Raw genomic sequence first — 72,089 nt, forward strand, 5'->3', positions numbered from 1 at the left:
CTGCTAACAAGTAAATTACCCTTCCTCATTGGTCTTTCAACATTACTTATGAGAATATTTCTTATAGATGCATCAATAATGAAGTTGCGACCAAATCTGAAAATAGGTAAATTACTCGCTATGCATACCTCTTCAAATATGTTGGAAGAGCATGATAGTGGTGCCATTTGAAGAACATCTTGCTCCGTCTTTGGATGGCTCCCCAACACCTTGTCATCATCTTTTTCTTGAATCCGTGCATCATTGCTTTGAAGATTTTTGTCGGCCGAACTTTGTTCGGCTACTTGTTCTTGTCCTTGAAGCTTGTCAATTTCTACGACACGGAACTCATAGGGCAGGAAGTAGGTTCCATTAACTTCAGAAAAATCAAGCACCGTTGTTTTCCTATGCTTGCCATGCCCTTTCTCAATAATGCTTGCCTCGTTGGATTTGATGGATTCAGAATATATACTACTTGATTCGGCTTTTTCAACCGAAGCACTTTCATGTTCCGAATCATCCTTCTTTTCATTGATAGTACCAATTGGCAATGCTTCTTTTATCTGAGCCAATTCTTTTTCTATTTGTTTCTGACGGCGAGCGGCAAAATTAGCTTTAAGCTTTTTCTCAATTTCAGCCCACTTCGGATATGATTGCCCCCCAATGCTTTTAGATTTTTTCGGCAATGACACACGGGTGTTGCCGAAATTTCTTAGGGGGTGTACAATATGATGTAGTACTAGGTGAAGGCATATGCAGTGTTGTAAGACCATACTTTTGCTCGCCAATTTTATCAATTGGCAAAGATTCATCTTCTTGCAAAACTCTAGCTTTTATTGCGACATAATAAGGAAATAGCCCCTTTTCATGTTGTTCAAGGCAAAGAGCACTAATTCTCTTATTTTGGGCTAAACTCTTCAATGCAGCCACCACTACCTCATCTTCTACAATGTTGGGCACAACCGCTCCTGTAAAATTTACATTCATTCGGCTATAACCAGGAAGGTGTGTAGCCGAATTATGAGCATCTACAGTTGTGTATGGTGCCGAAGAATTACAAACATGAGGTGTAGCATATGACGGTTGAGAGTAACTGGCCAAATAGCCATTAGTAGCATGGCCAATTCTCTCATTCATCGGCATGGTTGGATTACTATATTGCACATTAGCTGCCGATGAATAAAAGGGTGAAACACTTTCTTGTATGGCATTGGAAATTCTAACTTGGGGTGTTTCAAATTGATTAATCGAACTCATCATGTTGCTCATCGGCATATGAATTTGTGGGGTTTCCGATGCATGGGAGTTGGGATACATATGTTGCATGTTGCTAAATTTATAAGAATTTGAAACATGAAGATTGTTTTGCATCGACCCTTGCACATAATTAGATGCATGATTGATAAAACTAGGGCTAGCCGATACATTATGCTCAATAGGTGATCCAGCAACAACATATGGATTATTTGCATCTACAAAGGGGAATTGGGTATTCATATTACCTTTGTAGATTGCAGCAACTTGATGACGATCTCTTCGTAGCAAGAACGGGCTGGAGACCATTCAAAGCTTCGTCCCCAGTGGAGTCGCCAAAAAGTGTGTTCGCACACGAACACGTCACCGTGTACCTCCAACGCCGAGGGTGATGCACCGCAGCTCACGTTGAAGGAGACCCGGCCGGAAGCGCGGTACGCAGGCAATCCGGCGGGTGCTTTTGAGGACCCGAAACCCCACACGCCCGGTAGGGACCCCGTCTGGGCGCGCGGTGGCTATGGGCTGCCCTAGGTCGACCTGACTGCCCCTAGGGCCTCAAGGTTCGCCGCCCTGCAACAAGAAGAACAGACGAAGAACGAGGAAGAAAAAGAACTAGGGTTAAGGAGAAAAGATAAAAGATAAAAAGTGGTAGATGAATTGATCGATTGTGTGTTGTTCAATCGGCCATCACCCCTCAGGTATATAATAGGCGGCTGGACTTCCCGTGCAAGGAAAAGTCTTGGATTCACGTCCAAAACCCTAGTCAAATTCGGATTGGTTTTGTCCGAACTTTCCAAAACTGTTTGGTTTAAACTGGCTGCACCTTGCGGGTAACTTTTGAGGTGGTCAACGACCTCGGATGGAAATGAGCCCAAAATCAATCTTGACCGTTTCGACGAGAAAAACAAATTTTATGTTGAACGTTTTTTGATTAGAGTTAATATTGAGGTTCAAACTGCTCGTGCAACACAGGCTGTTATTCGCGCTACCCATCAGACAGGGTATTCGATGGCTCTAACTTTTGCATACAAACTCGGATTGGAATGATTCTTATATCAAAATCGATCGTTTCGACGAGACGAAGACAATCCATGTAGATAATGTTTCCATACGAGGAAGTCTTGGGGGCGTAATGTGCCGAATAGTGTTCTGAATACAAAATCTCAGTATTCCGAACACAACTTCGGCCTTCGAGATGTGATCAAATGGCGATGGCCCAAACTTCAAAGATGTTCGTATCGACAATATGAAATTTTTTCATGTAGAACACTTCTCCATTTAAGGCCATTTTAAATAAGTTCTTGACTGTGCCAAAATCTGGTGTCAACATGTTGATCTTGATAACCCACAATCAAAGAATCAACGTTATGATAAGAGATATTTTGTTGCTAGGAAGCACGGTAGAGAAAGAGAACCATGGGTTCAGAAACCCATGCCCTTTCCTCCTAAACCATCCAAGACAAAGGATGATGAGGATTTTGAGCGCTTTGCTGAAATGATTAGACCTATTTTCTTACGTATGCGCTTAACTGATATGCTTAAAGTAAACCCTTATGCTAAGTATATGATGGATATCATCACAAATAAAAAAAAGATACCGAAAGCTGAAATTTCCACCATGCTTGCTAATTACACTTTTAAGGGTGGAATACCAAAGAAACCTGGAGATCTGGGTGTACCAACTATACCATGCTCCATTAAAAGAAATTATGTTAGAACTGCTTTATGCGATCTTGGAGCCGGTGTTAGTGTTATGCCTCTCTCTTTATATCGTAGACTTGAATTGAATAAGTTGACACTTACTGAAATATCTTTGCAAATGGCCGATAAATCAACTGCTATACCTGTCGGTATTTGTGAGGATGTGCCTGTTGTGGTTGCAAATGTCACTATCTTAACGGACTTTGTTATTCTTGATATTCCTGAGGACGATAGTATGTCTATTATCCTTGGTAGACCTTTTCTTAATACTGCAGGGGCTGTTATTAATTGCAACAAAGGCAGTGTCACTTTTCATGTTAATGGTAATGAGCATACGGTACACTTTCCGAGGAAACAATCTCAAGTTCATAGCATCAATTCTATTGGAAAAGTTCCAACTATTATTATTGGAGGTTTTGAATTTCCTCTCCGTACTGTCAAGAAAAAGTATGATATTCTTATTGTTGGGGATTTTCATATCCCCGTTGAGGTAACTTAGTGTTATTCGAAATTTCTCCGGTTCCGTGTTATTCGGAATGAGTTTGTTAACAAGACTTGATCAACCTTGTTAGTGGATTCATTTTGATGATCACGAGATGGATGAAACTAGAAGGCACAACCTTCTGTACCCTCTTCTTACTTTCTGTTATTTAGAATAAATAAAGCAAAAATAGTATTATTTTTAGGCACTGAAAACACTATAGGAGGGGCAAGCACCAGGCCACGAGAGTGGAGGGCGCGCCCCCTCTCCCTGGGCGCCCCCTTGTCTCGTGGGCCCTTGGTGGCCCCCCTCCACTTATGCCAGCACCCACACACTTCATCTTCTACCCAAAAAAAATCCCCATCCAGCTCAAGCATGAGTTCTAGCTCATTTTGCTGCGATTTTCGATCTTCTTGCTCAAAGCTCCATTTACAAAACTGCTTTGGGAGATTGTTGTTTGGTATGTGACTCCTCCATTGGTCCAATTTGTTTTTGTTCTAGTGCTTTATTCATTGCAAATTTTTGCTGCATAGGTGACCATGTTCTTGAGCTTGCATGTTAAATTTATGAGGGCCCAAGCAATTCTGATGCATGATATAGGCTCTAGGCACTTGTAGGAGTAGTTGCTACCAATCTTGTTTAGTTTTATTCACTTTTGTTTTGAAGTTACTAAAATTTCAGAAATTTTCAGAAAATGTTAAGGAAACTTTTGAGGGGCTCTTCTAGCCAAGGCTCTCAGGAAAAACAAGCTAAAGAGAAGGAAAAAGCCAAGTATAATCTTCCTCGCTTAGCGGAAGTACGGTCCTGCGAATGGCCATGCGATGATTTCTTGAAAGAAGCGGGAATTCATGAAGATTTTTATTCTTTGATCGAGAATGCAGGCCTCCCCGGTTTCATGAACGATCAGATCGATCAGTATCTCTTACTCACCAATACTTTCGTGCAATTTTTTTATTATTATCCTAAGAAGTCACCGCCTGCAGTATCATTTCATTTATATGATGAATTCAAAGAAATGTTTTTACGTAATTTTTGCGCGGTGTGTAGGATACCTTATGTGGGAGAATTAGAGGAACCCCATCGTAAAGATGTGGATGGCTTTGTTAACACTATAGCTGTAGAGGAACCAAAGAAGGGTTCCGAGGCAAAAATCTCTAGCATACATTTTCCTGTTTTACGCTACTTTGCCATATTTGCTAGTAGATGCTTGATTGGTTGTGGAAATAGTGGAAGCCTTAGTGTTCCTGATATTATCATTCTTCAACATGCCTTGCTTGGAGACAATACTTTTAGTATGGGTGTCGTTGTTGCTAAACGGCTAGCCCTGAATCGTACAAAAGGCCCCATATTTGGAGGTATCTATGCTGCACGTCTTGCTAGACATTTTCAGATACCCATTAGGCACCATGAGAAAGAGGAGACAAAATTGCCTCCTCACATTTTAGATTACAAGAGCATGGTAGCACACAAGTTTATTGTCGACAACGAAGAGAAGATGCTCTTGTATAAACTTAGATTTAATAAGAAACACATTGAGATTATTATTTTGCCTGCGCCTCTGTTGTTTGATTTGCTTGCAGAAAATTTTCTTGTCACGCCGGAAGTAGTGAACAATCATCGAGCCCAAGCTTTTACTCCAGAACCTGAACCTGAGCCGGAACCTGAACTGGACCCTTATCGTGCATCATCTGTTCAGTGGGATCCGGAGATGACCAACCAGTGGTATACTGATTACACTTCCCAGTACACCGGGGAGAGTAGCGGCGGTCCTTGGTACTAGACCAACTTAGTCCAAAAGCCTAAGCTTGGGGGAGTACGTATTTCTCATCGACTTTACATTCATGTTCCCACACTAGTCGTCGGTGCTCATACTCTTTCATTGTATTATCCATGTTAGTTTAAATTTCCTTTTTCTAGCTTTCTTCTTGTGTGTTTGATAAACCTTAAGAAAAACCAAAAAATTAGTTAGTTTAATTTTCATGCTTGTAGTAGAATTAAAATGAAAACCCAAAAAAATTCTAGTTCTTCTTCTTATTTGTTGGGAGCTTTCCCGTGTAAATAGTTTTCTTTTCTTTTTCTTTCCTTTGGGGGTCGAGAAGACCATATTGAAAATGTTTAGTGGCCTCATATGCATGATTGTTTATTTTATTTAGAGCCCATATTACTTGTCTGCTCTTTTGAGTTGAATGCTTGCAGATTCCAGCTTAGTCCAATGCACGTGCACTATTATTATTATACACATCGTTCGGTCGTGTAAGTGAAAGGCAATAATGACGATATATGATGAACTTATTGAGATGAGAAAGACTGGTATGAACTCGACCTCTCTTGTTTTTGTAAATATGATGAGTTCATCGTTTCTGATTCAGCTTATTATGAAGTAAACATATTTGCAATGACATTTAGAGATTATAGTTGCTTGTGCCATGCTTGATTAGCTATGAGTTATAATGGTTTACATTGCGTGCCAACATGCTATTAGAATGATTATGATGTGGTATGATGGGATGGTATCCTCCTTTGAATGAATTGAGTGACTCGACTTGGCACATGTTCACGCATGTAGTTGAATCAAATCAACATAGCCTTCATGATATTTATGTTCATGGTGGATTATATCCTACTCATGCTTGTATTCGGTGTGAATTAATTTTAATGCATGTTTATGACTGTTGTCGCTCTCTCAGTTGGTCGCTTCCCAGCCTTTTGCTAGCCTTCACCTGTACTAAGCGGGAATACTGCTTGTGCATACAAACTCCTTAAACCCCAAAGTTGTTCCATATGAGTCCACTATACCTTCATATATGCGGTATTTTACTTGCCGTTCCAAGTAAATTTGTATGTGCCAAACTCCAAACCTTCAAATGAAATTCTGTTTTGTATGCTCGAGGAGCTCATGTTTTCAACCAGGGCTGCCTATATCTTCCATGCTAGGTGGGTTATTCTCAAGAGGAGTGGACTCCGCTCCTCATTCACGAGAAAGGGCCGGTAACCGGGATGCCCAGTCCCATGATCCAAAAAGATCAAAGCAAATCAAAATAATTAAACAAAACTCCCCCAGGGTTGTTGTTAGTTGGAGGCACTCGTTGTTTCGAGCAAGCCATGGATTGATGCTTGTTGGTGGTTGGGGGAGTATAAACCTTTACCATTCTGTTTGGGAACTGCCTATAATGCATGTAGTATGGAAGATAAAACCATCTCATAGTTGTTGTGTTGGCAGCAAAAGTATGCCGCTCAAAATGTTATTCAATCTCTATTTTAAAATTGAGCTCTGGCACCTCTACAAATCCCTGCTTCCCTCTGCGAAGGGCATATCTATTTACTTTTATGTTGAGTCATCACCCTTCTTATTAAAAAGCACCCGCTGGAGAGCACACTGTCATTTGCATTCATTACTAATGGTTTATATTGGGTATGACTTGACTGGATCTCCTTTACCATGAATTACAATGTTTAGTCAGTCCTTGATCTTTAAAGGTGCTCTGCATTTATGTTTTGCGGTCCCAGAAAGGGCTAGCGAGATACCATTTTGTTATATCATGTTATGATTGTTTTGAGAAAGTGTTGTCATCCGAGTTTTATTATTATGGCTCGCTAGCTGATTATGCTATTGATATGAGTAAGTGTGAGACCTAAGTGTTATTGTGAGTATGGTTAGTTCATAATATTTGCTGAAACTTGAATTCTGGCTTTTCATGTTTACAACAACAAGAGCAAACCAAGTTTGTAAAAGTTTTTCTTTTTCACTTTCAGTTTATCAACTGAATTGCTTGAGGACAAGCAAAGGTTTAAGCTTGGAGGAGTTGATACGTCTCCAACGTATATACTTTTCCAAACACTTTTGCCCTTGTTTTGGACTCTAACTTGCATGATTTGAATGAAACTAACCCGGACTGACGCTGTTTTCAGCAGAACTACCATGATGTTGTTTTATGTGTAGAAAAGAAAAGTTCTCGGAATGTCCTGAAAATCCACGGAGGCACTTTTTGGAATTAATAAGAATTATTGGGCAAAAGAAGTACACCGGGGGGCCCACACCCTGTCGACAAGACAGGGGGGCGCGCCCCCTCCTTCTGGGCGCGCCCCCTATCTCGTGGGCCCCCTGGACCTCCACCAACCTCAACTCCAACTCCATTTATTCACGTTTGGGGAGAAAAAAATCAGAGAGAAAGTTTCATCACGTTTTACGACACAGAGCTGCCGCCAAGCCCTAATCTCTCTTGGGAGGGCTGATCTGGAGTCCGTTCGGGGCTCCGAAGAGGGGGATTCGTCGCTGTTGTCATCATCAACCATCCTCCATCACCAGTTTCATGATGCTCACCGCCATGCGTGAGTAATTCCATCGTAGGCTTGCTGGACGGTGATGGGTTGGATGAGATTTACCATGTAATCAAGTTAGTTTTGTTAGGGTTTGATCCCTAGTATCCACTATGTTCTGAGATTGATGTTGCTATGACTTTGCTATGCTTAATGCTTGTCACTAGGGCCCAAGTGCCATGATTTCAGATCTGAACCTATTATGTTTTCATGAATATATGTGTGTTCTTGATCCTATCTTGCAAGTCTATAGTCACCTATTATGTGTTATGATCCGACAACCCTGAAGTGACAATAATTGGGATACTTCTCGGTGATGACCGTAATTTGAGGAGTTCATGTATTCACTATGTGCTAATGCTTTGTTCTGGTTCTCTATTAAAAGGAGGCCTTAATATCCCTTAGTTTCCGCTAGGACCCCTCTGACACGGGAGGGTACGACAAAAGATGTCATGCAAGTTGTTTTCCATAAGCACGTATGACTATTTACGGAATACATGCCTACATTACATTGATGAACTGGAGCTAGTTCTATATCACCCTATGTTATAGCTATTACATGAGGAATCGCATCCGACATAATTATCCATCACTAATCCATTGCCTACGAGCTTTTCATATACTGTTCTTCGCTTATTTACTTTTTCGTTGCTACTGTTACAACTACTACAAAAACCCAAAAACTATTATCTTTACTTTTGCCACCGTTACCTTTATTATCATACCACTTTTGCTACTAAATACTTTGCTGCAGATACTAAGTTATCCAGGTGTGGTTGAATTGACAACTCAACTGCTAATACTCAAGAATATTCTTTGGCTCCCCTTGTGTCGAATCAATAAATTTGGGTTGAATACTTTACCCTTGAAAGCTGTTGTGATCCCCTACACTTGTGGGTTATCAGTCATCTGTCTCTGAATCCTCCTTTGAGGAGCTATCAGTAACCAGCAAGACATGCGCTTCGTCAGATAGCATTGTCTGCTCTGAAGACCTTGTTTCCACTCCAGATTTTTCCATGACCGTGCCGAATGGCTGATGCACAGGAAGAGTAATTGAATGTACTAAAATTATTGACAAATTTAACACGTAATAAAAAATGATGGCATGATATAATTCACATATAAGATGACTGGATAACCAGGGTGGCATTGCAAAATTCACATATATGATGCCTGGCTAAACAAGATGGCATTGCATGATTCACATATACGATAAAGAAACTAAACAGATGGCATTTACAGAAAGCATGTCTAAACTAAGCAGATGACATCTTTAATGTATACAGTAAGCAATGCAAGGCACCATATGCATGATATTACCAACATCAGCATGCCAAGTTAGAGCGAAGACCTCATGGGGTAAATAGGAGTGGTCTTCTCCTTCTGAATCCCCCTCAGAACAGTTATCTTCCTCTTGATTACAATCCGAAATGGGTGGAGGGCGGCTGCCTTTGCGCCCACCATGGAGCGACGTTTGCATGAAATTTTATTGCCACGCAAGGCTCGTCTCCTTTGCTGTACATGATCAGTTCCATTGTGTACGATAACTAGCATGCATAGGAATAAAACATAGTGAGATTATGTAAGGAGTGCATGAACAAATCCAGAGTGATGGTAGCAAACTGTGGATAGACCCAAAACAAATGATAGCAGGAAGATAATAGCTTTAGTTAAAAAATACAGATAATTGCTCCTTTAATGTTTGTTTGCACCCAACATGAAACTCATAGTAGACACCCGAGATTAACCAGATAGTAGACAGATAGTACTGATTGCTGCCCCAATATGTACCCCACAACCATTTAAAAACTCAAGTTTCAGCATTAGTTTGGACCTGACTCGGAGTCTAATAGGTGAACATGATGATAATGTAGCATGCCATCATATTAAGTGATGCATAACGTAAGCAGACACGGAAGAGTGCGAGCTCTCTTGTGGACCCGTGTAGTCCTCAAGGTCATCTGCTCAGTTGATGATGGTAATGCAGTTGTTGTGGCTGCCGGCGGCGGGGAAGAAGATCTGAGGGGGCGAAAGACAGTCTGGAGAGCGGATCCCTGTTGTGGTGAACCCTTTCGTCATTGGAGCAGCTAAGCTGGGGTGGAACACAACGCTGCAGGAGCAGGACAAACCACACAAGGTTTTCTTTGACACATATCTGTAACAGAAGTAATTGTGTAAGGGCTTGTTTGAATTTGAGGATTCTAACAATGCAGGGATAGGAAATAGACAGGAATAGGATAGGAATGCACGTGCAAAACGGAGAATTTTAAAACACGGGATTTCTGCAGATCTGGGTGTTTGATTCATAAGAATTGGAAGATCACGAGATGCAAAAAAGCATGGCGAGATTAAGTCAAACCACAAGAAAATGTACGGTTATAATGCTATTATGCTACTATCTCTTAGTCTTGTGCTTCATGAATAGGAATATGAAAAGGAGGACAAGTGGAAATTAGAATTCCTACGGTTTTTCTTTCAAGGAGACACTAAAGGAACAAATCCCTCAGTTTTCCTTTGCTCCATTCCTTTGCACCAAATTCATGAAAAGTAGTACCATAGGAAACTTTCCAATTCCTATGTTTTTCATTCACTTTTCCTTTCAAGCACTGGCGATTCTAGCATGTAGGCTTGAGCAAGGAAAATCCTACACTAAAAAAATGTTTTTGTGCTACTTCTGTTACTTTGGACCCAGGCCACTTCCCTACTAGCTCAACTCCTAGGCCCATCGACAAATGCACAACTCAAACGCGCAGAGATAAATAATGATGGCGTTCAAGAGAGTCCATCACGGATAGCTAAGTTGCCCGGTACCTCACTTCTGGTCATATAGTAGGATAAAATAATCGTATTTCACGTTACTACGTGTGCTCAGTGGACAATATATATAACATGTAGAGTAAAAAAGAGATGCAACAAGTGTACAACCTCTTTTGCGAAGCCATGTCGATCTCAGCGTGATTGGGTTGGCCGGTGAGGATGCTCCGACTGACTTGGCTGTCGTAGGAGGGGAAGAAGATCTTAGGCGTCTGGAGATGGAGCCTGAGGTACTGCTCCGTTGTGATGGAGGGTTTCGTCGTTGGAGCAGCTCCGGTGAGTTGTACGATGCCGAGGCTGAAGCAGGACAAGAGATACAACATTAACCCGAGTGGAATTCTAATAGCATCTCCAATAGATGACATAAAGTACATAACCACAAAGTGCTAGATGTAAAATACATCAGCCGCTCATCTCTGAACTTAATTGTTGAAACTGAATTTAACTGTCAAAACTGAACTTAACTGTCGAAACTGAATTTTGGTGTCGAAACTGAATTTTACTGTCAAAACTGAACGCACTAGCAAGGTGAGACTACACGTCAGCTGACTGACTTTTTCATCTCTGGTCAGTCGATTTTGCAGCCATTGGATACGAAATCAAGGGCCTGCAGTCCATATTCAACCTCCACCCGCCTGAGCCGCCAGCCACCATCGGCCAAATAGCAGCTCCCCACCGCCCGCAGCCGGCGGTGCGCCGCCCCGCCTGCCCCGAAAACACTCCCCACCGCCGATCCGCCGCCGCGCCGGCCATCCCTCTAGCCCCCCTCCCCCCCCGAGCCAAGCTTTTTCTCCAGCGATCCCCACGCCACCGCCCCACCGCCGCCGGCGACCACCGCCCCCACCCCGAACCCTAAGATAGATAGTGGGGTACCTCTCCGGCGAGCCCCCCTTCCCGCTGCGGCTGGTTCTTCCTTCACTCCGGTGAGCCCGCCACCCCCTGAAAATCGACTGACCCAAAAGTCGATTAAGTCGACTGAAGTGTAGCTAAATCGGAGCAGCATCGCAAGCAAGAGCAAGAGCAAGAGCAGCAGCGCGAGCAAGAGCAATAACAAGAGCAGACCAGGCAGGGGACCGAGAGCAAGAGCAGAGTAGCAGTGCGAGCGAGAGCTAAAGCAGCAGCAGGTCCTACTGATGTGGACGTCGCCGCCGAGGGAGCAACACCATGGAGGAAGTGGCCGGCGATGCCGCCGTGGATGGAGCCGCGCCGTGTCGGCTCGGGACCAAGCGCCGACAGCACCGTGAGATCGAATCAAGAAGAAAAATGCGGTGATTGGTGTACAACCTCTTTGGTGGCACTGATTAGGCCGTAGCTTCATCCGAGGAAACGGTGATGATGATTCTCTTCCGGTGGTGCAGGTGAAGATGGCGGTGTGAGAATGGAGGTGGCGCGAAAGACGAGGGGAACATCGGGCAGCTCCTTGGAGGTGGAGGACGGGGTGGCTGAACCGGTGGGACGACGAGATCGACGACGGATCCTTATCCGGTATGGTGGATGAGGGACGTCGAGGTGTTGCTGTGGACGACATCGTCGGGGAAGAGGCTCCGGCTGGGTGGCGGACGGAGGAGGGTGTGGGGCTTCGCGGGTTTTCGCGGCCTTGGTGTACGAATGGGTGGGCGGATGGGATGGGAGTGGGGAACCATGGCTTAGGGACGCGCTTGTCTGAAATGTGGGATAATTTACGAAAGTACCCCCACCGATTTGAGGCGGTTCTTTTGGTTCAGGGGTACCATGGGCATTTTGCGTGTCGGGATTTCACGGGAGGTGGGAGTTTTCACGCGCGTTGTAATTTTGGAATAGCAAGGCGCGGGTTGAGATGGAGGGTGTTGTCGGAGGACAACGAGACAGATATATCTTAAATATTTCGCGGTAACAAGGCGCGGGTTGAAGAGGCGGGAGTTTCGGAGCATGATAGACAGAGACATTGGCTTGAAATTTCGGCATAACAAGGCGCGGCTTGAAATTTCGGGAGAACAAGCTTAACGTGTACCCAAAAAAAGACAATTTTCACCTCAACACGCACAACACACACACAAACACCATTTAAATAGTAAGGTACACGTGTATTGCACGCATGAGATTTGGCAACCAAATTATGAATAAATACCACATTATAGCATGTAAGCTTTGAGTCATATATGCATGATGTACATGTTCGTTTAATTCTCATAGTTCATTTCATTCAAAATCATCTAGTTTTTATAAGAAAGCTAATCTATTTTAAGATTCATGGAATTGTGCATTGTAAGACATAAAGTAAAAACAAATAATGGCAAATCATGTAGAAAAACATTTGGGCAATTCTGATATGGAAGATTCTAGAACAAATAAGAAGTGCTTGTGTTTTGAGGTTTGTGCATTATGCTTAAGTTCAACCATGGAGTCTTCTAGATTGTACATGTGGTGAAATCTGGTGGAATCTAGATGATATCCAACGGCCAGTAGTGCTCAAATTTTCCGTCTCTGCACCATCGGATTCGCCTCATCCAACGACCATCTTTCAAAGTTAAAGTTACCTGCACACAATAATATATATATATATATATATATATATATATATATATATAGGGGTATAGATATAGATATGTGATGCGAAAGCCACCCATCATCTCCAATTAGAATAGTGTGTCCATGCACGGATGCAATGTGGCTAAACAATGTCTGCCATCGGTACCTCAAATTCAAATAAGTCTGACCTTGTTCAATGTGTATACATTACAACATGCTCGTTTCCAAACCACACCACGCAGATCTCCGTTATATTCATGCATGCATGGGTTTCAAACATCATGATCTCTTATTCAAATATTTGAATTCAACTTTACAATGATTATGACCTCACCTAGTCTTTTACACCCACACAGCCGTCTTCTCTTTATAATTGTACCACTAACTTTCTCTCGTGCATGCATGCACACACAATACCAGTCGGCATTATCCATCACACACATGCAATCTTTTTCTTCAGGCCAGTCTCCCATGAAGGCACACACCCACACACATCCCTCTCTCCATCATATCGGGCATTCTTTATCTCTCACGCATGCATGCGCAAAGATCGATGTTCCTCTATGTGTGTGTGTGTATAGTTAGGTCTTTCATAGTTTTCCACACAAAACGATCAATCGATATATGGTACATCTCCAACGTATCTATAATATATGAAGCATTCATGCTATTATATTATCTGTTTTGGATGTTTATGGGCTTTACTAAGTACTTTTATGTTATTTTTGGGACTAACCTATTAACCGAAGGCCCAACCCAAATTGCCGTTTTCTTGCCTATTTCAGTGTTTCAAAGAAAAGGAATATCAAACGGAGTCCAAACGGAATGAAACCTTTGGGAAAGTTATTTTTGGAACGAAAGCAATCCATGGGACTTGGAGTGCACGTAAGGGAAGCTTCGAGGTGGCCACGAGGCAGGGAGGCGCGCCCACCTCCCCTGGGCGCGCCCCCATCCTCGTGGCCCCCTCGTGGCTCCCCTGATCGACTTCTTTCACCTATATATGTCCATATACCCTAAAAACATCGAGGAGCACAATAGATCGGGAGTTCCGCCGCTGCAAGCCTCTGTAGCCACCAAAAACCTCTCGGGAGCCCGTTCTGGCACCCTACTGGAGGGGGGATCCCTCACCGGTGGCCATCTTCATCATCCTGGTGCTCTCCATGACGAGGAGGGAGTAGTTCACCCTCGGCGATGAGGGTATGTACCAGTAGCTATGTGTTTGATCTCTCTCTCTCTCGCTCGTGTTCTTGAGGTGATATGATCTTGATGTATCATGAGCTTTGCTATTATAGTTGGATCTTATGATGTTTCTCCCCCTCTACTCTCTTGTAATGGATTGAGTTTTTCCTTTGAAGTTATCTTATCGGATTGAGTCTTTAAGGATTTGAGAACACTTGATGTATGTCTTGCCGTGCTTATCTGTGGTGACAATGGGACATTCACGTGATCTACTTGATGTATGTTTTGGCGATCAACTTGCGGGTTCAATGAACTTATGCATAGGGGTTGGCACACGTTTTCGCCTTGACTCTCCGGTACAAACTTTGGGGCACTCTTTGAAGTACTTTGTGTTGGTTGAATAGATGAATCTGAGATTGTGTGATGCATATCGTATAATCATACCCACGGATACTTGAGGTGACATTGGAGTATCTAGGTGACATTAGAGTTTTGGTTGATTTGTTTCTTAAGGTGTTATTCTAGTACGAACTCTATGATAGATTGAACGGAAAGAATAGCTTCGTGTTGTTTTACTACGGACTCTTGAATAGATCGATCAGAAAGGATAACTTGGAGGTGGTTTTGAACCCTACAGTAATCTCTTTGTTTGTTCTCCACTATTTGTGACTTTGGAGTGACTCTTTGTTGCATGTTGAGGGATAGTTATATGATCCAGTTATGTTATTATTGTTGAGAGAACTTGCACTAGTGAAAGTATGAACCCTAGGCCTTGTTTCCTAGCATTGCAATACTGTTTACGCTCACTTTTATCATTAGTTACCTTGCTGTTTTTATATTTTTAGATTACAAAAACCTATTTCTACCATTCATATTGCACTTGTATCACCATCTCTTCACCGAACTAGTGCACCTATACAATTTACCATTGTATTGGGTGTGTTGGGGACACAAGAGACTCTTTGTTATTTGGTTGCAGTGTTGTTTGAGAGAGACCATCTTCATCCTATGCCTCCCACGGATTGATAAACCTTAGGTCATCCACTTGAGGGAAATTTGGTACTGTCCTACAAATCTCTGCATTTGGAGGCCCAACAACATCTACAAGAAGGAGGTTGCGTAGTAGACATCAAGCTCTTTTCAGGCGCTGTTGCCGGGGAGGTTAGTGCTTGAAGGTATATCTTTAGATCTTGCAATCGAATCTTTTAGTTTCTTGTTTTATCAATAGTTTAGTTTATAAGAGAAAACTACAAAAAAATGGAATTGAGTTTGCCTCATACGCTTCATCTTTTTAATATCTTTCATGAAAATGATGGTAAGGAAAATTGTGCTCAATTGCTAGAAGAAGAATGCATTAAAATGTTTGGTACTAGATCTTTGTATGATGAGCATGATTTCAATGTTGTTAGTATGAATTCCTTGAATATACATGATGCTAATGATATGCAAAGCCACAAGCTTGGGGATGCTATGTTTAATGAAGATGATATTTTTAGCCTCCCAAGTTTTGATATGCAAATTTGTTATGATGATAGCATGCCTCCTACTTATGATGATTATATTGATGAAAGTGGGTTTGGAAGAGTGTCAACTTTAGGAAGTAATGATCCCACTATTTTGGAGGATGTTGAATCTTATAATATTGATGAAAGTGGATTTGGAGAGGTCATGACTTTATTTAGTGATGATTCCATTATCTTGGAAGAGGTTTCAATCGATTATGATGAGAGCAAAGTTGCTACTTATAATTATTATTGTGATGAAACCTATGCTATAAAAAGTAGTGATGATTATATTTATAAAATTTGTCATGATTATGATTACCCTTTTTCTGAGCATTACTCTTTTAATGTGGAAACAATTTATAGTATTCGAGTCTCTTATGATACTCCCACTATTCCGAATGAGAAGAATTTTGCTTATGTGGAGAGTAGTAAATTTTCTATGCTTGTAGATCATGAAAAGAATGCTTTTATGTGCTGGTTATATTGTTGAATCCATTCATGATGCTACTGAAAATTATTATGAGGGAGGAACATATGCTTGTAGGAATTGCAATAATATCAAGTTTCTTCCCTATGTGTTGAAAATCTTGAAGCTATGCTTGTTTTACCTTCCTATGCTAGTTGATTATTGTTCCCATAAGTTGTTTGATCACAAAATCCCTATGCATAGGAAGTGGGTTATACTTAAATGTGCTAGTCATATGCTTCATTATGCTCTCTTTATGTTTCAATTCTTATCTTTTAAGTGAGCATCATTGTCATCATCATGCCTAAAAAGGCATTAAAGAAAAGCGCTTGTTGGGAGACAACCCAATATTTATCCTTACTGTTTTTGTATTTCCACATGATTATGCTACTGTAGTAATCATGTTTTATAGCTTTTGTTTCAATAAAATGCCAAGTAAAACCTTTAGGATAGCTTACGGTGATAGTTGTGTTGATCCTGCTGAAAATCAGAAACGTTTGCACCTAGTAAATTAATTTTGCTAATTCACAGAAACGTGATTTTGATCTGATTCGTTTTTATATGGATTGGTACAAAAATTTATCAGGTTTTCCTAACTTGGTAGTATTTTTGGAGTTACATAAATATACGTTTGATACATATTACTACAGGCTGTTCTGTTTTTGACAGATTATGTTTTCTATGTGTTGTTTTCTTATTTTGATGAATCTATGAGTAGTATCGGAGGGTATGAACCATAGATAAGTTGGAATACAGTATATATTACACCAATATGAATTTAGAATGAGTTCACAACAGTACCTAAGTGGTGGTTTTATTTTCTTATACTAACGGAGCTTACGAGTTTTCTGTTAAGTTTTGTGTTGTGAAGTTTTCAAGTTTTGGTTAAAGATTTGATGGACTATGGAATAAGGAGTGGCAAGTGCCTATGCTTGGGGATGCCCAAGGCACCCCAAGGTAATATTCAAGGACAACCAAGAGCCTAAGGTTGGGGATGCCCCAGATGGCATCCCCTCTTTCGTCTTCGTTCATCGGTAACTTTACTTGGAGCTATATTTTTATTCACCACATGACATGTGCTTTGCTTGGAGCGTCATTTTGTTTTCTTTTGTTTTGCTTGCTGTTTGAATAAAATACCAAGATATGGAATTCTTAAATGAGAGAGAGTCTTCACATAGCTACATAATTATTTAACTACTCACTGATCTTCACTTATATCTCTTTGGAGTAGTTTGTCATTTACTCGTGTGCTTCACTTATATCCTATGAGTAAATGGTTGAATGTCATAAATCTGAAATTATATATGTTTCACATGTTTACCCCGTTGGGAGTAATGACTTCACATCTAAGAAATAGAGGTAGTAAATTTATTGAAGGTTAGCAAGCATTGTATTGGTCACTTGAACAATTCATGAAAGAATATTGAAGGAAGAGAGATTTCACATATACATATACTATCTTAGACATCTTCTATGATTGTGAGCACCATTAATTATTTTCAAACCTGAACAAATTAGTTGAAGTTGGACAAGGAAGACAACATAATGAGTTATGCTTGGGTATATTTGTATAGAAGTTATATTGTTATAGATCCTCCAACATGTGGTGCTTGCTTTTTAGAATCCTTTGCTAGCCAAAATATCTGTACTAAGTAGGAATACTGCTTGTGCATCCAAATTCCCTGAACCAAGTTTCTTCCATGAGTGTCCACCATACCTACCTATATGCAGTATTTACCTGCCATTCCAAGTAAATTTGCACGTGACAAACTCTAAACCTTCAAATAATAATCTGTTTTGTATGCCCGAATCGCTCATGTAACGACTAGGGGCTCTCAGTATCTTCCATGCTAGGTGGGTTATTCTCAAGATGAGTGGACTCCGCTCATCATTCACGAGAAAAATGGTTGGTAACCGGGATGCCCATTCCCATAATCAAAAGATCAAAATCAAATAAAAAATAATTGCAAACAAAAGTCCCCTAGGATTGATGTTAGTTGGAGGCACTCGTTGTTTCGAGCAAGCCATGGATTGATGATTGTTGGTGGAGGGGGAGTAAAAACTTTACCATTCTGTTTGGGAACCGCCTATAATATATGTAGTATGGAAGATATTGGGAACTCTTGGTTGTTATGTTGACAATGAAAGCATACCTCTCAAAATTATTTATCTCTATTTCAAAATCGAGCTCTAGCACCTTTGCAAATCCCTGCTTCCCTCTGCGAAGGGCCTATCTTTTACTTTTATGCAAGAGTCAGTAGTATTCCTTCTCATTCCAACCTACTCTTTAGTTGGCAAGCATCATGTGATGGGGAAATATCTAAGCATATATGGCCATTCAAATATATTTGATCATGCATTATTATTGTTGACAATTATCTCTATGATAAGTAAGTTGGGAGGTGAAACATTAAGCCCCTATCTTTCTATGTGTTCGATGGATGCTATTTGTTCTAAAAATATGCTTTGAGTGGTAGCAATCATGGAAGACTATATGATAGTTGAGTATGTGGAATTTGCTAAATCAAAGCTCTGACATAGACCCTTCCTGAAAATAAGATGAACTGTAATTGTTTAATGACTGAGAATGAAGTTTGCTAGTTTTCAAGAAAGTTTATGGTCTATGCTTTAACATGTGAATAGCTTGTTACTTGATCTTGAGAAGTTTTATGAGATGAACTACTGTTATGACATATAATTATGCTAGAAAAGGTGATTGAAATTATCATCGATCAAACTTGTGCACCTGCTAGCATTCACACTTCATAAATTCTTTCTTTTATCACTTACCTACTCGAGGACGAGCATACATTAAGCTTGGGGATGCTGATACGTCTCCAACGTATCTATAATTTATGAAGCATTCATGCTATTATATTATCTGTTTTGGATGTTTATGGGCTTTACTAAGTACTCTTATATTATTTTTGGGACTAACCTATTAACCGGAGGCCCAACCCAAATTGTTGTTTTCTTGCCTATTTCAGTGTTTCGAAGAAAAGGAATATCAAACGGAGTCCAAACAGAATGAAACCTTCGGGAAAGTTATTTTTGGAACGGAAGCAATCCAGGGGACTCGGAGTGAACGTAAGGGAAGCTTCAAGGTGTCCATGAGGCAGGGAGGCACGCCCACCTCCCCTGGGCGTGCCCCCACCCTCGTGGGCCCCTCGTGGCTCCCCTGACCAACTTCTTTCGCCTATATATGTCCATATACCCTAAAAACATTGAGGAGCACAATAGATTGGGAGTTCCGCCGCCGCAAGCCTATTTAGCCACCAAAAACCTCTCGGGAGCCCGTTCCGGCACCCTGCCGAAGGGGGGGATCCCTCACCGGCGGCCATCTTCATCATCCTGGCGCTCTCCATGACGAGGAGGGAGTAGTTCACCCTCGGGGCTGAGGGTATGTACCAGTAGCTATGTGTTTGATCTCTCTCTCTCTCTCTCTTGTGTTCTTGAGGTGATACGATCTTGATGTATCGCGAGCTTTGTTATTGTAGTTGGATCTTATGATGTTTCTCCCCCTCTACTCTCTTGTAATGGATTGAGTTTTCTCTTTGAAGTTATCTTATCGGATTGAGTCTTTAAGGATTTGAGAACACTTGATGTATGTCTTGCCGTGCTTATCTATGGTGACAATGGGATATTCACGTGATCTACTTGATGTATGTTTTGGTGATTAACTTGCGGGTTCAATGAACTTATGCATAGGGGTTGGCACACAGTTTTGCCTTGACTCTCCGGTAGAAACTTTGGGGCACTCTTTGAAGTACTTTGTGTTGGTTGAATAGATGAATCTGAGATTGTGTGATGCATATCGTATAATCATACCCACAGATACTTGAGGTGACATTGGAGTATCTAGGTGACATTAGGATTTTGGTTGATTTGTGTCTTAAGGTGTTATTCTAGTATGAACTCTATGATAGATTGAACGGAAAGAATAGCTTCATGTTATTTTACTACGGACTCTTGAATAGACTGATCAGAAAGGATAACCTTGAGGTGGTTTTGTACCCTACAATAATCTCTTCGTTTGTTCTCCGCTATTAGTGACTTTGGAGTGACTCTTTGTTGCATATTGAGGGATAGTTATATGATCCAGTTATGTTATTATTGTTGAGAGAACTTGCACTAGTGAAAATATGAACCCTAGGCCTTGTTTCCTAGCACTGCAATACTGTTTACGCTCACTTTTATCATTAGTTAGCTTGCTGCTTTTATATTTTCAGATTACAAAAACCTATATCTACCATCCATATCACACTTGTATCACCATCTCTTTGCCAAACTAGTGCACCTATACAATTTACCATTGTATTGGGTGTGTTGGGGACACAAGAGACTCTTTGTTATTTGATTGCAGGGTTGTTTGAGAGAGACCATCTTCATCCTACGCCTCCCACGGATTGATAAACCTTAGGTCATCCACTTGAGGGAAATTTGCTACTGTCCTACAAACCGCTGCACTTGGAGGCCCAACAACGTCTACAAGAAGAAGGTTGCGTAGTAGACATCAATATATCCAGTGAGGTCTCACCCTATTTCCCACGTCCACATCAATCAATCTATACCTCTCTATATAGGACATACATTGCTAATACACCCACATTAATTATATATCCAACATCCCCCTCTCATCATCCATGCCTTCCGCTTCATCTCTCAGACGCGCGCACAATGGCGAAGACAGGGGGCAGAAAGGGCCCTGCCCCCCTAACATCACTATATATCGAGGCTAATATGAATGTGATCATTAGGCAATTGCTACTAAAATGGTTTAAGTTCATGAATTGGCCCTCCTCGTAAAGGACTAGCAATGCTTGGCCCCCTAGCTCATTTATTTTTCATGGCTCCGCCACTGCGCGCAACAGCGCACGCTCTCGCCCCCTCTCTCTAAATATCGATCTCGCACTTGTGCACTCCTTCATAGTTTCCCTCCACTTGTCCCCTCGCACCATCTTCTAGCCCCCCACCGGATTTTGCCACATGTACAATCTAGTAGACTCCATGGTTGAACTTAAGCATAATGCACAAACCTCAAAACAATAGTGGTTCTCCTTTGTTCTAGAATCTTCCGTATAATAAGTGCCCAAACTTTTTTTCTAGTTGAATTGCCGTTATTTGTTTTTACTTTATGCTTTATAACGCACAATTCCATGAATCATAAAATAGATTAAGGGCTTCTTTGATTCAAAGGATTCTCAAAGGAATTTTGGAGGATTCTAATCCTTAGGAATTTTTCCTATCTTGGTTGTTTGATTCGTAGGATTGTAAACCATAGGAATTTTTCCATATGATTCATTTGAACTAGATTTCATAGGAAACATCCCATCCACTCAAATCTCTTTGAAAGAATTCTGCGTTTTTTCTATGCACAATCAAACACTCGTACAATCCTGTAGGATTCAAGGCGACATTCCACTATAGTCCCATGTTTTTCCTATTCCCGCCTTTTGGAAATCCTACGAATCCAAGAGGCCCTAGCTTTTTTATAAAAACTAATTGATTTTGAATGATATGAACTATAAGAATTAAACGAAGGTCTACATCAGGCATATATGACTCAGAGCTTACATGCTATAGTGTGGTATTTATTCATAATATAGTTGCAAAAGCTGATGCGTGCGATGCACGTGTACCTTACTAGTACTTCGAGTATGTGCAAAACACGTAAATAAGAATTCCAATGGCACGCTACACAGTGTCTCTCTTACAGTTCATGAAGCCATGTGGCACATGTGGAGGCGTTGTCGCGACCTCCTTTTGTGGATTGATCACAGTGACGTGCTGCTGGTTCCAGAAGAATGTACTCGTCCCCCCTGAGCCATACTGTCGGTACATGCACGAAGCGAAGATGTGCACGCACACACTTTCCCTCACATGCACACGCGGTCACACGGGCAGACACAATTTTGTACCAAGATCCACCGCATGTGATAATTTGACGCGTGTAAAGTCGTTCACTTCATCGATGGTCACTTAATACAGCGCATGCTAATTGAGTGGACGTGAGGGCGGAAGAAAGACATTACTACTCCACTCCGCGCATGCGAGTAGTTAAATCATGGGTTGCTAATAGTACTTCCATTGGTCTCCTTCATATTTTGTGCCAATTTTTGATAGTAACATAATATTTACGCATTTGAGCAGTGTAGTCTACTTGAAATTTATGTTCCACTAAACTCATCGGGAGCCGTTTCGGGCCTCCAAACCAAAACCATCAATTAATCTTTACCTTGTTCCCATCCCATTCGAAATCCTGCTCACACCTACTAGTACGTACCAAACCTGAACGTAGTACTAGTGCTAGTACTTAGGTTATAAAAAGGGGAACTAACTAACTGAAAATTACTCTACCTTTCCTCCTCATAAGTGCTTCTTCTTCGTCCGTCCTTGCCATGGCTGGTAAGCAGAGCTCTAGGTCGAGAACTACTAGTAACAAGGGAGCGGCAACCAAGGCTGCGGAAAAAAAGAGAGGGCTTGCCGCCACGCAGAGACCTCGAAAGATCTCTCACGGGCAGGCGATGGCTCCCAGGAGCGCCCTAGCCGCGGAGGCGAACATGCCGAGCCGGCGGCGCTGGAGTCGTTATCCCTCGACGACATGCCCGATCAGCTCAATAAGCACCTCAATAAGCAGAAGGAGTTCATCCATGACTTGGTGGAGCTGCTGAAGGAGAGCCTCGATGACATGCCCGCTGAGCTCAATAAGCAGGGGGAGTTGACCGCCGGCTTGGTGATGCTGCTAAAGAAGAGCATTGCCTTGGAGAAGAAGGCGACCGGCGAAATCCTGCAACTTCAGGAGGACAAGGCGAAGCTCTGCCACGAGCTCGACCTGTTGAAGGAGAAGAACACCGTCTGGAAGAAGTGATACATCCATTTTGCATCATGCTTTTATATCTATATTTATTGCATTATGGGCTGTTATTACACATTATGTCACAATACTTATGCCTATTCTCTCTTATTTTACAAGGTTTTCATGAAGAGGGAGAATGCCGGCAGCTGGGATTCTGGGCTAGAAAAGGAGCAAATATTGGAGACTTATTCTGCACAGCTCCAAAAGTCCTAAAACTCCACGAAAGTCATTTTTGGAATTAATAAGAAATATTGAGTGGAAGAAGTACCAGAGGGGGCACACACCCTGGCCACGATGGTGGGGGGCGCGCCCTACCCCCTTGGGCGTGCTCCCCTGCCTCGTGGGACACCTGGCAGCCCTCCGGTGCCCATATTCTGCTATATGAAGGCTTTTACCCTGAAAAAAATCATAAGCAAGCTTACGGGACGAAACTCCCCCACCACGAGGCGGCACCTTGGCGGAACCAATCTAGGGTTCCGGCGGAGCTGTTCTGCCGGGGAAACTTCCCTCCGGGAGGGGAAAATCATCACCATCGTCATCACCAACGATCCTCTCATTGGGAGGGGGGTCAATCTCCATCAACATCTTCACCAGCACCATCTCCTCTCAAACCCTAGTTCATCTCTTCTATCCAATCTTTGTACCGAAACCTCAGATTGGTACCTGTCGGTTGCTAGTAGTGTTGATTACTCCTTGTAGTTGATGCTACTTGGTTTATTTTGTGGAACATCATATGTTCATATCCTTAATGCATATTAATACCCCTCTGATTATGAACATGAATATGCTTTGTGAGTAGTTACGTTTGTTCCTGAGGACATGGGAGAAGTCTTGCTATTAGTAGTCATGTGAATTTGCTTTTCGTTCGATATTTTGATGAGATGTATGTTGTCTCTCCTCTAGTGGTGTTATGTGAACGTCGACTACATGACACTTCACCATTATTTGGGCCTAGAGGAAGGCATTGGGAAGTAATAAGTAGATGATGGGTTGCTAGAGTGACAGAAGCTCAAACCCTAGTTTATGCGTTGCTTCGTAAGGGGCTGATTTGGATCCACATGTTTCATGCTATGGTTAGTTTTACCTTAATACTTCTTTTGTAGTTGCAGATGCTTGCAATAGGGGTTAATCATAAGTGAGATGCTTGTCCAAGAAAGGGAAGTACCCAAGCACCGGTCCACCCACATATCAAATTATCAAAGTAACAAACGCGAATCATATGAGCGTGATGAAAACTAGCTTGACGATAATTCCCATGTGTCCTCGGGAGCGCTTTTCTCTATATAAGAACTTGTCCAGGCTTGTACTTTTCTACAAAAAGGATTGGACCACCTTACTTCACCTTATTTACTTTCATTGCTTGTTACCCGTTACAAATTACCTTATCACAAAACTATCTGTTACCGATAATTTCAGTGCTTGCAGAGAATACCTTACTGAAAACCGCTTGTCATTTCCTTCCGCTCCTCGTTGGGTTTGACACTCTTACTTATTGAAAGGACTACGATAGACCCCCTACACTTGTGGGTCATCAAGACTCTTTTTTGGCGCCATTGCCGGTGGGTGAAGCGCCTTTGGTAAGTGGAACTTGGTAAGGAAAAATTTATATAGTGTGCTAAAATTTACTCTCACTTGTTACTATGGAACATAATCCTTTGAGGGGCTTGTTCGGGGTATCTTCACCCCGACCAGTAGAGCAAAGAGTTGCTCCTCAACCTACTGAACCTACTGAAAATGTTTACTTTGAAATTCCTTCTGGTATGGTAGAGAAACTGCTAGCTAATCCCTTTACAGAGATGGAACATTGCATCCCGATTTACACCTAATCTATGTGGATGAAGTTTGTGGATTATTTAAGCTTGCAGGTATGCCCGATGATGTTATCAAGAAGAAGGTCTTCCCTTTATCTTCGAAGGGAGATCCATTGACATGGTATAGGCTATGTGATGATATGGATTCATGGGACTACAAATAATTGAAATTGGAATTTCACCAGAAGTTTTATCCTATGCATCTTGTTCATCGTGATCGTAGTTATATATATAATTTTTGGCCTCGCGAAGGAGAAAGCATCGCTCAAGCTTGGGGGTGGCTTAAGTCAATGTTATATTCATGCCCCAATCATGAGCTCTCAAGAGAAATGATTATTCAAAATTTTTATGCTCGGCTTTCTCTCAATAATCGCTCCATGCTCGATACCTCTTGTGCTGGGTCTTTTATGATGAAGACTATTGAATTCAAATGGGATTTGTTGGAAAGAATTAAACGCAACTCTAAAGATTGGGATCCCGACGAAGGTAATGAGTCAGGTATAACACCTAACTTTGATTGTGTTAAATATTTTATGGATACCGATGCTTTTCGTGGATTTAGCACTAAATATGGACTTGACTCTGAGAGAGTAGCTTCTTTCTGTGAATCATTTGCTACTCATGTTGACCTCCCTAAGGAGAAGTGGTTTAAATATAATCCACCCACTGAAGTAAAAGTAGTTGCACCTATTAAAGTTGAAGAAAATACTATCACTGATAATGATCCTATTGTTCCTACTACTTATATTGAGAAACCACCTTTCCCTGTTAGGATAAAAGATCACGCTAAAGCTTCAACTGTGGTTCGTAAGAGTAATACTAGAACATATACACCTCCTGAGCAAATTATAGTTGAACCTTGTATTGCTATGGTTAAAGTTCTCTTGGCTGATAATATTGATGGGCATGTTATTTATTTCTGTGATGCAGCTGCTAGAATTGCTAGACCCGATGCTAAGAAACATAGACCTGTTTTAGGCATGCCCGTTATTTCTGTTAAAATAGGAGATCATTGTTATCATGGCTTATGTGATATGGATGCTAGTGCTAGTGCAATATCTCGTTCCTTATACAAAGAAATTATGCATGATATTGCACCTGCTGAGATAGAAGAAATTGATGTTACAACTAATCTTGCCAATAGAGATACTATTTCACCAATTGAGATTGTTAGAGATGTGGTAGTCTTGTGTGGGAAAGTTAAATATCCTGCTAATTTTCTTGTTCTTGGTTCCCCACAAGATGGCTTTTGTCCCATTATATTTGGTAGGCCCTTCTTGAATATTGTTAATGCTAAGATAGACTGCGAAAAGGAAATTTTTACGATTGGTTTTGGGGATATGTCTCATGAGATTAATTTTGCTAAGTTTTGTAGACAACCCCATGATAAAGAATTGCCTAGTAAGGATGAAATTATTGGTCTTGCTTCTATTGCCGTACCCCCTAATGATCCTTTAGAACAATATTTGCTAGACCATGAAAATGATATGTTTATGAATGAAAGAAGGGAGATAGATGAAGTATTCTTTAAATAGGGACCTATTTTGAAACACAACTTGCCTGTTGAAATCCTAGGGGATCCTCCTCCACCCAAAGGTGATCCCGTGTTTGAGCTTAAGCCATTACCTAATGCTCTTAAATATGCTTATCTTGATGAAAAGAAGATATATCCTCTTATTATTAGTGCTAACCTTTCAGAGCAGGAAGAGGAAAGATTATTGAAAACTCTGAAGAAGCACCGTGCTGCTATTGGATATACTCTTGATGATCTTAAGGGCATTAGTCCCACTCTATGCCAACACAAAATAAATTTAGAGAAAGACGCCAAACCAGTTATTGATCACCAATGACAGTTAAATCCTAAGATGAAAGAAGTGGTAAGAAAGGAGATACTAAAGCTCCTTGAGGCAGGTATAATTTATCCCGTTGCTGATAGTCAGTGGGTAAGTCCTGTCCATTGTGTCCCTAAAAAGGGAGGTATTATTGTCGTTCCCAATGATAAATATGAATTGATCCCACAAAGAATTGTTACAGGTTATAGGATGGTAATTGATTTCCGTAAGTTAAATAAAGCTACTAAAAAGGATCATTACCCTCTACCTTTTATTGATCAAATGCTAGGAAGATTATCTAAACATATACATTTCTACTTTCTAGATGGTTACTTTGGTTTCTCTCAAATACCTGTGTCAGCTGAGGATCAAGAAAATACCACTTTTACTTGCCCTTTTGGTACTTTTGCTTATAGACGTATGCCTTTTGGTTTATGTAATGCACGTGCAACCTTTCAAAGATGCATGATGGCTATATTCTCTGACTTTTGTGAAAAGATCTGTGAGGTTTTCATGGATGATTTCTCTGTTTATGGATCTTCTTTTGATGATTGCTTGAGCAACCTTGATCGAGTTTTGCAGAGATGTGAAGATACTAGTCTTGTCTTGAATTGGGAGAAGTGCCACTTTATGGTTAATGAAGGCATTGTCTTGGGGCATAAGATTTCTGAAAGAGGTATTGAAGTTGATAAAGCTAAGGTTGATGCTATTGGAAAGATGCCGTGTCCCAAGGACATTAAAGGTATAATAAGTGTCCTTGGTCATGCCGGTTTTTATAGGAGGTTCATTAAGGACTTCTCTAAAATTTCTAGGCCTCTGACTAATCTCTTACAAAAAGATATTCCTTTTGTCTTCGATGATGATTGTGTAGAAGCATTTGAAATACTTAAGAAAGCTTTGATTTCTGCACCTATTGTTCAGCCACCTGATTGGAATTTACCCTTTGAAATTATGTGTGATGCTAGTGATTATGCTGTAGGTGCTGTTCTAGGACAAAGAGTTGATAAGAAACTAAATGTTATTCAATATGCTAGTAAAACTCTAGACAGTGCCTAGAGAAATTATGCTACTACTGAAAAATAATTTTTAGCAGTTGTATTTGCTTGTGATAAGTTCAGACCTTATATTGTTGATTCTAAAGTAACTATTCACACTGATCATGCTGCTATTAAATATCTTATGGAAAAGAAAGATGCTAAACCTAGACTTATTAGATGGGTTCTCTTGCTACAAGAATCTGATTTGCATATTATTGATAGAAATGGAGCTGAGAACCCCGTTGCAGACAACTTGTCTAGGTTAGAGAATGTTCTTGATGACCCACTACCTATTGATGATAGCTTTCCTGATGAACAATTAGCTGTCATAAATGCTTCTTGTACTGCTCCATGGTATGCTGATTATGCTAATTACATTGTTGCTAAATTCATACCACCTAGTTTCACATACTAGCAAAAGAAAAAGTTTTTCCTATGATTTAAGACATTACTTCTGGGATGACCCACACCTTTATAATGAAGGAGTAGATGGTGTTATTAGACTTTGTGTACCTAAGCATGAACATGAATAGATCCTACACAAGTGTCACTCTGAGGCATATGGACGACACCACGCTGGAGATAGAACTGCACATAAGGTATTGCAATCTGGTTTTTATTGGCCTACTCTCTTCAAAGATGCTCGTAAGTTTGTCTTGTCTTCTGATGAATGTTAAAGAATTGGTAATATTAGTAGACGTCAAGAAATGCCTATGAATTATTCTCTTGTTATTGAACCATTTGATGTTTGGGGCTTTGATTATATGGGACCGTTTCCTTCATCTAGTGGTTATACACATATTCTAGTTGCTGTTGATTACGTTACTAAGTGGGTAGAAGCTATTCCAACTAGTAGTGCTGATCATAACACCTCTATTAAGATGCTTAAAGAAGTTATTTTTCCGAGGTTTGGAGTCCCTAGATACTTAATGACTGATGGTGGTTCACATTTTATTCATGGTGCTTTCCGTAAAATGCTTGCTAAGTATGATGTTAATCATAGAATTGCATCTCCATATCACCCACAGTCTAGTGGTCAAGTAGAGCTGAGTAATAGAGAGCTCAAATTAATTTTGCAAAAGACTATTAATATATCTAGAAAGAATTGGTCCAAGAAACTTGATGATGCATTATGGGCTTATAGAACTGCATATAAGAATCCTATGGGTGTGTCTCCATACAAAATGGTTTATGGAAAGGCATGTCACTTACCTCTCGAATTAGAACATAAGGCATATTGGGCTATTAAAGAGCTCAATTATGACTTCAAACTTGCCGGTGAGAAGAGGTTGTTTGACATTAGCTCACTTGATGAATGGAGGACCCAAGCCTATGAGAATGTCAAGCTGTTTAAGGAAAAAGTTAAAAGATGGCATGACAAAAGGATACAAAAGCGTGAGTTTAACGTAGGTGATTATGTGTTGCTATTCAACTCTCGTTTAAGATTTTTTGCAGGAAAACTTCTCTCTAAATGGGAAGGTCCTTACGAGGAGGTCTATCGTTCCAGTGCCATTAAAATCAACAACTTCGAAGGTACAAATCCGAAGGTGGTGAACGGTCAAAGAATCAACATTATATCTCAGGTAATCCTATAAATGTTGAAACTAATGTTATTGAAACCGTAACCCCGGAGGAATACATAAGGGACACTTTCCAGAACATTTCAGACTCCGAAAAGGAATAGGTATGTGGTACGGTAAGTAAACTGATTCCAAAACAATTCTAATAGCAATTTTTCTCTGTTTTGGAATATTTAAGAAAATAGGAAAATAAGAAGTACTCCGGGAAGGACACGAGGCGTCCACGAGGGTGGAGGGCGCGCCCTACCCCCCTGGGCGCGCCCCCCTACCTCGTGGGCACCTCGTGTGTTCTCCGGACTCCGTTTTCTTGCACGATACTTCCTTTGGTCGGTAAAAATTCATTATGTAATCTCCCGAAGGTTTGGACCACCATATCACGCAAATATTCTCTGTCTTTGTTTCGAGCTGTTTTTCTGACAGATCTAGATCACCATGACGTTTCCAAGCGCCCCCAAGGATAAGTTTTTTGAGAAGGTCATCAACCCCTACCTCGCGGAGGTGCTGCTACACCCTCAAACCATTGAGATGCGTGAGGAGGTGCTACACATCCGCGATGTTGAGGGACCAAGGAGGGACGGAAGCGTGGAGACAAGACTCGAAACAATGGAACAACAAGTTTTCAAGTGCCAAGGGATGGTGGAACACGGAATTCAGCAACAACCACAAGCTGGATGCTAAGAACATTGGGGAGACCATGTTCAAGCCTGATGAGAAAATCGAGCACCTCCAATCTATGACCTGCAAAACCAAAACTGTAAGTATGAATATAGATTCAAGAGGATGAGTTTGGCTGCAGATTTGAGGATCCTGGAGACTCGATCATCCTTATATGATGGTGAGCCTATGCCTTGGAATACAGACGACAAGCCTACATCATCAACAACTCCATCGTCACCACCTCCGAGGGACTAAACACATGGGTATGGGCACTCCCCTTGGCAACTGCCAAGCTTGGGGGAGGTGCTCCGATATCGTATCACCATCACACTCCTATCTTTACCCTTTTTTCTTAGTTTGATCCTTTTGGTAATATCTTGATCCAGTAGAATAAAGTTTTGGTATGATTTAGCTTTGAGTTTTGCTTTATGATCCTGATGTCTACTACACAACCTTCTTCTTGTAGACGTTGTTGGGCCTGCAAGTGTACAGGTTTGTAGGACAGTAGCAAATTTCCCTCAAGTGGATGACCTAAGGTTTATCAATCCGTGGGAGGCGCAGGATGAAGATGGTCTCTCTCAAACAACCCTGCAACCAAATAACAAAGAGTCTCTTGTGTCCCCAACACACCCAACACAATGGCAAATTGTATAGGTGCACTAGTTCGGCGAAGAGATGGTGATACAAGTGCAATATGGATGGTAGATATAGGTTTTTGTAATCTGAAAATATAAAAACAGCAAGGTAAAAAATGATAAAAGTGAGCGTAAACGGTATTGCAATGGTAGGAAACAAGGCCTAAGGTTCATACTTTCACTAGTGCAAGTTCTCTTAACAATAATAACATAGATAGATCATATAACAATCCCTCAACATGCAACAAAGAGTCACTCCAAAGCCACTAATAGCGGAGAACAAACGGAAAGATTATGGTAGGGTACGAAACCACCTCAAAGTTATTCTTTCGGATCAATCTATTCAAGAGTTCGTACTAGAATAACACCTTAAGACACAAATCAACCAAAACCCTAATGTCACCTAGATACTCCATTGTCACCTCAAGTATCCGTGGGCATGATTATACGATATGCATCACACAATCTCAGGTTCATCCAACCAACACAAAGTACTTCAAAGAGTGCCCCAAAGTTTCTACCAGAGAGTCAAGACAAAAACGTGTGCCAACCCCTATTCATAGGTTCATGGGCAGAACCCGCAAGTTGATCACCAAAACATACATCAAGTGGCACGTGATATCCCATTGTCACCACAGGTAAACACGGCAAGACATACATCAAGTGTTCTCAAATCCTTAAAGACTCAATCCGATAAGATAACTTCAAGAGGAAAACTCAATTCATCACAAGAGAGTAGAGGGGGAGAAACATCATAAGATCCAACTATAATAGCAAAGCTTGCCATACATCAAGATCGTGCAATAGAGAGAACACGAGAGAGAGAGAGAGATCAAACACATAGCTACTGGTACATACCCTCAGCCCCGAGGGTGAACTACTCCCTCCTCGTCATGGATAACACGGGGATGATGAAGATGGCCACCGGTGAGGGATCCCCCCTCCGGCAGGGTGCTGGAGCGGGCTCCCGAGAGGTTTTTGGTGGATACAGAGGCTTGCGGCGGCGGAACTCCTGATCTATCTTCTATTTTTGATGTTTTCAGGGTACATAGGCTTATATAGGCGAAAGAAGTCGGTCGGGGGAGCCTCGAGGGGCCCACGAGAGGGTAGGGCGCGCCCAGGGGGTGGGCGCGCCTTCCTGTCTCGTGGCTTACTCGATGCTCCCCCGGCTTGTACTCCAAGTCTCCTGGATCATAATCTTTCCAAAAATCACGCTGCCGAAGGTTTCATTCCGTTTGGACTCCGTTTGATATTCCTTTTCTTCGAAATACTGAAACAGGCAATAAAACAACAATATGGGTTGGGCCTCTGGTTAGTAGGTTAGTCCCAAAAATGATATAAATGTGTAAAATAAATCCCATAAACATCCAAAAGGGGTAATATAATAGCATGGAACAATAAAAAATTATAGATACGTTGGAGACGTATCAAGCATCCCCAAGCTTAATTCCTGCTCGTCCTTGAGTAGGTAAATGATAAAACAGAATTTTTGATGTGGAATGCTACCTAGCATAATTCTCAATGTAATTTTCTTTATTGGGGCATGAATGTTCAGATCCAAATGATTCAAAATAAAAGTTCATATTGACATAAGAAATAGTGATACTTCAAGCATACTAATCAAGTAATCATGTCTTCTCAAAATAACATGGCCAAAGAAAGTTATCCCTACAAAATCATATAGTCTGGCTGTTGCTCTATCTTCATCACACAAAGTATTTAATCATGCACAACCCCGATGACAAGCCAAGCAATTGTTTCACACTTTAGTAATCTCAAACTTTTTCAACTTTCACGCAATACATGAGCGTGAGCCATGGACATAGCACTATATGTGGAATAGAATGGTGGTTGTGGAGAAGACAAAAAGGAGAAGATAGTCTCACATCAACTAGGCATATCAACGGGCTATGGAGATGCCCATTCATAGATATCAATGTGAGTGAGTAGGGATTGCCATGCAACGGATGCACTAGAGCTATAAATATATGAAAGCTCAACAAAAGAAACTAAGTGGGTGTGCATCCAACTTGCTTGCTCATGAAGACCTAGGGCATTTTGAGGAAGCCCATCATCGGAATATACAAGCCAAGTTCTATAATGAAAAATTCCCACTAGTATATGAAAGTGACAATATAGGAGACTCTCTACAATGAAGATCATGGTGCTACTTTGAAGCACAAGTGTGGAAAATGAGATAGTAGCATTGTCCCTTCTCTCTTTTTCTCTCATCTTATTTATTTATTTTATTTTCTTTTTCTTTTTCTCCCTTTTTTTATTTGGCCTTTCTCTCCTTTTTTTTCTTTTTGGCCTTTCTATTTTTTCTTTTTGTAAAGTCCAAAGTCTCATCCCGACTTGTGGGGGAATCATAGTCTCCATCATCCTTTCCTCACTGGGACAATGCTCTAATAATGAAGATCATCACACTTTTATGGATTTACATCTCAAGAATTACAACTCAAAGCTAGAACAAGCTATGACTCTATATGAATGCCTCCGGCGGTGTACCGGGATATGCAATGAATCAAGAGCGACATGTATGAAAATTATGAAGGTGGCCTTGCCACAAATACAATGTCAACTACATGATTATGCAAACAGCAACATGACAAAAGTAATGCGTGTCATATGAACGGTGGAAAGTTGCATGGCAATATATCTCGGAATGGCTATGGAAATGCCATAATAGGTAGGTATGGTGGCTGTTTTGAGGAAGGTATATGGTGGGTGTATGGTACCAGCGAAAGTTGCGCGGCACAAGAGAGGCTAGAAATAGTGGAAGGGTGAGGGTGCGTATAATCCATGGACTCAACATTAGTCAAAAGAACTCATATACTTATTGCAAAAATCTACAAGTCATCAAAATCAAAGTATTACGCGCATGCTCCTAGGGGGATAGATTGGTAGGAAAAGACCATCGCTCGTCCCCAACCGCCACTCATAAGGAAGACAATCAATAAATAAAATTGTGCTCCAACTTCATCACAAAGCGGTTCACCATACGTGCATGCTACGGGAATCACAAACTTCAACACAAGCATTTTTCATAATCACCTCAACTAGCATGACTTTAATATCACTACCTCCATATCTCAAAACAATTATCAAGTATCATATTGATCATAGCATCCAATTCACTTTCTATGATAGTTTTTATTATACCCAACTTGGATGCTCATCATTCTAGGACCAAATTTGTAAACCATAGCAAATACCATGTTGTTCTAAAAGACTCTCAAAAATATATAAGTGAAGCATGAGAGACTAGCAATTTCTACAAAATATAACCACCTCCGTGCTCTAAAAGATATAAGTGAAGCACTAGAGCAAATGACAAACTACTCCGAAAGATATAAGTGAAGATCAATGAGTAGTCAAATAATTGTGCAACTACGGGAAGACTCTCTAACATTTAAGAATTCCATATCTTGGTATTTTATTCAAACATCAAGCAAAACAAAATAAAATGACATTGCAAGGATAACACAACTCAAGTGAAGAAGCAAAAACTTAGGCTCAACCGATACTAACCGATAGTTGTTGAAGAAGAAAGGTGGGATGCCTACCGGGGCATCCCCAAGCTTAGATGCTTGAGACTTCTTGAAATATTATCTTGGGGTGCCTTGGGCATCCCCAAGATTGAACTTTGGTGTCTTCTTAATTCCTCTCAGATCATGGTTTCTCTTTTTATCAAAAGCTTCATCCACACCAAACTCAACAAGAATTCGTGAGATAGGTTAGTATAAACCAATGCAAAACCTTATCATTTTCTACTGTAGAAAATCATTAAAATAATTATTCAACATTGCATACCAAATTCCTCTGCATATTTAATACACCTATTCTTAAATAGAATCATTAAACAAGCAAACATATGCAAACAATGCAAACATAACAGCAATCTGCCAAAACAGTACAGTCTGTAAAGAATGCAAGAGTATCAATACTTCCCTAACTCCAAAAATTATGAGAAAAATACTACGCTGTAGAAGATTTATCAGATCTCATTATGCCAAAAGTTTCAACATTATATCATTCACTGACTTTTCTAGGGAATTTTTGCAACAGTGGTAAACTTTCTGTTTTCAAACAGCAACATGTATACTAGCAAAATAAGCATGGTAAAGGCTATCCTTGACATTTTTATTGAAACTAAAGATGCAAAACATTATTATAAATAACAGAAAGAAAATACTAACAAAATAAAATGACGCTCCAAGCAAAACACATATCATGTGGTGAATAAAAATATAGCTCCAAGTAAAGTTACCGATGAACAAAGACGAAAGAGGGGATGCCATCCGGGGCATCCCCAAGCTTAGGCTTTTGGCTATTCTTGAATATTACCTTGGGGTGCCTTGGGCATCCCCAAGCTTAGGCTCTTGCCACTCCTTATTCCATAGTCCATCTAATCTTTACCCAAAACTTGAAAACTTCACAACACAAAACTCAACAGAAAACTCATAAGCTTCGTTAGTATAAGAAAATAAAACCACCACTTAGGTACTGTAATGAACTCATTCTAAATTCATATTGGTGTAATATCTACTATATTCCAACTTCTCTATGGTTCATACCCTCTGAAACTACTCATAGATTCATCAAAATAAGCAAACATGTAAGTGCATCTAGTGTCCCTTAGTGATTTTGGTGTATTGAAGACTTTTAGGTTAAGGGACTGATGCGTTTGTGAGTGTACATAGGTCCATAAGTCTATGAGGAGTTTGATATTTACAGAGAAAGTCGACCCCTAAAAATGAAGTTCTTCAACTAAAGACTTTGGATTTCTGAAGACTTTCTGAAGAATTTGTAAGTGAAGAAATTGGTGTGACCTTGAAGACATGGCAATCATTCGAGGAACATGAAGCGTGAAGACTTTTGTTTTCGTAGTTTCATTTTCTCTTTCTTGAGTCATAGGAAACACCGCACTATTAAAGGGGGTCGAGGAAATACTAAGGAAAATTTCCATGTGATGCTCAACTCAAAATCCTACACCTACCAATCCCTTCGAGTGAAGCCATTGGAAATCTCATACAGTTCAGTCATATTCTTTAGTGACAGAGACAAAGTTCTTCTAGTCTCTGAGGAATTTGTTCTGACTGAGGAGTTAGGAATTCGCCAGTGTGAATTGCCTACATAATGAGGAACATGATAGCCCTGAGGATTTTGATAGTCAAAATTCCGACCGTTGCTGTGCTATGCGCTAGCGGTTCCAAAATATCTACCCACCTAACGGTCATATCAGACAAGGGCATTTATGTCTTATCATGTCGGGCTGCTCCCCAGGCTATAAATAGCCGCCCCCACAACCACTAGCTGGTTGGCTGCTCCGAGAGAAACTAACACTTGTCATTTGAGAGCGTCCCATCCTCCGAGGACTTTGAGCGAAAATCATCAAGTGAGGAAAACCCAAACCCAACACCTACAAACCCAATGTGATTGAGCATCACTGAAGAGATTGATCCTACGTGCATCCGACGCTTGTTTCCTTTGAAGACTTTGCTTCTTCCAGACGGTTAGGCGTCAAGGTCTAGAGCATCCAAGAGGAATTGTGGATTGCCGAGTGACCGAGTTTGTGAAGGTTCGGAAGTCACGTGAAGACTTACCACGAGTGATTGGGCGAGATCTGTGTGACCTTAGCTCAAGGAGAATACGGTGAGGACTGTGTGTGCAGGACTGGGTGTCCCCGAGTTTAAATACTCAGCCGCTCCAACCAGATGTACAACTGAGACAGCAGTTGGAATTGGTCTACCAAATCATTGTCTTCATCGAGCTTACTGGTTCTATTTCCTCAACTCTTTCATTTGCTCATGTCTGTTGTGGTGTGCCTGTTCATATCTGTTTGAAGACTTTGAATGAAGACTTTCTCAATTTCCTCAGTTCAATTTCTTCAGTCTGTCCGTCTTCTTTCTTGTGTTATCCTATGTTTACGCTTTCTGTACTCTGTGCTTGTCTTCATTTCATCATGATGACTATGCTTGTACTCTGTTATGTTTACTTCTAAGTACTTATTCCGCTGCTAGTAGTTCTTCATTTAGGAATTTCCTCACCAGAAAATTCCTCAGTGAAGAATTCATAAAAATCGCCTATTCACCCCCCTCTAGTCGATATAACGCACTTTCAATTGGTATCAGAGTAAGGTACTCCCTTGTTCTGTGTGATTTTGGTTTAACCACCTGGAGTTTTAGTTATGTTGACCGCAGGTATGATCAAGGTCTCTGCTGGGTGTCCTACCTTCGATGGAATAGACTACCCCTACTAGAAGAACAAGATGCGAATGCATCTTGAGGCAATTGACAACGATCTCTGGTATGTTGTGGAGAATGGTGTTCCCTTAGTCACACCTTCTCTGAACGCTACTGATGTGAAGAGATTCAAGGAACTTGATTCTCAAGCGAAGAATATCATATGTGGCCATCTGAGCAAAGGACAATATGGAAGAGTGAGTGCTTTGGAAACTGCTAAGCTTATCTGGGATAGGCTGTCCAAAGTAAATGAAGGAGTCTCAACTCAACATGACTCTCGTGTTAACGTTCTTCGCAATATCTTCAACCGCTTCAAAAGTCTCGACAATGAAAATGTTCAGCAAACCTTCGATCGCCTCACTGACATCTCAAATGAGCTTCAAGCGCTTGGCGCCACTGATATCACCGACCATGAGGTGGTGAAGAAATTGCCAAGATCACTAGATTCCTCATTTGATACTCTGGCACTGATGATTCAAGAGTGTGCTGACTACAAGTCACTTGATTCCGCTGATATCCTCGAGAGGCTAAATACTCATGAGTTCCAGCTTGCTGAGAAGAGAGATCTCTACGGTTCGAGCTATGGAAGATCACGTGCTTTGAAGGCCAAGGCAGTCTCTGAGTCTGAAGATGAAGACTCTACTAGCAGCCTTGGTGACCCTGAAGAACTAAGCCAGGAACTTGCACTGCTGTAAGTGCATCTAGTGCCACCCCTAGTTTGGTTTTGGAGTATTGACGACAAATGTGGTTGAGGGACTAATGTGTTTGTGAGAATTGCAGGATAACACAGGTAGTAGTCCCTCCTTGATTCGGTTTACCTACCGGAGATGACCCCTAAAAATGTATGAAGACATTGAAGATAATGGTCATACGTGAAGACATTCGCACTGAAGACTATGACAGAAGAAGACATTGAGTGAAGACTATGGAGCGCGAAGACTTAGTAGTTTCATTGTTTCTTTTCTTCTTTGTTGAGTCATAGGAACCAGCGCACTGTTAAGTGGGGTCCAAGTGAACAAAGTCAGAGTGACTGAAGTGATGCTCAACCAAAATCCTATGTCTTCGAGCGAAGACAATGAGAGCAAATCTTATCCAAAGTCGGATAAGTCAGCTTTACTTGTAGCCCAAGTCAAGCTGTCGCGTGTGTTTGAAATCTGACCGTTGTGACACATGTCAGTTCCTTAGTGACCCAGGGTCATTTCGGACAAATCAGGTCGGGCTGCCCAGTGGCTATAAATAGCCCACCCCCTACACCATAAATTGATGGCTGCTCAGAGTTAGTGCACGGCTTTTGTCATTGAGAGCAACCCACCTCCGAAGAGTTTGAGAGAGAAATCCTTGTGAGGACAAAGCCCAAAACACCCAGAGCCCAAAGAGTGTTTGGCATCACTGAAGTCTTTCAGTCCGTGTGATCTGAAGACTTGTTAAACTTGAGGACTGTGAATCCTCCAGCCGGTTAGGCGTCGTGTTCTGGGCATCCAAGAGTAATTGTGGATCGCCGTTGAATGAAGTCTGTGAAGGTTTGGAAGTCTACCTTGAAGACTTACTAGAGTGATTGGGTGAGGACTGTGTGTCCTTAGCTCTAGGGGAATAAGGTGAAGACACAGTCTTCTGAGTTCAATCTCAGCCTCACTAACTAGACGTACAGTTGTCACAGCAACTGGAACTGGTCGAACAAATCCTTGTCTTCACAACACACTGGTTCTATCTCTTACTCTCCTTACTTACAGTTTGTGTTTGTGAAGTCATTGCCTGATTGCTCTGCCTGTTTGACTTCACTGTGTGACTACTTGTTCTGATTGGCTTCATACTGTCTTCCATCCTGATCCTACTACCTAGCTGCTATCAGTCATCATGCTTTAGTTTCATACTTGTCTGACTATGGCTTGTCTAGTGTATTTCATCTTCTGTTGCATGTTTATAGGTCTAGTTTTTGTGTTTGTCTTTGAAACTTTCATGTTTTGAAGACTTTCATAAAAATTGCCTATTCACCCCCCTCTAGTCGATAACTAGCACTTTCAATTGGTATCAGAGCAAGGTACTCCCTTGTTCTGTGTGATTCGGTTTAACCACCTGGAGTTTTAGCTATGTCGACTGCAGGATTGAGGAACATATCTTGCCCCACCTTTGACGGTCATGAGTATCCTCGGTGGAAGGCCATGATGATGAAGCGACTCATGGCTATGGAAATCAAACTGTGGACCGTCAGTGAGATTGGTCTTACCGATCTATGCAAGATGGCGGAGGCTGATGACATTCGCAAGTACACTCTACTGAACCTCACGGCGAAGGATGTCATCTGCTCCTGTCTGTCCCGAAATCAGTTTAGGAACGTCATGCACCTCAATCACGCGAAGCTAATCTGGGACCAGCTTTCTGAGGTCTATGAAGGTCATTGTACTCGTCATGATCCTTGGTTTGAGGATTACAAGGAGTCTCTCAAAGAGATGACCTTTGCACCTGAATCATCATCATCTTCACCATGCCTGATGGCAGGGGGTGCTAAGGTAACTGAATGCTACCTTTCTGAATCTAGTGATGATGAATTAGGTGATGAATTTGGCCCCAGCTATGTCAAGCTTGCTTCCCTTGCCACTAAACATCAAAGAGCCTTGGAAAAGGTTCAATAAATGCTTAGTAAGAGCGATGATATGTTGGGTGAAGAAATGGATCAGTCAAAAGCATTGGCTAAGAGTCTTTAGAGACTTCATTCCAAGTTTGATGCCCTTCAAGATCAACATAATACTCTCTTGTCTGATCACGAGAAGCTTTCTTCTGAATGTCTTCAAAGAAAGCAAGATCTTGAAAAGCTAAGAGTGGATTATGAAGATCTTTAGAAGGAGCGTGATTCATTGCTTGCTCAACAAATCAGCGTTACACAGGAAGAATTTGTTCCTCCATGTCTGCAGTGCATTGAACGTGAAACTACTAATTATTCACCTGAATGTTCAAATGCTTCTAATGCTACAAATTCTTCATATGTCTCTGCTGTCACTAATTCCTCATTTGAGGACAATGCAAGTATCACTGATGATGCAGGGCTGAGGGAATTGTACATGATAGGCATGTACAAAAGCCTCAAGGGGCATCAGGCATTATGTGATATCCTCAAAAAGCAGATTCTGAACCGAAACCCTAGAAAAGAGGGTATTGGGTTCGAGAGGAAAATGAATGTTGATGGGTCGTACTGGAAGCCTGAGCAGTACCCCAAAACCACATGGGTTGCTACAAAGGAATCTTCAGTAGATCCATCCACCTTATCTGGCTTCACTTGCGCTAACCCTATTATCATTGATGAATCCTTTGATGCAAACTATAAACTATTTAAGAATCATAATGGTGAAGTGTTTGCCAGGTATATTGGTACTAACTGCAGGAATGGACCACCTATGAAGAAGTTCTGGGTACCTAAACAGTGTATTGTGAATCTTCCTGTGAATGTCATCATGACACCACCAAGGAAGAAGACAAACCCCAGATCTATGGCTTCATATGGCCCAAAGGCTTCATACAGATACATGACTCACCTAAGTCACCCTAACGCCAATATTTTGCAGGGAAACCATACTCAGACTTATGAATATGAGCGTGTGTCTTCAAACCGCTATGTTCATAGAACTAAGAACTTTTCTGCTTATTCATATGAGTATCGTTCTTCTCCTGCAAGGCTATTTGCTAGGGCTCCAAAGCCGAAATTCTTAGGTGCTGCACTTAGACTCATTGCTTCTAAGCCACCCCTGAAGATGTGGGTGGTTAAGAAGAATTAACTTTCTTTTGCAGACAAAGGTCTCCAGCCGGAAAATCAAAGGCGTCTGATGCTATTGCTGGGGACCTAAAACATATTATGGGATGCAAGATAAAATGCCCAAATAATCTTACTATGTATTTCGTATCTGAATCGCTTGCCAGTCACACTATCAGTCCTAACCTTAATCTAAGCTTTGATAACCTCTTGTGCGTCAAATGTTTATGCTTCACAATACTCTTTGTGAAGCCTATCCTCCTAACTGCACTATAGGGTACGACACCTTGTGCTTCAGAATGGATTATGGACAGCGGATGCACTAACCACATGACTGGTGATCGAAGTCTTCTCATGGACTCAACCTTACGTCCATGTGATAAAAGTCACATCACATTCGCTGACACTAGTAAAAGCAAGGTATTGGGCCTAGGTAGAGTTGCAATCTCAAGGGATCAGCACATGGACAAAGTGATGCTTGTTGAATCCCTTGGTTTCAACTTAATGTCTGTCTCAATGCTTTGTGACTTAAACATGATTGTGCTATTTGGAAAATATTGTTGCCTTGTACTAATGGAATCTGACAAGTCTCTAGTCTTCGAAGGGTACATGAAAGATGATCTGTACATGATAGACTTCTCGGCAGGACCACAAATGGCCGTATGTCTTCTAGCCAAGTCTTCAGAGTGCTGGCTCTGGCATCGGAGGCTAGGGCATGCTGGCATGAGGAACCTACACACTCTCACCAAGAATAAGCACGTCATAGGCATCGAAGACGTCAAGTTCAAGAAAGATCATCTATGTGGTGCTTGTGAAGCTGGGAAGATGACAAGGGCCAAGCATCCCTCGAAGACAATCATGACTACATCTCGACCTTTTGAGTTGCTCCACATGGACTTGTTTGGTCCTACTCACTACTCTACTCTCACTGCTGCTGCTTGTCTCTATGGTTTCGTTATTGATGATTATTCAAGATACACTTGGGTGCACATAATTCTCTTCAAGACTGAAGTGCAGGATATCTTCAGACGCTTCGCCAACCGCGCCATGAACAACTATGGCGTCAAGATCAAGCACATTAGGAGTGACAACGGCACAGAATTCAAGAACACATGCCTCGACCTCTATCTTGACACCTTAGGCATCACTCATGAGTTTTCTGCTCCCTACACACCTCAGCAGAATGGCATCATGGAGCGCAAGAACAGAACCCTTATTGAGATGGCTTGGACGGTGCTTGACGAATACAAGACTCCAAGAAAATTTTGGCCTGAAGCCATTGATACTGCATGCCATGTCATCAACCGTGTTTATCTTCACAAGCTTCTAAAGAAAACATCCTATGAGCTTCTAACTGGTAAGAAGCCAAACGTAAGCTACTTCAGAGTATTTGGTGCTAGGTGCTGGATCAAGGATCCACATCACACTTCAAAATTTGCACCGAAAGCACATGAGGGTTTTATGCTTGGTTATGGAAAGGACTCGCACTCCTACAGAGTCTTCAACCTCTTTCACTATAAAGTGGTTGAAACTGTGGATGTGCGGTTCGATGAAACTAACGGCTCGCAAAGAGAGAACCTGCCAAATGTGCTAGATGAAGTACCTACCAGTGAATCAATCAAGCTAATGGGAACAGGAGAGATCATGCCATCAGAGGCCCAGCCTGATGAGGAACTTATTATTTCTGCACCTGATCAACCTGAAGACATTGCTCAGCCTGAAGACAATCCTCCAAATGATGACAATGATCATCAGGAGCAAAATCTTCATCCAGTTCATCATCGTGTTTGTTGGAGTTGTGTCGAATATAGTGTGCACGATAGGTTACAGTTGGACTTGTAGTTGTATTGTGTTTAGATAGGATATGGAGTCGTGTCCTAGTAGCACACTTGTATCCTAGGCCTCTCATATATAGTGGGGGTAGACACACGATGTAATCTATGCCAACATAATAGCACAGGCGCGCAAGGGGGAGCCGGCGGCATGTGCCAGCGCCCGGGTGGCCGGTGTGCGGTATTGTGATGGTGTCACGGGGAGGAGCGCCCGTAGTCATTCCCCGGGGATGTAGCCATATCGATGAACCTCGTTAACAAATCTCGGTGTCGTGCTCGTGTGATTGCTTGATCCTCGGATGATCGACAGTATGCCTTGGATTTATTCCAACAAGTGGTATCAGAGCAAGGTTCGATTTGAGGCCGTGGTGTTGATCTAGTGGAGGTGGAAGATATCGTCGTTGAGTTTGCCAGGAGCGATCTGCAGTAGACATGTCGGCGGTTGTAATCTTTGCGAGGCGATCATGGAGCGGCAGCGATCCAGATTGATCTTAGCGAGTTTGGAAGCTTTGAAATCGTGTGGCACGTCCAGGTGGGTGCAACCGCAGCAGTGGGCGCGGCTCAAAGTGAGACGCGTGCAGGCGGCGGTCGAGCAGCACGAGCGACTACTCAATTCGGAGAAGCGGGCGAGCGGAAAGAGAAGCAAGCGATCGGACAGAGGTTTGTTTTTGTACCAAAAGGAGGACTGTGTCCTCGTGTGCGCGACACGGGCGGAGGTAGCCAGATCAATTAGGCGGAAGAAAACATCCATCATGGAGTATGCATCCATCAGGGGCTAGAGCATTGGAAAAGCAACAGTTTGCATAGGGTCGTGCGCGTAGCAGCAAGCAGAACAGCGAGGCCGCAGTAGGAGAGGTTCTGGCTAAGCATCAAGGAGTAGAGTAGCTCCCGTGAGTAGTAAGTTTGGTCAATTTTCAACCTGGTATTTTGCTACTTGCACGCGGGAAGGGTACTGGAGACTTTGGGCTTTGCTAGATATACACGGACTGCAGGGCATCGTATCTGTTAGCAGCTTTGGTTAATTTTTCATGTGTCAGCCGTACGAAGAGCCATGGCACCAATGGGTGCATGGTTTGAGGTGGAGAAGTTCAGTGAAACTGAAAACCTTGGGTTATGGCAGACAAGGGTGAAATATTTGTTGGCACAACATGGATGCTTGAAAGCGTTGCGGGAAATCATGCCAGCTAAGATGGAATTATCATGTGATGGGTGGAAATTCACGGAAGACGATTTGGGAGCCTCGAGCGTGTCGTTGCAGTCGAACAAGTTCGGCTGGGTTGGACTAGACAGTCTGATGGATCGACGCAAGTCGGTTGGTACAGAAGGCGATGGTGGAATCGGCGACGATGACATGGGAGCGTGATGCTGATGGTGACTGACTTCTGGGCGTGGAAACACGTGGCGCAGGCCCCGAGGGTTTGTGTGACTTCGACAAGACTATGGCGCGGGGTTGATTCAAGGTGGTGTATACACGGAGCTTGAAGTTGACGGGGCGCGTGGGTGGACTGATCATCTACCATGGAGTCATGTTGAAGGTGGAGCTGGAGTCTAGAATACTTCACTCAGTGCTTATTGAGGGGCTACAGCGTAAGAGCTTAGAGAGTCGAAGCCTATTCAGCGGGAAAAGCGAGTGACACGTAGTTCAGACTGGAGCCCAGTGGTCTGATGGAAGCGTGAAACTCGTCATCGGTCGGCGATGACCGATGGTACTCTGCAGCGGGGTTGAGTGGTGTGGGTTCACGACCCTTGAGACTCGACCGGGACAGCGGAGGCTCGACGCGGTAATAGCAGCGAGGCGTGCAGTTAGCACGGGACATGGAGACGGGCAAGGGCTCTGGTGGTCATACATGTGGTGAGACAACTGCGAATTTTGACTCAGGATGACTACAAGCAATGGTGAAATTCCTTCAAGTTTCAGATAGGCGGTCAATAAAGGAGCGGTGATGTTGATTGCAGGTAACTCTTATGTGTGGCATCCAATATGTGAGTTGTTCACTTTCATGCATGTCAGTGATCGGTGTGTGATGGCATTGAACGGATACTCTGGAAGTTGGGAGCACAAACTAGAGTAACAAGGAACTTAATTTTGCTCGAGTGTTGACTGTGGTCAAGAAAAGAAGGAACTACAAGTTGCAGGTGGAGTCATATGGAGTCTTTGGAGTAGCAGCGGTGCTCATGGGATAAGCTCAAGTCCAATGTACGTGGAAGTTTGACTCATAGACGAATTCAAGGTGGTGGAGAATATTCGCCAAGGTGGAGTTTGTTGGAGTTGTGTCGAATATAGTGTGCACGATAGGTTACAGTTGGACTTGTAGTTGTATTGTGTTTAGATAGGATATGGAGTCATGTCCTAGTAGCACACTTGTATCCTAGGCCTCTCATATATAGTGGGGGTAGACACACGATGTAATCTATGCCAACATAATAGCACATGCGCGCAAGGGGGAGCCGGCGGCATGTGCCGGCGCCCGGGTGGCCGGTGTGCGGTATTGTGATGGTGTCACAGGGAGGAGCGCCCGTACTCATGCCCCGGGGATGTAGCCATATCGATGAACCTTGTTAACAAATCTCGGTGTCGTGCTCGTGTGATTGCTTGATCCTCGGATGATCGACGGTATGCCTCGGATTTATTCTAACAGTGTTGCAAATGAAGTACAAATTGAGAAGATAATCGATAGCATCAATGCACCTGGTCCACTCACTCGTTCAAGAGCAACATAGCTAGCAAATTTCTGTGGGCACTTTGCATTTGTCTCAATCTCTGAACCCAAGAAAGTTGTTGAAGCCTTCATGTAACCTGAATGGATTCAAGCTATGCAAGAGGAGCTTCAACAGTTTGAGCTAAACAATTTGTGGGAATTAGTCAAGCGTCCTGATCCTCGCAAGCACAACATTATAGGCACAAAATGGATATATCGCAACAAACAAGATGAGCATGGTCAAGTAGTCAGAAACAAAGCACGGCTCGTTGCTCAAGGATACACACAAGTTGAAGGAATTGACTTTGATGAAACATTTGCTCCAGTGGCTAGGCTCGAAGCCATTCGCATACTACTAGCTTACGCAAATCATCATAACATCCTTTTGTATCAAATGGATGTGAAGAGTGCCTTTCTCAATGGAAAGATTGAAGAAGAAGTGTATGTTGCACAACCGCCTGGCTTTGAAGACCCAAAACATCCTGATATGGTATACAAGCTCAACAAGGCACTGTATGGCCTCAAACAAGCCCCTCGTGCTTGGTATGACACACTCAAAGACTTCCTGAAGAGCAAAGGCTTCAAACATGGTTCTCTAGATCCCACTCTCTTCACGAAGACATATGATGGTGAACTGTTTGTGTGCCAAATCTATGTGGATGAAATTGTCTTCGGTTGCACCAACAAGAAATACAGTGATGAATTTGCTCACATGATGCAAGAACAATATCAAATGTCCATGATGGGAGAGCTGTAGTTCTTTCTCAGTCTTCAAATCCGTCAGCAACGCAATGACATCTTCATATCTCAAGAAAAATATCTCAAAGATTGCCTGAAGAAGTTTGGAATGCAAGACTGCAAAGGATACACGACGCCAATGCCAACCAAAAGTCATCTATGCCCCGACGTCAATGGTAAATATTTCGATCAGCAGGTATACCGCTCCATGATTGGTTCTTTACTTTACTTATGTGCATCTAGGCCAGATATCATGCTTAGTATTTGCATGTGTGCCCAATTCCAAGCGGCACCAAAGGAGTCGCATCACTTAGCTGTGAAGCGAATTCTTTGATATTTGGCTTACACCCGAAAACTAGGATTATGGTATCCAAAGGGCTCAGAGTTTGATCTAGTTGGATTTTCGGATGCTGGTTATGCTGGTGACAAGGTGGATCGCAAGTCTACATCAGGCACATGTCACTTTTTGGGTCGATCTCTTGTCTGTTGGTCTTCAAAGAAGCAGAACTGTGTATCACTCTCAACTGCTGAATCTGAATACATTGCTGCTGGATCTTGCTGTGCTCAGCTTCTATGGATGAAGCAAACTCTTAAGGACTATGGCATCCATCTGAAGCATGTGCCACTCTACTGCGATAATGAAAGCGCTATCAAGATTTCCAATAACCCAGTTCAGCACTCGAAGACAAAGCACATTGAAATTCGTCATCACTTCCTCAGAGATCATGTTATGAAAGAAGATATTAATATCATTCACGTCAAGACAGAAGAGCAGTTGGCTGATATCTTCACTAAGCCCTTGGATGAGAAAAGTTTTTGCAAGTTGCGATGTGACCTAAATATCTTGGAATCCTCGAATGTCCTGTGATTAGGCACACATCCTAACACTTATGCAGTTTGATGACTGAGATGTGCAACACACGAAGTAATGTATATCTTCAATCAAGGAAGACATACACTCTAAGTGTGAATACATTAATGTGGAAATTGACTTCAGAGCGCCACGATAATTGTGCGCTGTGTCTGGGTCTAATACTTCCTATGCGGTGGGTAACGCCACCACCAAACTCTTATGAAGTGTTTCCTCATGGCGCCATATTTGCAAAGTCTTCGCAATTGATTTCTTCAACATTAATTTGATTTCGCGATTACTGATTTGGCTTTACTCGGTTATATATATACTGTATTCTGTCCTCTACAACATTCACTTATGGCTATGTCTTCTTGTTTGAATCTTTTGAACTAAGTGAATGTGATCGGACCCTAACCTATCTATGCTTTCTACCTCAAGCTCTATCTATCCAAATCATATGCATTCTATTGAAACTGCTGAATGTCTTCTCTGCATCCTTGTCAGCAGAAGATACACAGACAAACATTTATATCTAGCTTTAATGACATATCCTTTTGCCTGAAACCTGGAGAATTCCGAACGACCACCCCGACAATCCAGGCATGCGTGGGAACGTGGAACAACTCTCAATGAGTTGCATGTTCGCCACGTGTCCATCAGATGTGAACCACCAGGGGCACCTACGTAATTGCGCTGTGCTGTCTCTGTCCTTATAAATGCTTGTCTCGTCTCGATCAAAAAATCCTTCTTCCTCCTTCTCCATCCCTCACAAACCCTAGCGCCTACGCTAGCTCTCGACAACACCGACGACGAAGCGCTTAGCTGCCGTGACCTCCTCGACGCCGTCCTCACGCCGGCCACGGACCTCGTCTTCTCCGCCATTGCCGTAGGTGTCTTCCGTCGCCAAGTGAGGGCACGGGAGATCGAACTGCTCGGCATCCATCTTCGCTCCGTCTAGAAGTTCTTCGTGTGGTAATAAAAGTTTACTTTTTAACGTCTTTTTGATCTGATAGATTCATCCCTTCCTACCAAAAGTGGTTTCTAGATCTTCGAACATGAATCTATCTCTTTCTGCATCTCATATTCTGCCTAGTATATTCGCTTATGCTTCTTCACAAGTTAGATTCCTCACTTGTACTTATTCTTGGATTTGTACAACTCTGGAACCAACTCTCATCATATAAGTGAATGTCTTCGCGTTATGAGGTCAATGTCTTCAAACTAATTTATCTTCAAAATCTTCTGAGAATGCATATGACCTCTTCCCCTTCCCTCGCACCTTTAATGCTGTCACAGGTACATGCCCGTGGGAGAATCCCTTGGTTCTCATAGTCTGCATTCGTTTGCAGAATTCTTGCAGAGTCACATCAACTCACCTGAAGCGAGTTCGTGTCAGTCCAGCCGTTTGAAGCCATTGCAAGTACTGAAGCCTTTCAGTTTACACTTCATGGCAACTGAAAAGTCAGCAAGAAAGGTAGGCAGACAGCGTCGTGGCAACACCTCCAAGGACTTACCTCCAGATTTGCACGAGATGTACAAAATTGACCCAGAGGAAACCTATACTGAACGCAAGAATCGAATCCAATGGATTCGAAGATATTGGGCAGAAGAGTGGTTCAGATATCGCTTCATCACCATAGAATATGTAGAGAAGAATGCCATCAAGGCACCCTGGGGTGATATTTTGTACAAAAATCTTCCACCCAGGACTCAGGCTGAAGCTATTGAGCAAGGCTTCTATCCTTGCATGGTGCGCGGACCACAGCCTGAGAATGCTGATCCTTCTTCACAGCTCTGGTGTCGTGAAGACAGTCTGTTCAAGCGCAACTACCAGTTCGCCAAAGACTCAGCTGCAAAGAAAAAGAAGGATCTGGGGCTTGACTTCAACCCTGGTCCCTCCTCACCTCGGGACAATGGCACCCGTGAAGCCAATGAAAACAGGATTGACCCCTTCTACAACCTTGCTGGCCTCATCACTGACATTACTATTCGAGGTGCCAAAGTGGATCATTCTTATGATGATGATGCTGACACCGACGAAGCTCCAGCTCCTGCTCCAAAGCCTAAGAAGCAAAAGAAGACTAAAGCTTCAAAGTCATCTGCTGCCCCGAAAGCTTCGAGACCGAAGCCATTGGCAACTGCCCCTTCTGCTCCCAGCAATAACTCTGAAGATCTCTCTCGCATCTCCATGAGGCGTGAGAAGCCACAGAAGACACCAGCTCAGCAACTGAGTCATGCACTGACGCCTGCAACCATTCTGAGGAATGAATCTGAACCCATTGACTTGTCTTCTGATGAAGAATTTGGTGAAGATGCTCTGGAGCAACTGATCAAGAGCAAGCAAGAGGCGAAGATCTTCAACGATCTGCCCCTCTTTGATGTAAACATTCTGAAGAACTTCATTGATGAGTGGTTTGATAATCAAGATCTCCGCTTTGATGACCTTTAGCTTCCCATTGGCGTCAGTGTTGCTTTCCAAGGTGCCATTGCTCCTGAGCTTGCTCTGGCTCAGCGCATAGTTGAACTGAAGCGAAAGATAGACTTCGAGAAGGAACAGTTCAAGAAGCATGTAGCCAGGCTGAATGTGGCTGATGTGCAAAAGTTCTAGGTGATGCTTAATGACCTCAAGGAGTCGTTTCGGAAGAAACGCGAGGAAGCCAAAGGCTCAAGAGAGCGCATGAATGCACTTGCAGACAAATGCGTTCAAGCCTACAATGAAGCTGAAAAGCACAAGGCACTTGGCCGCCCTGGCATTGACACCTCAATGGCTGCCAAGAAAAAGAAGTCATCTGAATCCAACACTGAAGCACCACGGCAGGAAGAACCACACATTGTCTTCCCTGCCAGCATGCGCGGCTCGAAGCCCAAGGCTCCTTCAGTGGCTTCTGAATAGAAGAAAACCAAGGCAGCTGAAGCTGAAGCCAGGAAGCGGAAAACCAAGCGCACCACTGATGAAGCACCACCCCCTAAGAAGAGAAAGATCAAGAAGAGAGATCGGGTTGCTCCTACAGAGCCCCTCGTTGTTGAACCCCTTTCTTTTGTTCCCCCTCCGTCTGCAAACCAAGAGCGTCGAATGATTGTTCATGAGCCTACTTCCACAGAGGCTCCTGAAGCTCAAGAAGTTCCAGTCGTCAACCCCATCACGACTGAAGACATTGTTCAAGATGGTGTAGTTCTTCCTCAGATCGAGCGCCCAATGGTAAACGAACAGTGAGCTTATCAGTATTGGTTGTCCTTTGACGCCAATCTCACAAGATGCATCGTGGGCTGATCGCCCCCAGCAAGCTACCCCACATCAAGATTCACCAAGTACACCCCAGCCGTCATCTGTGCCCGTCATCAGCCCCATGTCAAATGATGACAACTACATGGAGACATCACGATCACCAAAGGCGTCGCCCGTATTCCAACGGCTTCGCAAAGGCTTGAGGCCATCTGCCTCCATGACCGCCTTCACAAAGGAGGGCTCCAACTTGTCAAGTTCAGTGGCACGTCAAGTGTTCTCTGAAGACAATCCTTCTATGATGGTCCCTGTGTCTAAAGCCAATGCTGCTGAAGACCCTCCGGCTGCATCAGCCGGAGCAACACATGAAGAAGAGCGTGTCGCTACTCCCCCAACAACTCAAGAAGAAGTTCATGAAGAGAACCAGTCTATGCCAGAACCTCCAGCTACTCAAGTGGAGGGTGAGAATCCTGAGGCTGCCATAAATGACATTCCTGAAGCCAATGACGCTAATGTGGAGCCTACAGTGGCCAATGCACCAGTGGCCAATGAAGCCAATGAAGCCCATGAAGTAGATGAAGTCAATGCCGCACCTGACACAAATCTGCAGCCTGAAGTCAATGCCACTCCTCCTGTTCCGCCTCCAAGGCCACATACTATCGAGCAAGCATACAACTATGGACAGCTTGTCACTGTCAGATGGCCTATTATGATTCCTCCACCTACTGCTGGTCCTCAATTTGACTACCATGTCGAGCACATGCCTCAGGTTTAGAAGCCAAAGCCAAGACTGCCCAGATTTCCAGGTACTACCACTTCACCAGGATCCTTCAATGTCAACGACTTCATTGCACACAACACCTTCTTCGAGAGCGAAAAGAACCCCTACACCAAGCCCAAGATTTCATCTGATTGGTTCTGGAGTTATCAGCAGCGCAACTATTATTCATGCATTCTGAACAACCAAGGCCGCATATTTCCGCATATGCGCCTTGATACTGAAGCCATAGCTGGCCTGCCCTGCTTAGAAGAAGCTCTTGATTGCTTCAGAGAGGCTATCTTACTGCATTTCGTCACTAATAAGGAGCACTGGAATGAAGAGTTGTTGCTTCAATTCTACGCCACCCTTCATATCAGAGGCTACAACAGGGATCCTAAGACCTGGGTCCTTGAGTGGATGACTGGAAATGTCCATAACGAAGCCAAAGCATTTGATGTCATTGAGCTTACTGGCCTTCCCACTCCAGGTGATCTCTATGAGCCTGGTTGTCAGCTTCACACTGCAGCTGTGGAAAGCATATTTCACAAGCCAGAACCCAACATGAGCCAGATGCTTAGTATGATGAAGCCATTGCCTCTAGATGCAGAATATCCTACGGAGTTATTTGTTGAAGACCTTGAGTATCTGCCACGCACAATCTATCACATCATAAGGCGAACTCTCTGGCCTATCAAAGGACATTCTCCAAAGGCTAAGCTAGAAGGTGCAATGAAGACATTGGTCTTCCATATTCTTCATGGCAAATGCTTCAATGCACAAGATTTCTTCATCCGCCAACTTGCTGCATCAGGATCTGACATTTTTGGCTTGAAGTTCTATGCTCCATGGATCATGCGTCTGATCAAGCTTCACACTGCTTTCAACTATCAGCCATCTGCACGCAACCACATTGTCTTCTTGCCAGATGTTGATATGTCTGTTGAAGCCATCTATCCAGAGCCTGACAAAGAGCCACTTTATCTTCATAACGTTGATCGTCAGAGTTTCACTCAGCCCATTGAAGGTGTGCTGGCTGCCACTCGAATCCATCCGTTGGCTGGTACTACACATGCACCTCACTGTGCCCCAACCGAAGCCACTAGCAGCACAATTGCTCAACGGCCTCGAAAGCGATCTCGTGTTCTCAATGACCGAGAGCTTCTCGTTGGCCTGCATTAGAAACAGGATAGGCATCATGATTGGCTCAAGCGCCAGATGCAGAGCATCATGTCTGACGTCAATCGCATTCGCAACCTTGCAACCAAGAATGCCTTTGTCGCGCATGAAACCTATCGACGCACATGAAAAGGGCTGACGCTTATGTGTGCTGAAGAAGATCTTCAGGACGATGGCTTCTCAGAACAATTCAAGTTTGATTCCACTCCGCCCAGAAATGCTGTTCTGCGGCGCACTCCATCTCTTGAGGACTCAGAGTACTCCTCTTCTGCTGCAACCATGAATGCTCGTGTGATCGATGATCAAGATAATGCTACTTCGCCACCTCCAACACGTATCAACACTGCTCCAAGTTCGTCTGCACCGCCAAACCTCGACACCAACCCTGCATCTTCTCCTACTCCTTCTGGGAACGAGTAGAGGCTCAACGTCTTCAGCCCTTTTTGGTCCTTGCTGACAAAAGGGGGAGAAGCTACGAGTTGATAGTCTTCAAGCGGGTTCATATGGGCGGTTCACTATATTTCGCCTAGTGTTTACAACTCTTGCTTTTGATACATTTGGGTCTCTGAGTTGTAACACTTAAACTAGATGGTCATTTGCTACTTATTTGCTATTTTGTGATGCAATGATAAATTCCGCATGTGCGATGATAACTTCTGCACTTAAATCATTTTGTAGACGTCCATTTTTCATTATGCATGTCATTATCTGTGTTACATCGAATATTGCAAGATGAATTGTCTTCATAAGTTGAAGAGGATCTCCACAAGTAGAACCTGCCATGTGAATTTGTATTCCAAAAGCAAATTATTTATATGCACATCTTCAGGGGGAGCCTTTTGCTACTTACGAAGACAATACCTCATCCTTTACAATTTCACATATTTATATCCCCGTTGAAAACTTCAACTAGTTTGTCATCAATCACCAAAAAGGGGGAGATTGTAAGTGCATCTAGTGCCACCCCTAGTTTGGTTTTGGAGTATTGACGACAAACGTGGTTGAGGGACTAATGTGTTTGTGAGAATTGCAGGATAACAAAGGTAGTAGTCCCTCCTTGATTCGGTTTACCTACCGGAGATGACCCCTAAAAATGTATGAAGACATTGAAGATAATGGTGGTACTGAAGACATTCTCACTGAAGACTATGACAGAAGAAGACACTCAGTGAAGACTATGGAGCGCAAAGACTTAGTAGTTTCGTTGTTTCTTTTCTTCTTTGTTGAGTCATAGGAACCACCGCACTGTTAAGTGGGGTCCAAGTGAACAAACTCAGAGTGACTGAAGTGATGCTCAACCAAAATCCTATGTCTTCGAGTGAAGACAATGAGAGCAAATCTTATCCAGAGTTGGATAAGTCAGCTTTACTTGTAGCCCAAGTCAAGTTGTCGCGTGTGTTTGAAATCTGACCGTTGTGACACGTGTCAGTTCCTTAGTGACCCAGGGTCATTTCGGACAAATCAGGTCAGGTTGCCCAGTGGCTATAAATAGCCCACCCCCAACACCATAATTTGGTGGCTGCTTAGAGTTAGTGCACGGCTTTTGTCGTTGAGAGCAACCCACCTCCAAAGAGTTTGAGAGAGAAATCCTTGCGAGGACAAAGCCCAAAACACCGAGAGCCCAAAGAGTGTTTGGCATCACTGAATTCTTTCCGTCCGCGTGATCTGAAGACTTGTTACACTTGAGGACTATGAATCCTCCAGCCGGTTAGGCATCGCGTTTTGAGCATCCAAGAGTAATTGTGGATCGCCGGTGAACAAAGTCTGTGAAGGTTTGGAAGTCTACCTTGAAGACTTACCAGAGTGATTGGGCGAGGACTGTGTGTCCTTAACTCAAGGGGAATAAGGTGAAGACACGGTCTTTTGAGTTCATTCTCAGCCTCCCTAACCAGACGTACAGTTGTCACAGCAACTGGATTTGGTCGAACAAATCCTTGTCTTCACAACACACTGGTTCTATCTCTTACTCTCCTCACTTACAGTTTGTCTTTGTGAAGTCATTGCCTGATTGCTCTGCCTGTTTGACTTCACTGTGTGACTACTTGTTCTGATTGGCTTCATACTGTCTTCCATCCTGATCCTACTACCTAGCTGCTATCAGTCATCATGCTTTAGTTTCATACTTGTCTGACTATGGCTTGTCTAGTGTAGTTCATCTTCCGCTGCATGTTTATAGGTCCAGTTTTCGTGTTTGTCTTCAAAACTTTCATGTTTTGAAGACTTTCATAAAAATCGCCTATTCACCCCCCTCTAGTCGATAACTAGCACTTTCAACTACTCGTGAAGAAATTTCAGAAGTTCTCTAGACGTGGTTGCTTTGGAAAACCCTCAAGGAGCAATGATTCCTCATCCAGTGACTACAAGAAGAGGCTATGCCACAAATGCAAGAAACCTGGTCACTACATCCAAGATTGTCCTCAGTGGGATAAGGAATCAAAGAAGAAGAAATACAAGGATTACAGTTCTGATGACGCAAAGAAGAAGAAGAAATCTTCAAAGTATTCATCATCAAAATCCTCGAGGTCTTCATCTCACAAGAAGAGCAGCTACAAGAAGGCACGGGCATTCGTTGGCAAGGAAATGGACTCTGAGGCTGAATCTGAGGAACATGAGGACGAGGAGGCATCTGAGGAGTCCGAGTCTGGTGTGGCGACCCTAGCTCTCGCTACTGCATTCGTCAGCAAGTCTATCTTCAACTCTGAAGAAAATGACTTCACCAACAAGGCTGATGAAGGCAATAATGACTACGCTCCCACCTATTTCTTCATGGCGAAGGGTGCCAAGGTAACTAAATACGCCTCCTCTTACTCTAGTGAGGATGAATCTGATGAAAATCTCAAGCCCAGCTACTCTAAACTAGCTAAAATTGCTGTGAAACAACAAAAGGCCTTTGAAAAGGTTCAAAACATGCTAGACAAAAGTGATGATATGTTGGGTGAAGAAATGGATCGCACTAAAACCTTGACTGAAAATCTTCAGAGACTTCAGTCCAGGTTTGACAATCTTCAAGGTCATCATAACACTCTCTTATATGATCACGAGAAGCTTTCTTATGAATTTCTTCAAAGAAAGCAATATCTTGAAAAGCTAAGAGTGGATTATGAAGATCTTCTCAAGGAGCGCGATTCATTACTTGCTCAACAAATCAGCGCTACCCAGGAAGAATTTGTTCCTCCATGTCTGAAATGCATTGAACGTGAAACTGCTAAATCTTCACCTGAATGTTCAAATGCTTCTAATGCTACAAATTCTTCATATTTCTCTGCTATCACTAACTCCTCATCTGAGGACAATGCAAGTATCACTGATGATGCAGGGCTGAAGGAATTGTACATGACATGCATGTACAAAAGCCTCAAAGGGCATCAGACTCTTTGTGATGTGCTAAAAAAGCAGATCCTCAACAGAAACCCTAGGAAAGAGGGTATTGCCTTTGAGAGGAAACTCAATGCTGATGGAACATATTGGAAGCCCGAGCAGTACCCCAAAACCTCATGGGTTGCTGCAAAGGGACCTCCAGTTGATCCATCCAACTTATCTGGTTTTACATGTGAATCTCCTCATTCTTCTGATGAGTCATTTGACTCTAACTATAAACTGTTCAAAAATTAGAATGGTGAAGTATTTGCTAGATATGTTGGGACTAACTGCAGGAACGGTTCCCCTATGAAGAAAATCTGGGTTCCCAAAAGTTGCCTTGAAAGTCTTCAGGTGAATGTTCTCATGACACCACCTGTGAAGAATAGGAACCCCAGATCAACTTCTTCATATGAACCAAATTCTTCATATGGATCCAAGTCCTCAAGTGGACAAATTCCTCACGTGGATCAAATTCCTCAAAAGGATCAAAGTCCTCATATGATCATCATCGTGCTAACCCTTCTGTTTCGCAGGGTAGAGCTAAGGGCTATGAATATGTGCATTATTCTTCAAATCATTATGTTCATAAGTCCTCGAAGAATTTCTCTGCTTATTCATATGCTTACCCTAACCCCTCTTATGTGAAACGAAGTGGACTGGCGTCTATGCCACCTTTCTCATATGGTGCTCATAGAGTGATGAATTCTTTGCCACCCCTTCAGATGTGGGTGGTGAAGAAAAAGAACTAATCTCTTATGCAGGGTCAGGTCTCCAGTCGTGCTCAAAACGACTGAAGAATTTGCTGTAGACCTGAACTGTGCCTGATAGGATGCAGGCTAATCATGATGAAATGAACCTTCATTTCACACGTCCTCATACTGTTTATCTGTTCTAATTGCTCGAAGAAATTGATCTGATGATATTGATGTCATATTCTTCACTGATGAAGTATATGAGTTCGTAAGTTGCACTAATTCATCTGCAGGATGATCAACCCAAAGCCAATGAGTGTGTCCTCGATAGTGGATGTACAAATCACATGACTGGTGACAAGAATCTATTGATGGGTGCTCCTTTATCACCGTCACATCTGAAGCATATCATCTTCGCTGACAAAGGCAAAAGTCAGGTATTGGGTCTATGTAAGGTTGTGATCTCTAAGGACATACACATGGACAAAGTCATGCTTGTTGAGTCCTTAGGATACAACCTCATGTCTGTCTCAATGCTTTGTGATCTTGATATGGTTGTTGTCATTGGCAAGTATCATTGTGTTGTGATCATGGAAGATGACAATTCCAAAGTCTTCGAAGGCTTTAGGAGAGGAGACTTGTATATTGTTGATTTCTCTACAGGACCACAACCGGCCGTATGCTTACTTGCAAAAGCTTCAGAAGGCTGGCTATGGCATCGACAACTTGGTCATGCTAGCATGAGGAATCTGCACACGCTCGCGAAGAAGAAGCATGTCATTGGCATTGAGAATGTCAAATTCCTCAAGGATCACTTATGCGGAGCCTGTGAAGCTGGGAAGATGACAAAGGCCAAGCATCCAGCGAAGACTATCATGACTACCACTCGACCATTTGAATTACTTCACATGGATCTCTTTGGTCCTAATCATTATTCTGCTGTTACAGATGATGCATCTCTATATGGCTTTGTTATTGTTGATGATTATTCACGTTATACATGGGTACACATTGTCACTTACAAACATGAGGTGCAGGAAGTCTTCAAACGTTTTTCCTCGAGGGCTTCAACCAACTTTGGTGTGAAGATCAAGCACATCAGGAGTGACAATGGAACTGAGTTCAAGAATTCCGGTCTTGATAACTATCTTGATGAACTTGGTATTACTCATGAGTTATCTGCTCCCTATACTCCTCAACAGAATGGCGTTGTGGAGCGCAAGAACCGAACTCTTGTTGAGATGGCTTGCATTATGCTTGATGAATACAAGACGCCTCATCGTTTCTGGAGTGAGGCAATTGATACTGCGTGCCACATCATCAATAGAGTATATCTTCACAAATTCTCCAAGAAGGCTGCCTATGAACTCCTCACTAACAAGAAACCAAATGTGAGTTACTTCAAAGTCTTCGGTGCTAAAGGTTGGATTAGAGATCCTCATCAAAATTCTAAATTTGCACCGAAAGCACATGAGGGTTTCATGCTTGGTTACGGAAAGGACTCGCACACCTACAAAGTCTTCAACAACGTTCTTCACAAGGTTGTTGAAACTGTGGATGTGCGGTTCGATGAAACTAATGGCTCGCAAAGAGAGCACCTACCTTCTGTGATAGATGAACCAGCACCTGAGGATTCTATCAAGTTCAAAGCCACTGAGGATGTCATTCCTACTGAAGAATCTGCTGAAGAATTCATTCCAGAACGTGATGAACGTCGAGCTGGCGCACATGAAGAAAATGGTGCTGAGGAAAATGCACCTGAAGAAATTGCAGATCAAATTCCTCGAAGACAACCTGCTCATCCTCGTATTGCAAACGAAGTGCAAATCGAGAAGATCATCGATGACATTGAAGCACCAGGTCCTCTCACACGCTCAAAAGCTTCACATTTATCTAACTTTTGTGCGCATTTTGCGTTTGTCTCTATCACAGAGCCCACTAAGGTAGATGAAGCATTTCTGGAGCCTTAGTGGATTCAAGCTATGCAAGAAGAATTACATCAGTTCGAGCTCAACAAGGTCTGGGAACTGGTCAAACGTCCAGATCCTCGCAAGCACAACATTATTGGCACAAAGTGAATCTATCGCAACAAGCAAGATGAAAATGGCCTTGTGGTCTTCAAATTCGTCAACAACGCAATGGGATATTCATATCTCAGGAGAAATACCTCAAGGATGTATTGAGGAAATTCGGCATGCAAGATTGCAAAGGGGTCAAAATTCCAATGCCCACAAATGGCCATCTATGCACTGATGAAAATGGTAAAGACTTCGATCAAAAGGTATACCGCTCCATGATTGGTTCTTTATTGTACCTATGTGCATCCAGGCCGGATATTATGCTTAGTGTTTGCATGTGTGCCCGATTTCAAGCTACACCGAAGGAATCACACCATACGGCTGTGAAGCATATTCTTCGATACTTAGCTCACACACCAACACTTGGATTATGGTATCCCAAGGGCTCTTCTTTTGATCTCATTGGATATTAAGACTCTGACTATGCTGGCGATCGTGTGGACCGCAAGTCAACATCAGGCACATGTCATTTCCTCAGACGATCTTTGGTCTGTTGGTCCTCGAAGAAACAGAACTACGTATCACTCTCCACTACGGAAGCTGAGTACATTGCTGCTGGATCGTGCTGTGCTCAACTACTATGGATGAAGCAAACACTCAAGGACTATGGCGTCAACGTGAAGAATGTGCCTCTCTACTGTGACAATGAGAGTGCCATCAAGATTGCTCATAACCCAGTTCAGCACTCGAAGACCACGCACATCCAGATTCATCATCATTTTCTTCGTGATCATGTGTTGAAAGGCGACATCTCCATCGACCACGTCAGCACTGAAGATCAACTGGCCGATATCTTCATTAAGCCCTTGGATGAGAAGAGATTTAGCAAGTTGCGGTGTGAGCTAAATATCCTAGAATCTTCGAATGTTCTCTGAAATGGACACACATCCTAACACTTATGCTGACTTGATATCTTAGATGCGCAACACACGAAGTAACCTTTTTCTTCAATCAATGAAGACTAACCCTCTAAGTGTGAAGAAATTAATGAAGAAATTGATTCTCAGAGCCCTACGACAATTGTACGCGGTGTCTGAAATCAGCTTTCTTATACGATGGGTTACGCCACCAACCAAAGTTGAAAATCTTCAATATGAGTTTTTCTTCCTTTTTGAAATTCCTCAGTTTTTCAAATTCTTCAACTTTGCATTGTCTTCACTCTTTCCGGTGTTGTTATTCATTCGAATATATATATATATATATATATATATATATATATATGAGTTTTATGTCCTCTACAACATTCACTTATTGCTATTTCGTCAAATTGATTTCTTCTGCGAAGTGAATGTGATCGGGCCCTTCCCCCTCTATGCTAAACTCAACCCGGTCTATTCACAAATTCCTCATATGCGTTCTATTTGAAACTTGTCGGGGGTTGGGTGCGGCATATGCCAAAGGATGGCTTATCATGGTGGGGGCGAGTAGAACGTCGCCGGTGCCTGGAAACGGGATGAGGCGAAGGCATGCACGCCGGCGAATCTTACATAGCTTCGGGGCTCTCCGGGGAGATAACACCCCTACTGCTGCTCTGCGGGGTCTCCGCATGATCACTAAAGCAAAGTGACTACAATGGCGCTCCTAGAGCTGTTTGGGAGGCAGGAGAGAGCAATGCTAGTTCTCTCCTCCCAGGGCTATCTGGTCTAACTCTATCAAGGTGCAGGCCCCAGCCGTCTGTCTCTCACACTGCCATTCTCCCCGCCGGCTTCTGGGGCCCGCCGACTGGTGGGCCCCGTGGACAGGCCCGACACTGTGCGACACTCCTGATGACACAGCTTGGTCATTGGGTCATGGCAACAGTGCCGCCGTCTATCGAGCGATCACTGTCGCCATTCCCCATCCAATCTGGTTAATGGCTTGCGGGGCCCTGAAGAGGAGGCGGCCGACTCCAGGGAGGCCGACTCCCTCAGGGCCGTCTTCGGGGCGCCCAGGCCGCCTTCGGTCCACCCACTGACAGGCGGCCCCGCGGTCTTTGGGCCGTACAGGCCGGCGGCGTGGGTACAGTGCGTCGCGCACTGTGGCTGAGGTCAGGGCAGGCATGGCAACAGTGCCACGCCTCGCCGGAGATCTTCCGGCGATACGGCTTACTGTAGCCATGCCGGTCCCTCGTAGGCAGGGAGGGACGGCCACGTCGTGACCGTACCCCGCATCGGGCTTCGTGAAGTGTCATGGGCCGACTCCCATAGTCGGCTTCCCTGGAGGTCGCCAGCTTGGAGTCGGCTTGCATTGGAGTCGCCATCTGGGACTCGGCTTCTCTGGAGATCGCCAGCTGGGACTCGGCCTCTCTGGAGGTCGCCAGCTGGGACTCGGCTTCTCTGGAGATCGCCAGCTGGGACTCGGCTGGAGGGGCGCGGCCTGCGCTGATGTCTTGAAAGATCTAGGGTCCCGGGTCAGCCTACCCGTGGCCCATTACTCCGACAGTAGTCCCCGAAGCTGGTGAAGCCCCGCGGACGCCGCCTCGTGGGGCTTCAACAGTTTCAAACTTCCCCGCGCAGACTCGGAGACTCGGCCGTCGTCTTCATTTTGGCCGACTCGCTGAAGTCGGATTTTGTTCAGCGAGGGGCCGCTGTTTGTAAGTCGCGGCGGGAAATCAGGCAGCGTATCGGATACGCTTCCCTGCTGCCATCGAGGCGGTCCTATCACGTGGCGCCACGTGGAGAGGATAGTCTGCTCACTCACGCGCGTGACGGGACGGGCCGTCAGGCGGGGCCCGCCACCACCGCGCCTCGGCATCCGAACGGATCCGCTGCGGTCGCGAACGGTTGGCTTCCCCACGTCGTTACTGCGCGCAGTAACTTCGTGGGGCGGCGTGGGGCTTCGTGCGCAGTTAATCCCACGCCCGCCCCCTCGGCTCCTTAGCCCACAGGGCTATAAATAGGCAGGGAGGAGCGGGGTGGCACCGCACGCGCATCCTCTTCCCCACTCTCCTGCCTTCTCTTCTTCCTCCGCCGTGAGCAAGAGCACCTCACACCACGGCGATGAGCTCTTCCTCCGCCGTGGCCCCCGCCACGCGCTCCGGCGTGTGGGACGGCTCGGATGTGGAGGTGGAACACATCGAGTTCCTCCGCCAGGCCCGCCGTATACCCAGCGCAGACCTCGTGCGCGCCCGCCCCGCGCCGGCGGGAGAGACCCAGCCCGCGCCGGAGGAGGGCGAGCGGGTCATCTTCCGCTCGCACCTCATGCGCAGCCTGGGGCTGCCGGCGAGCAGTTTCTTCTGCTCGTTCCTGGAGTTCCACAACCTTCAACCACACCACCTTACTCCAAATGCGGTGGTGTTGCTCTCCGCCTTCGCCACTCTGTGCAAAGTTTTCCTCGGCGTTCTCCCCACCCTCGAGTTGTGGGGAGAATTCTTCTCTTTGAAGCTTGGTACGCAAGTCGCCGGCACGCTGGCTCAGTGCGGCACCTACATCGCGGTGCGGCGCTCGACAACCGACAACCCCTTTCCTCCTATCTCGCTGATAAAGTCGGTGAAGATGTGGCAGCGCTCCTAGTTCTACGTGAAGAACCTCCCCACCGACGGTGACTGGGTCAACCTGCCGCCCTTCAACCCCGCCCCCCTAACTGGGAGGCTCCCCAGCTGGTCTCACCGGGCCAAATCGCTGATTCCTCCGGAGCTGCCGCCGTAGCACGACTCCGAGTCCTGCTGAAGCCGGAGGGCCTCGTCGGATCCGACCTTCTGGCCGCCTTCGTGGCGTGCCGAGTCCTCCCGCTCCAAGGCCGGCCTCACCTGATCTGTCAGATGAGCGGCCTCCGAGATCCGAGTCGGATGAGCACCAAGGAAATGCCCCGCAAGGAGGTGGCGAACTTGGTGAACCACATCGCGACTGCGAGTTCACGGAGGACTGGCAGTTCGGCAAGGAGCCATACTCGCATGACAACCCGCCTCCAGTGGTAAGTCGCATCTTTATGTAGTTTTGGTCTTCTTTGCGGCTGACTCCGGCTTCTAACTCTTGTTGGTTTCTTCTGGGCAGAACCCCCTCATGGAGCCCACAGCCGGCGCCACGAGACAGCCCCGCGACTACGTCCCAGACCGCGCGGACAGCGACGTTGACGACCCCGACTTGGGGGCGGCGGCATTGGAGGTTGACGCCGAAGGCGGCAGGGAAGGGGCAGACGGCGGCTTCAGGCCCTCGGCCACCTTCGCCGACTGGCCTGAAGATGACGCCGACGGGGAAGTCGTCCCGCGCCACCAGCCGAGGGTCGGCCAGGCCGGCCAAGGCAGCGCGAAGAGGCGTCACGCCGGGCCGAGTGCGCCTGGCAGCAAGCCAAAGAAGTTCAAGGGGGCAGCCGCCGCGACCAAACGGGAGGAGGCGGCCGCGAAGGCCAACCGCTTCCGAAGGGAAGTGAGAAGGCCGCCGTTAGTTTCCGGGTAAGTCTTTAAGCTCTTTTATTTTTCTTTGTTGGATCTTGTCCGAGTCTTCTTTGATTTCCCTCCGGTCCTCCTCAGGGCCCCCTCTCCCTCGAAAGAGTCGCCGTCCCCTCCGTCATGGGGTCGGCAGAGACATCCGCCAACACCCGGCGGGTCGATCCCGCCGCCGACCTCCGGGAGGCGGCGGAGCGGGACGCGCGGGAGAAGCGCGACGAGGAGGAGGCCGACCGCCTGGAGAAGGCGCAGGCCGAGAAGGCGGCCGCCAATGCCCAGAAGAAGCTGGAGGACGCCGAAGCCGCCGCTGCGGCGAAGCGGCGTGCTGAGGAGGCCGCGCGTCGCCGATCGGCGATGCTCGTCCCCCCATTGTCGTCGGCACCGCCGGCTCCGGAGTTCACGGGGCAGACAAGAGAGGTTGGAACCGAGAACCCCTCGTGGAGGAGGGCAGCGAGGCTTCAGGCTCGGACACCCTCGCGCCGCCTCCGCCGCCTCCGCCACCGTCTGGGAGGCCGCACGGCAAACAGCGGGTGGGCCAGTCGGACCCACCGATCGTGGACGAGGCCGAGGCGCGGCTGCTTCTTCAAGTCGCCGAGCCGGTGCGCCGCCGGCTTGAGAGGACGACCTCGGCGCCGCGAGCTTGGGAAACCGGCACCGCCATCTCGGCGAGTCTGGACGTCGAGGCCTCCAGTGCCGCGCCCACCGGGTGGTTGCACGGAGGCGGCACCGAACCGCTGAACCAAGCGCTCCTGGACGTCCAGGCGAAGCTACGCGCGGAAAGCGACGCCCTCCAAGTTTGCACCAGGGCGCATCTGGCCGTGCGGACATCTGTCCGAGTACGTTTTCTTCTTCTTTCTGATTCTTGTTTTACTCCGTGGGGGCGCGCCAGCGCACCCACTGGGTGTAGTCCCAGAGTTCCGGGCCGGCTGCTGAGCAGGCGGGTCGGAACTCCCTCTGTGAGTTCCGAATACTGACTTTGCCTTTGTCGGTTTTTTTGTAGGAGTATCATAACCTCCGCGCCACTGCCTTCAACCGCAATGTCGAGGAGTTGAATAAGCGGACCGCCGACTTGGTGGAAAGCCGGGGTGAGCTCTTTTCTTCCTTCTTCGCGGGGGCGCGCTGGCGCACCCGCAGTCTGTAGTCCCCGAGATTCGGGCCCACTGCTGAGCAGTCGAGCCGGATCTCCCCGGCGATCTATTTTACTGACGACTTGCTTGTCTCTTTCTTCGTTCTTCAGGTGCCAATGTCGCCCTTCAGGAGCAACTAGGCGAGGCCAACACTGCTCGGTGTGCCAAGGAGGAGGAGTGCGGCAGGCTCGCCAAAGAGCGTGACCTGCTGGCGACGCAGCTGGCCGAGCAGAGGGAGCTACTCCAGAAGGCGCAGGACGAGGCCAAGACGCGGGAGGCCGCTCTCATGGCCGAGTTCGAGATCGGGCGCTCCGCCTGGACTGATAAGGAGGCGATGCTGACCTCTGGCTACCACGAGATTGAGGACATCGTCGATGGTAAGTCTCTTTCATTTCTTTGGGCTTCTGACTATGTGCCAGGCCAGCTTCTGATTTTTCGGCTTTCTTCTCTTTCGTCTTGGCAGACTTCTTTCCTGGTCATTCACAGGCAGTCCCTCTGGCCATCGAGGCTGCTCGGGAGGCGCGAAGGGCGAAGGGCGAGGGGATCGCCGCTAATGCCCCCCGAACCATCGACGAGCAGCTCCTGAGCATTGAAGCCCGTCTTCGTCCGGCTCACCGGCTGCTGCGCCGGCTTCAGCGTGCCGGTGCCCAGGCGGTTGCCGCCCTCTGGCCGGACATGCCGGCTCTGCGCACCGCCAGTCAGACCGATGACTGGCTGGAAGTCGCCGCCGGTCGTCTTGAGGCTTGGAAGGGCTCCTCGGCCCGGGCCGGAGCACGTCGGGCCTTGGAGTTCGTCAAGGCGTGGTATCCGGAGCTGGACCTGGACCGCCTGGCCGCGTTTCGGTCAGAGGCCCAGGCTGAGCTGGAGGCCGTGGAGGGCGCCCTTGTCGAGTGCGCGGCGGCCATCGCCGAGTACACGGACACCAACGTCTTCGTGCCCAAGCGGGCTGAAGGCGGCGAGGAAGTGCCGCCGGACTGGTTCGGGATGAACCCGGAGTATGGCGAAGACTCGGTGGAGGTGATCGACTCCAGCGCCGAGGAGGAGGACGAGGCGGAGGACGGAGGTGAGGAGGAGGCGCCAGAAGACGGAGCAGGCGGCCAGCCTCAGCCCGATCACGCCTCCAGCAATGAGCCGCGCGGAGACAAGGCGACTGCCGCCGGAGGCGACTAAGCTGAGACCGCCCAGCCGACTGCCCCGGCACCCGACACCGCCGTCACCTCCGATCCTCCGGCCCTGGAGGCCGCCTCCTAGACTGCGTTTTCCGCCTCTGTTTATTTGTCTTTAGTACTCTTTTGAAGATTTGTTAGGTTCGAACAATTCCACCCGCGGGGTGTATTCTGAATTTCTATTCGAAAATTCGGCCAAGGGCCTATGTAAATATTTATCCGATTTCCGCCTTTCCTTGCTTATTGCTCCTTAGACTTTTTCCTGTGCCGTCTTCCTTTAGTTGCCACCTTGCCGGCTGGACAGCCGCTCTGCGGACTGTCACTAGGTCAAGTGCTTGGCTACTTTGGGAAGGCAAGTACTTGGCCGTTTAGAGTTTCTTTAGCAAGTCGGCTAGAAAGCGACAGGCCGACTACCCAAGAGTCGGCTGTCTTTGATAAAAGCTAATACGGCGAGCCAACTACTCATGAGTCGGCTCTGCAGAGAGAGGCTGGTAGCTAGCTTGAGCTATGCGTACGCTTTAGGTCCTTAGCCGTTTTTTCATGTGTGCGCCCGTTCTTGCTTGTTCTCCGCCTACCGGCAGTCGCTCTACGAGCTGCGGCTTTCGACAGGAGACGGCTTGAACGAAACACATTACTTGTCCGACTGCAGGAAGCATTTCATAGCGCAAGACGGCAAGTCCCCGGGCCGACTGGTCGGACCCGGTGCCAGATGGTATGATAAAAAGAGTAGCATATTTGGAAGCGTGATTCTTATCATACAAATAACAAAAAGGCAGTCCCCGAGCTCGTCTCGGGGGGCCTAAGGTCTTAGTATTTTAATACAAAGGGGGTAGTGCGATACATACTTCATCAACTGTAAAATCTTCGAAGAAGATTCGCGTTCCACGGGCGCTCTGTTTCTTTGCCAGAGTCATCCCTCTTGCGCGCTCGAGGCTTCTGAGCGTCAATCAGATAGTAGGCGTCGTTCCCTAGCAGCTTTCTGATGATGAAGGGACCCTCCCAAGGTGCCGACAACTTGTGCTGGCCGGCTGTTCTCTGAATCAGCCGGAGCACAAGGTCGCCCTCTTGGAACGATCTCGGCTTGACCTTGCGGTTGTAGTATCGGCGCAGACTCTGCTGGTAGATGCTGGACCGGCTGAGTGCCAACAGCCGGCCCTCTTCCAGCAGATCAAAGCCGTCTTGGCGTGCTTCTTTAGCTTCCTCTTTGGTGTACATGGTGACTCGAGGAGAGTCGAACTCTATATCCGTCGGGATGACGACTTCGGCACCGTAGACGAGGAAGAAAGGCGTGAAGCCGGTTGACTTGTTTGGAGTCGTGCGCAGACTCTAGAGGACGGCTGGTAGCTCCTCGACCCAACAGACGGCCGAACGCTCGAGTGGTTCGACTAGTCGAGGCTTGATGCCGGACAGGATGAGGCCATTTGCTCGTTCCACCTGGCCGTTTGACTGCGGATGGGCAACGGACGCTAAGTCCAGTCGGATGCCCTGCGTCACGCAGAAACGGGCCAAGGCGCCCTTGGCAAAGTTTGTGCCGTTGTCGGTGATGATGCTGTGTGGTATGCCGTACCGCACCGTAATGTCGGCGATGAAGGTTACTGCAGTCGGCCCGTTCAACTTCTTGATGGGCTTTGCTTCCACCCACTTGGTGAACTTGTCCACCGCGACAAGCAAGTGAGTTAGGCCGCCTCAGGCCGTCTTGAATGGTCCTACCATGTCCAGTCCCCAAACTGCGAAGGGCCAGGCGATGGGGATTGTCTTCAGTGCGGAAGCCGGCTGAAGTGGCTTGGAGCGGAACATCTGGCACCCCTTGCATTTTTGGACTAGCTCTTTAGCTTCTTCCAGGGCAGTCGGCCAAAAGAAACCGTGCCGATAGGCTTTGGCGACGAGTGCCCTTGAAGCCGCATGGTGGACGCACTCGCCCTGATGGATGTCTCTGAGAATTTCTTGGCCTTGCTCTGATTCTACGCAGCGCTGGTAGACACCAGTGACACTGCGCCTGACTAGCTCTCTGTTGACTATGGTGTATGCTGCCGCTCGGCGCTGCACTTGCTGAGCTAGGATCTCATCTGTCGGCAGCTCTCTGTTCACTAGAAACTTGAGGATGGGCTGCGCCCATGAAGGTGCTACTATCTCTTCAACTGCTACCTCAGCGACTTGGACAAGGGTGGCTGGGCTGGGAGGCTGCGGGCTGGAGTCTGCGGCCGTTTGCTGGATTGACGGAGTCTCTGGGCCGACTGGCGCAGTCCCCGGGCCGGGCTCTGAAGTCCCCGGGCCGACTGGTACAGTCCCCAGGCCGGGTTCTGAAGTCCCTGGGCCGGTTTCAACTGTGGTTTTCTTGAGGCCATCTGGTGGGGCTCTGGAGTCGGATCCGACTACTTCTGGAGGAGCCGGCATGAAGATGGAGTCTGACTCTCGTGAAGGCTTGATAGATGGCTTGAGGAGGCGCTGAAGGGCGACGCGGGAAGGTATCGCTTGGCGAGTGGAGGCGACTCGTGCCAAGGCATCCGCTTGATCATTGTCATTTCTTGGCACGTGAAGGAATTCGCACCCCTCGAAGTATCCGCTGAGTTGCTGCACCAGGAAACGGTAGCTCGCCATGTTTGCGTCTTTGGCGTCCCAGTCGCCGGATGATTGCTGAACCACCAAGTCGGAGTCGCCATAGCACAGGATCCGGCGAATGCCGAGTTCTTTGGCAAGCCGGAGCCCATGAATGAGCGCCTCATATTCGGCGACGTTGTTGGAGGCGGCGAAGTGGATCTGCAGCACATACTTGAGCTTGTCGCCCTTAGGGGAGGTGAGGACGACGCCGGCTCCCAGGCCGGTGCGCATCTTGGAGCCATCGAAATGCATCTGCCAATGGGTGGAGTCAGGAGCTGGCGGTAGGTACTGGGTCTCGGTCCAGTCGACGAGGAAGTCAGCCAGCGCCTGCGACTTGATGGCGGTGCGGGGCTGGTAGTAGATGGTGTAAGGAGCCAGATCTATAGCCCATTTGGCCACTCGACTGGAGGCGTCTCGGCTTCCAATGATCTCGGCGAGTGGAGCGGTGCAAACCACAGTGATTGGATGCTCTTGAAAGTAGGGCTTCAGCTTCTTGGTGGCAAAATGCACGCCGTAGCACATCTTCTGGTAGTGAGGGTAGTTCTGCTTGGAGGTCGACAGTACCTCGCTCAGGTAATATACTGGTCTCTGGACAGGAGCGCCTTGCCTTCCTCCTTGCGCTCGACTACGATGACTGTGCTGACTACTCGGCTGGTGGCGGCGATGTACAAGAGCATGGGCTCTTTGGGAGTCGGAGCCGCCAACACAGGGGGAGTAGTCAACATCTTCTTCAGTTGGAGAAATGTCTCATCCACCTTGTGGTTCCACTCAAAAAAGGTGGTCTTCTTCATCAATTAATACAAGGGCAGAGCTTTCTCGCCTAGCCGACTGATGAATCGGCTGATGGATGCCAAACAGCCGGTGAACTTCTGCACATCTAATAGTCGGCTGGGTACCTCCATCCTCTCGATGGCCTTGATCCTCACGGGGTTGCACTCTATGCCGCGTTCGGAGACCAGGAAGCCAAGGAGTTGGCCGGCCGGTACTCCGAAAATGCACTTCTCAGGGTTGAGCTTGATCTGGAACCGGCGTAGATTCTCAAAGGTCTCCTTGAGGTCTTCCATTAGCGTCCCACGCTTCTCCGTCTTCACCACCACATCATCCACATAGACGTGGGCATTCCTGCCGAGTTGCTTGAGGAGGCACTTCTGCATGCAACGCTGAAAGGTGGCGCCGGCATTCCTCAAGCCGAACGTCATTGTCAGGTAGCAGAAGGCTCCGAATGGCGTGATGAAGGCGGTCTTCAGTCTGTCCGCTGGGTTTAGCTTGATCTGGTGATATCCTGAATATGCGTCTAAGAAACTCAGCAGCTCGCATCCGGCTGTGGAGTCTATCACCTGATCAATCCTTGGCAGAGCAAATGGGTCCTTTGGGCAGGCTTTGTTGAGGCTTGTGTAGTCGATACACATCCGCCATTGCTTGTTCTTCTTCAGCACCAAAACCGGGTTCGCTAGCCACTCTGGAAAAAACACTTCCATGATGAAGCCGGCTACCAGGAGCCAGGCTATCTCTTCTCCAACAACTCTTCTTTTCTCTTCAGACAGGTGGCGCAAGGGCTGCTGGACGGGTTTCACATCTGGCCTGACGTGTAGCTTGTGCTCGGCGAATTCTGTCGGTACACCTGGCATGTCCTTGGGGGACCATGCAAAGATGTCTCGATTCTCACGGAGGAAATCGACGACCTCGCCTTCCTATTTGCTGTCGAGGTTAGCACCTACGACAACGTATCTCTCGGGGTGCTCTGGGTCCAAGGGTACCTTCTTGGTCTCTTTGGCCGGCTTGAATGATCCTTCTTCTTTCGACTCCTTAGGGTCGGGCGACATCTCTGGCTGCTTTCCGGCCATCGCCACGACCCGGTCAAGGAGCCGCTTCTCAGCCGCGATCACCAAGGACTCAGCCAGCCGACTACTCTCGGCCGCGCAGGCGGATGACTTCCGGTAGTCGCCGGCTACAGTCAGAATCCCCTTGGAACTCGGCATCTTCATCTTCAGGTAGGCTTAGTGGGGAACTGCCATGAACTTGGCCAAGGCAGGTCGGCCAAGCAGGACGTGGTACGGGCTCTCCAAGTCCACCACCTCGAACCAGACCGACTCTCGGCGGAAATGATCTTTGTCTCCGAAGAGGACGTCTATCAGGATCTTGCCGATTGGTGAACAGGAAAGGCCGGGTACAATTCCATGGAACACAGTCCGGCTGCTCTGTAGCTGTCTTCGCTTGATTCCTAGCTTCTCCATGGTGTCTTTGTATAGGATGTTGATGCTGCTGCCTCCATCTATCAGTATCCTTGAAAAGCGGGCGGCCCGCCTATCAGTGGCCAAGGTGGCACTTAGGACAAGGGCATAAGAGCCCGGACTCGGCATCACCTCTGGGTGATCCGCTCTACTCCAACTGATAGGCCTCTCGGACCAATGCATGAACTCTGGGGCATCCGCTGCTACTTCGTTTACTTCTTGTTGCTGTTGGCGCCTGCTGCGCCGGTCATCTGCCACACTGGTGAACACCACATAGGCTCCGTGCTCATCTGGGAACTCGTCTTGCACTGCGCCGACTGGCTGAGCCGCTGGCTGCTGGGGCGGCGGTGGAGGCGGCGGTCCAGCAGGCGGCGGTGGAGTAAGGCCGTCTCCCTTGGCGATCCTGGTGAGCCAGTGGCATTTTCTGGTGGTGTGGTTCGACGGCTTCGCGCCGCTGTGGAACTTGCAAGGACCATCCAAAGTCTGCTCATAGGAGAAAGCCGGCAACCAGTTGGACTTGCCGCCCTTCTGCCGCTTGGCTGGAGGCTGCCCCTCTGGCTGTTGATCTTCAACTGCCGCAACCTGCCGACTGTTGGAAGTCGGCTGCTGGGCCTTGCGCTTGTTATCGTTTTGTTGCTGTCGCCGACTGGTGTCTCCAGCCGGAGTTCTGGGAGCTTGGGGAGTCACCTTGCCAGCCGCGTTGACTTGGATCTCCGTCTTCATGGACGAGTCGGCCGTGGCATACTTGTCTGCTATGACTAGCAGTTCGTCGAGGGTTTCTGGCTCGTCGCAGAGGAGCCTGTGCTTGAGGAGGGTGCCCTTTCGGCACCCGGCAGTGAAGTACTCGATAGCCTGCACCTCGTGCACGCCCTCGCAGGAGTTCTGAAGCTCACCCCAGTGCGTGAGGTAGTCGCGTGTTGATTCATCAGGGCCTTGCACGCACAAAGAGAGCTGGCACGGCTTGGGAGGTCGCTTGTACGTGCTCGTGAAGTTGCGGATGAAGGCTTTAGTGAAGTCGACCCAGCTGTTGATGTTGCGGGGCTTCAGACTGTTCAACCATGTCCGGGTCGTGCCCTGGAGCATCAGAGGAACGTACTTCACGGCAACTCGCTTGTTGCCGTTCGCTATGCTAACGGCTGTGGAGTAGTCTATCAGCTAGTCCTCCGGCTTCACGGAGCCGGTGTACTTGGGTGTATCTCGGGGGAGCGTGAACCCTTTGGGGAAGGGCTCGTCTCTGATGCGGGGCCCGAAGCAAGGCAGACCCAGCTCATCTTCCTCTTCCAGCGCCAGGGATCGGTGGAGTCGGTCGATTCGATGGCGGGCATCATTCTCTCCGACTCCCTCTCGGCGGCCAAGGCGACCTCCGAGAGTGGGATGCTCAACAGGCGGCGGGGAAACTCGCCGCTCTCTTCTGGGCGGGGGAGGCAGGTAGTCGTCCCGCCGCTCTACTGCTCTCGGGCGGCCGTCCTGGTCGCGCTCGATGGTGATGTGAGTCCGACTGTGACTGACAGCCGGCTCCCTCTCTTTCCTTCCGCGGACTCCGCCAGTCGGCGTCCGAGAGGTCGCGCCTTGATCTCGGCGGGGAGGCAAATCGTCGTTCGGCTGCTGCAGCGCATCTGCGCAGCCACCGGCCACGTTTTGCGCAGCAACCGCGTCAAGGAGCTGCTGGACTCGCTCCGTCATCACACGGCGCTCTTCGCCCTCGAAGTTCTTCAGCTCGTCAGTCGCCGCTTGGGCGGCGCGGATGTTCTCCGCTGGGGTGGCGTACACAGGGTGTTTTGCCCCGAGCAAGTCGGGGATGGCCGCGCCGCGTTGCCGGACCGCACCTAGACGGCTCGGCCCAGTCGGAGCCGGTGAGCCGCCTACAGCGCGATCCATCTCGCGCTGGTATGCCTCTGACAAGCGCCTCATGCCTGCCAGCTTCTTGGCGCCTTCGATGATCTGAAGGCGGCGCGTCTCCAGCGTCTCGGTGTCGGCGTCCTCTGGAATGGGCGCGGTTAGGTCTTGCAGGGCCGCAGCTAGCGGGTCCTGGGCTTGTTCGCCGGAGTGCTCGCCGTGGCAGATGACGAGCACCTCCGTGACGGCGCTTCCGCCGCTCTCCTCGTACGGAAGCGGCTCGTCGTAGACCACCACGTTGGTGGGGAAGATGTCAAGCGACACGGCGTCGGAATCGACCAGCATCGGGTCGGTGGAGCCTACAGACTCCAAGTCTACGGCAAGCTCGCCGACGACGTGGAGTTGGTCGAGGAGGCCAGCGAGAAGGCTCTCGGGGCCACCCGTGCCTGCGTCAGATGCAGGCTCGTCGGAGAGGCGCACCTCGCCGACAAGTTCGGCGAGGCTGCTCGCCGCACAGGCGGTTTCAGCGCCGCGCAGCGCGTCGACGCAGACTCCATCTGGCGAGCCTGGCTGGCTGTGCTCGCCAGGGAGGAAGAGGGTTCCCGTCCAGAACAGATCTCCGGACGACGGTGCACCTCGCCCCACGGTGGGCGCCAAATGTCGGGGGTTGGGTGCGACATATGCCAAAGGATGGCTTATCATGGTGGGGGCGAGTAGAACGTCGCCGGTGCCTGGAAACGGGATGAGGCGAAGGCATG

This window comes from Triticum aestivum, chromosome 3B (assembly GCF_018294505.1).
Source record: "Triticum aestivum cultivar Chinese Spring chromosome 3B, IWGSC CS RefSeq v2.1, whole genome shotgun sequence".
Lineage (NCBI taxonomy): Eukaryota > Viridiplantae > Streptophyta > Magnoliopsida > Poales > Poaceae > Triticum > Triticum aestivum.